Source organism: Ovis aries, chromosome 2 (genome assembly GCF_016772045.2).
Source record: "Ovis aries strain OAR_USU_Benz2616 breed Rambouillet chromosome 2, ARS-UI_Ramb_v3.0, whole genome shotgun sequence".
NCBI lineage: Eukaryota > Metazoa > Chordata > Mammalia > Artiodactyla > Bovidae > Ovis > Ovis aries.
Window position 1 is genome coordinate 214,607,321 of NC_056055.1, and position 72,089 is coordinate 214,679,409.

At 39.3% G+C, this 72,089-nt stretch overlaps 1 long non-coding RNA gene across 1 annotated transcript; it reads left to right on the plus strand.

The window, feature by feature from the left end:
- Positions 1–25,136: 25,136 nt before the first annotated feature.
- LOC121818746 (uncharacterized) lies at positions 25,137–38,207 on the plus strand. Its single transcript, XR_006058831.2, has 2 exons — positions 25,137–25,380; positions 36,738–38,207. It is a non-coding gene; the product is annotated as an uncharacterized LOC121818746 (long non-coding RNA).
- The last annotated feature ends 33,882 nt before the right edge of the window (positions 38,208–72,089 follow it).

Consider the following 72,089-nt stretch of genomic DNA (forward strand, 5'->3'; position numbering starts at 1 on the left):
GTGGGGGAGACATTGAGTGGGTCACTAGCAGTCACTGCCATAGTCACAGAGACTTCTCCCAGCTCCAGAATTTGGGGATTGTAACTCCACGTAGATAGCTGCTAATTGTTTGCCAGTGTCTTCTTCAAAACATTAGACTTCTTTTCCTACTGAATCATGGGATATAAGTCTGTTTTACTCTAAATGTTAATCCACAAAAATAGCTTAAAATATTAAAAAAAAAAAGAGAGAAAGGAAAAAAAAAACCTGCACATACCACATTCTACTTCATAACATGGGAATTTTTTCTTTTCACTTTTAAGCAATCAACTCTGCCCACAGATAAAAGATTGCTGCTTTTCCAAACTGGGCTGGACACTCATCTATTATGATACAATGCAAATGTACTGTGAAGGCTGCCAGGGAATATCCATTATTTGCACACAGCAAATTTGGAACTAACTATAGTTTTTCAGCACCAAAAGCCAAGGTCTCATCTTTGAGTTAAAGTCATCTTTTAGGAACCTCGTGTTCCTGGCAGCCTGTATGTCTCTAAGGCCTCCTGTCATCTGAGGTCACCGTTGCCTTTAATATTTAAGTAGAATGCATGACTACCCACTCAGATTCTGTGGGAAACTTGGCCTCCTGCACTGCATATCCCCACCTATAGAGACTGTTAGAACGCTTATCATCTCCTGGTCACCTCTTGATCTGATTTTTGCTTTCACTGAATTACCAATGTTCTGTTTCCTGTACTTCTGTGTCCCCATCACCTTCCTTTGCAGCTTCACCCCTAGTGGACACTGCCTGTATTTGTTAAATCCCACGAAGTACTATTCACAAATTGCTGTTACTGATAACCAAATTTTCCTAATGATTTTCAGTAACAGAGAGAAATTATAGTGCAGCACAGCACAAATACCAATGTTTCTCAACATTCTGCTAAAAATTCATCTGATTTGCCCTGGGCAGAGAGAGATTTCTTTCTGACTCTGTCAACCTTTCTTCTTTGCTCAGTGCCCACATCTCTTAGGCTGTCTATTTTACTTTTATTTTTGGCCATGCAACACAGCATATGGGATCTTAGTTCCCCAACCAGGAACTGAACCCACGCCCCCTGCAGTGGAAGCACTAGAGTCTTGACCACTGGACCATCACCAGGGAGTCCTCTCTTTTGCTCTCTAGACCTTTCATTCATTTCCCCTTTTCCTCAGCCTCCCTATGCTCTCTACTCTTTTACGCAAAGGAATTTATGTTTCATTCCCTGCCTTCTTAAAAAAAAAAGAAAAAACCCACTAGCTCTATATATATTTGCAGATTGAAAACTGTTAAGATGCTCTGGTAAGTACAAGACCATTTTTCATATGGGAAAAGAGCAGAGATTTTGAAATTATCAATTTATGTTTCTTTTGGATAACCACACTAAATTAGAAACTGATACAGCACAGCCTAGGACAAACTCAGCTCTGAGAATTAGACCAATAACAAAAAATCATTGTAAAAGATTTACAACACACACATTCATCACTCAAAAACCATCATTGTGAATCTAACTCACAATGCAAAGCACTATCTCACCACACCCTCTATTTTCATTCTCTCCAAATCTACTATTATACCCCAGAGATGTACTTGGGTCCTGCACAATTTAAACTTCAAAATCTCTCTCAGAAGCCCCATTGCTAGTGAACTTCCTGTCACTTTCTTTCTTCCAGTTTCTTCACTTCTGCCCCTCTAACTATTCTTCCAATTGGGCATCACAAGCCCAAAGAAACTGGACAGAAACAAGTGAAAGAAGTTAATAATGACATCCTCCCCTGAATCAGGTAGCTACTGACTAGAAATATCTCAGTATAACCCTGATGTGCCCAGAGCCATCTAAGAAAGTGACTGATCCTTAGCAGGAAAGCCAAGAATGAACAGAAACCCACTGGTAAAGGAGAAATGACAGAGGACCATCCAAGAAGTACTCCTGGCCAGCAGTTAGATCAAGGAAAACCCATGAGACATATTAGATCCAGCTCTAGTCCAGCGTTAAACCATGCAAAGTCCTTTGTCCCCCTCAAGGGTAACAAGACAGTTTTGAACTATTGTTCAGTTCTTGATTGTTGGCTTTGGTAATCACAAAATCAAATACGCAAACAAATCTAAGAGGAGGTTGGGAAGAAATGTCCCCATTGCCCACTAATTGGCAAAGATTCACATTTTAAAACAATAGATTCGACATATCCCACATTCTAAAGAGAGCAGTCAGCAGCGAGCTGTCATGTAACAGTCATCAACTATGAAGCTGTTGTGAGAAAGAGCAGGATCACTCATACTAAAATCAAGCACTGCCCCGTCTTCTCTTACCCCATCCATAATACACAAGAAGAAGCAACTGAAGAGAGAGGTCTGGATAGAAGTTACTGTTGTTTATGGTTCGGTCACTAGGTCATGTCTGCCTCTTTCGTGACCCCATAGACTGCCCTCCAGGCTCCTCTGTCCCTGGGATTTCCCATGCAAGGATACTGGAGTGGGCTGCCATTTCCTTCTCCAGGGGATCTTCCCAACCCAGGGATCAAACCTGTGTCTCCAGCATTAGCAGGCAGATAGTTACTGGCCTAGTACAAGATGCAGTGATTGTGGTAAAAGGCCCGGTGAGAGCCTCCAGGGAAGCTCCAGCAGAATAATTTTTAGAATTTGGGGGAGAGGCCTCTAAGAATGGGAGAATATGAGAATGCATCTTTTGCTTCATCTAAATGTTTACTGGAGGCCTTCCTGGGCCTGCCTTCAAAGGGGATTGTAAAGAAGCCATTCTTGGAAGAGCAGGTCTGATTTCCAAATCCGTGAAGAGCACATTTTCATAGATAATGGAGCTTCCACTTCTAAAATGTGCAAGCTTGGCACAGTAACCAAGAGAAGAGCAACTAGTTCTGTGACATAGGTTGCCTATGAAAATAACCTGGTAATTCTGAACCATGTTCTATTTTTCTGCAACTCTCAAGGGAAAGCAGTTCCACTGATTTCACTTCAATTAAAGGAGCCGAGAGAATTGGATCCAGTAGACCAAGCAACACTACGTCTACATTTTCAAATGCTTTTTTTCCCCCCTAGATTTTTAAAGTATTCTCCATCTTTCTTCTTTATCTTTCATCCTGTCTTTGGTATGGTTGCTTAATGGTGCTAGCACTCATGTTCGGGTTGTCTGCTAGGTAATCTAGGATGGCCTCCTTCAGTATTTTGCATCCTTAGATCACAGTTGCAAGACTGGTCCCCACAGGTGTCCGCTGGTATCCAACTCTACCTTGGCATAGACCATCACCATCTCTTAGCTGGAGTTCTTCAGCAGTCTCCAAAGAAGTCTTCCTGCTTCTACTCTGGCTCTTTCCCCTCCATCTCTTCTTCATGTTGCAACAGAGGCAACTTTCTTAGAACACAAAATGGATCTTGGCCTTGCTTTGGGCATAGAAAGCAAAATTTATTTGGGCGTAGAAATCCAAACTTCTCATATTGCCTTGCAGCAGTCAGCATGCTCTGACATATATGTTTCTCTCTGACCTCACCTGCTTGGCCAAATGGTGACCTTTGGCCATTTGACCTGACACAAGTGAAATGCCACTTGCGTCACTCTCCCCTCCAGGTTCTGCGTTCTAGACACCACTGTCTTCTAGGACTTGCTGTCACAAGTGAAATTCTTTTCTACCTCAGAGCCTTTATTCAGGCTGTTTCTTCCATTCCTGTCTCTGTCTTTCTGCATAACTGACTCCTTTGTGGGAAGGTCTTAGCTTAGGGTCTTCTTCCCAGATCATCCACTCTAAAGTAAGCTCCTCCTGTTATCCTCCACCATAAAATCATGGAGTTAGTGGAGAGAGGATTGCTCGTATTATTTATTTATTTGGGGCTGTGCTCGGCCTTCATTGCAGCGCAAAGGCTTTCTCCAGTTGCAGCGTGCAGGGGCTTCTCTAGTTGTGGAGCACGGGTTCTAGAGCCTGCAGGCTTAGAAGTTGTGAATGGACTTGGTTGCCATGCAGCACATGGGATCCAAGTTCCTTGATCAGGGATCAAGCCCAGGTCCCTTGCATTGGAAGGCAGATTCTTAACCACTGGACCACCAGGGAAGTTCCAGGATGTTCATATTATTGATCACAACTTTAAAATACATTTTAGAACATATACATTTATTTGCTTATCTTTTATTTCTCATTCCTAATGGATTATAAATGAAATAGAAGATTTTTGAACATTTGAAAGTGTGGGAAAGAGAGACAGATGATGGATTGGCTAACTGATGGAGAAAGTTCTCTGGGTAATAGATGAGAACACCAGAAGAGTTCTTCAACATGAGTACAGGATAAGCACAAAAGAAAAACAAACTTTAGATGTAAATACGCTTTTTCAGTGAGGGTGTTTGGGGAAGAGAAATGAATAGTACGAAGGATTCCCTGCTGATAACTTCAGTCTCTTCAGTGAAGGAGGAAATAAGAGTGAGCATCAAAAACAGCAAAGCACTGGGCTTCAGAGAGGTGAAAAAGGCCAATAATAGCTACTGAAGTAAATAGGAAAGAAAGCTGATTAGGGACATTCCAAATGGATTTGTAGTGCCAACAAATTAAGTCTTCATTTAGTTATCTACTCAGTGAGTATACACTGAGTTCCAGTTCAGAACCAGGCACTATACTTGTTTCTAGCATCACAAAGACAAATAGGCATTACCTTGTGAAAAATCGCCTGAATTTGAATCAGAGGGTAGCTAATTTGTGTAGCCTCCAAAAGATCCAGTGAAAGTGAAAGTCGCTCAGTCATGTTTGATTCTTTGTGATCCCATGGACTACTGGAGTAGATAGCCTTCCTCTTCTTCAGGGGATCTTCCCAACACAGGGATTGAACCCAGGTTTCCCATATTGCAGGCAGATACTTTACCAGCCAACCCACCAGGGAAGCCCCTCCAAAAGATCCAAGCACCCAGCTACCTCACTTGGTTCCCCTTGGCTCTGGTTAGAAATGAAGCACTGGTCACTGACTTGCCCCAGTTCAAGGTAGGCTCTTGTATTTCATGAATGTCCTTATTGTATGAATTTGCAAATCCTTCAATACAGGGGCTTGTGATGTTTGAGGATTTTGCAAAATATCCCCTTAACAGACCTACCTCTCGCATCATTTCCATGAGACACAGGGCCTTTTTGTTTCATCCAAGGAAGAGGAGCAACTTAGGTTATCCCATAGCTTTCTAAAATAGATATCTAAACTAAATTATAATAGCAATATTCAATTCATTAAAGTAAAACAATTATGTATATTATACTTTAACATAATTTTTAAAACATAGATAACACTGATTCTAATCTTTCTATAATCTGGCCATCACATTACCTTTTGACGTATGGATGTGAGAGTTGGACTATAAAGAAAGCTGAGCACCAAAGAATTGATGCTTTTGAACTGTGGTGTTAGAGAAGACTCCTGAGAGTCCCTTGGACTGCAAGGAGATCAAACTAGTCAATTCTAAAGGAAATCAGTACTGAATATTCATTGGAAGGACTGATACTGAAGCTGAAACTCCAATACTTTGGCCACCTGATGCAAAGAACTGACTCACTGGAAAAGACCCTGTTGCAGGAAGGATTGAAGGCAGGAGGAGAAGGGGATGACAGAGGATGGGATGGTTGAATGGCATCACCAACTCGATGGACGTGAGTTTGAGAAAGCTCCGGGAGTTGGTGCTGGAGAGGGAACCCTAGCGTGCTGCAGTCCATGGGGTCGCAAATATTTGGACATGACTGAGAAACTAAACTGAACTGAACTTACCGTTTCAACCAACCTTAGCTTTGTTGCAGTTCAGCTTAATTTCTCCTAGACGCTTGAACAAGCCAAGCCATTCTATTGTTTTTAATTAATTTTTTAATTAGAGGAAAACTTCTTTATAAATGTTGTGTTGGTTTCTTCCATACAACAATGCTAATTAGCCATAATTATACATATATCACCTCCCTCTTGAGCCTCCATCCTCTCCCCCCATCTCACCCTTTTAGGTCATCAGAGAGTGGCAGGCTAGGCTCCCTTTGTTGTATAGCAAGTTCTTACCAGCTATCTATTTTACACATGATAGTGTATATATGTCGATGCTACTTTTACCATTTGTCCCATTCTCTTTTCTTGTGTCCACAAGTGTTCTCTTTATCTGCCTCAATTCTTTCCCTGCAAATAGTTTCATCAATACCATTTTTCTAGATTTAGCTAAGCTAAAGCTAAGCTAAGTCACTTCAGTCGTGTCTGACTCTGTGCGACCCCATAGATGGCAACCCACCAGGCTCCCCTGTCCCTGGGATTCTCCAGGCAAAAACACGAGAGTGGGTTGCCATTTCCCTGTCCAATGCATGAAAGTGAAAAGTGAAAGTGAAGTCGCTCAGTCATGTCCGACCCTCAGTGACCCCATGGACTGCAGCCCACCAGGCTCCTCCATCCATGGGATTTTCCAAGCAAGAGTACTGGAGTGGGGTGCCATTGCCTTCTCCCTAGATTCCATACATATGTGTTAATATATGATATCTGTGTGTTTTTCTCTGACTTACTTCACTCTGTATAACAGGCTCTAGGTTCATCCACCTCACTAGAATTGACTCAAATTCATTCTTTTCTATGACTTAGGAATATCCCATATATAGGTACCACATCTTTATCCACTCATCTGCTGATAGGCATCTAGGCTGCTTCCATGTCCTAGATATTGTAAACAGTGCTGCTGTGAACATGGGGGTACATGTGTCTTTTTCAATTATGGTTTTCTCAGGGTATATGCCCAATAGCGAGATTGCCAGGTCAAATGGTAGCTTTTTCCCTAGTTTTTTAAGGAATAGCCACACTGTACTCCATAATGGCTGTATCAATTTACATTCCCACCAACAGTGCAAGAGGGTTCCCTTTTCTCCACATCCTCTCCAGCATTTACTGTTTGTTGATTTTTTGATGGTCATTCTGACTGGTGTGAGATGATACCTCACTGTAGTTTTGGCTTGCATTTCTCTAATGAGAGTGACACTGAGCACCTTTTCATGTGTTTCTTGGCCATATGTATGTCTTCTTAGGAAAAGTGTCTGGTTAGGTCTTCTGTCCATTTTTTGATTGGACTGTTTGTTCTTCTGATATTGAGATGTATTCACTGCTTATATACTTTGGAGATTAATCTTTTGTCAGTTGTTTCATTGCCAAGCTATTCTTGCAGCTAACTGAGGCCATACAATGCCAGCTGGGAATTCTTTCTTCCTCTTCTCCTTTGCAAAGCCTCCTTTTATTTAAGTTTAATCTCAAGCGCTACATTTTTGAGATTGCAAATAGTTCTGGATTACTTTATAATCCTGGAATATCTAAAATTATTTAACATTTCTTTAAAAAATTTAAATTTAAATTCATGGTACTGAGTTTAAAAGAGAACACCCCACCCCAACCTCACAAAATATTAAATCCCACATAAACAGTCAAAATACACAATCCTTTGAAAATTTAAGGTGCAGATATCTGGATAAGTAATCTCAGATTGAGATTTAAAATCAGAATAAAATTCAGAAGACCAAAAGCAGCTGAAGTTCAAAAAAGGGGATGTGTCTAGATCTTATGATTAAAACTTAAATAAATATTACAATTATGTTATTAGGTTTAGTAAATACTTATGAAAACTCATCCAAAAGGCCACACTGATGTTTAGAAATAGCTGAGGCTCTGTTGACTGAGATGGCTTATTCCATCTCTCAGGAATGCAAGTCGTTAATGGCAGCATGAGAGATGAGGTGATCTCCCCATAAACACAGCGCTCTGATTCAGCCTGAATGCTAGCGATTTTTAATGCCAGACACATCCACTTTCAGCTGGAGGGTATTTGTTGAGAGCTGCCGTGGAGAATGCCCACACTTAGAAAAAAATGCACACCCTTAGCAACCACTAATGAATAAAATACAAACCCACTGATCAGGATTTAGAAGTTGCAAAAAAACAATATGATTTGGTATTTTGAAGTCATGGTTTGGGTATGCAAACAAAAGCAGATCTGGCAATGTAGGTTGGATTCCACAGGTGTTACTCAAGCTACTTTTTGTGATCCTTGGGAATTTTTTCCCAAACAAGTTCTGGAAAAATAAAATCTTTTTTTTTTTTTTTTCCCAAATCCCTGGAGTGTCTTCCTCAAATCATGTGAATGGAATTTAGCAGTGGGAACTTCTTTGGGATGGTATATTGAGAGACCCTCGTCATGCCAGCTGATACTCATCTGTGCAAAGAAGATATCCACCTCCAAGAAAGACATACAGGGAAATGAGACACCAGCTACAAGCCTGGTGTTCTGCCCCACTATATCTGACCACTTTGGCCTGATCACTCACTTTAGATATTGGCCTGAATAACTATTTCATGGAGATACTAGGGACTGATGTTAAAGAAAATGAAAGTGTCCTGTCGTTATCAGTAGAAGTCCTGGCATCCACTTCTGTTTCCACCACTTAAAATGTTTATGACAGGGAGTGTGTAAATCAAGCAACCAACTTTTTTTTTTTTTTTTTAAGATTTTCTTATTTATTTTTTACTTACTTGGCTATGCCAGCTCTTAGTTGGGGCATGTGGGAATCTAGTTCCCGACCAGGGATCGAACCCAGCCCTGCTGCATTGGGAGCATGTAGTCTTAGCCACTGGACCACCAGGGAAGTCTCTCAAGTAACCAACTTGAGTCTCATTTTCCCGGCTGGTGAAGCAGGGACTCCAAAGGTGCTTTAATCAACATCTCCTGAGCATTTACTCTGTGCCAGAGATGGCAGTAGGTGGTATGCTAGGTACAATCACTATTTACAGGCAGCTTACCATTTATTTAGAAAGGAAGACAAATGTCCAAACTTATGAATAATATGTAACCACGTTCCTAAAAATTGCCATGAAGAAAAAGCAAGGAGTAAAGATTAAAAAATATAAATGAGAAATGTAGCTTCATTTAGGAGGTCAAAGACGTCCCCTTAGGGAATGATATTTAAGCAAAGAAGGTGGGAAGGCAGGGGGTGGAAAGAATATTCCAAGACAAGGGGATAACATATGCAAAGGTCCCAAGGCAAGAAGCAGTTTGATGTGGTCCAAGAACAGCAAGAAGACTCCTGTGGCCTCATTGAGGGGGAGGGTGGCAGGAGATAAGCCTCACTGTGTTGTTACAAGCATCAAAGAGAAATGTGTGTGAACATGCTTTGCCGAGTACAAACCCAGTCCGGTACCTCTGTGAAAATGAGCACAGTCATCAGTGTTTCAGGAGTCCTGTCCTCAGCAGCAGACACAGCAGGTCAAAAAGAAAAAAAAACATTTGCACACACGTTTTACCTCTTCTTCCATCCTTCCTAAATTGACTATTTCTCTCATCTTTGCCATCAAGCTAAGTGCCAGTCGATTTTCAATTTGCATTATCAGAAGTCTTAAAACAAGACCTAAGTTTCTCTCTTTCTTGTACAAAACTGGGGTTCTTTAAAGCCTGAAGACAAAATTACTGAAGCTCTTTTATGTCTGGGTAACAGAAAACAGAGTGCCTTAAACATCCAGAATTCCTTTATATTTCCATTTGTACCATATAATGCCACACAGCACAAACAGATGGAGAGCTGGACACTCCTACCTGCTGTCTCCAACTCTGCCACTCAATTTCCAGTGGACTTTTATTGATTTATTTATTTGGTCATGGCTTGCAGGATCTTAGTTCCCTGACCAGGGACTGAACCCAAGTCTTGGCAGTGAAAGCACCAAATCCTAACCTCCAGACCACCAGGGAATTCCCTCCAGTGGAATTTTTAAAATGGTATGTGGGAGGAAAAATGGTGGGATGTATTCCCAGCAAACTCATCCATCATCCATTCATTCGCTCAGTCATCACATGTTTATTGAGTATCTATCAATCACTGTGATGTTATATATGGGGACACTGAGAATTGAATTTTATTATACTGATTTAGTTTCCTAATTATGCGGAGATGTCAAGGACCTGGGGGAAGAATCCCATTTAAGTTATGACCTTATCTGCTTTATATAAATATATTGTTAACCCACAAGGGTAATGTGGATGCCAGCTTTCTGAACAAAGCATCAGAAAGGGCCTCTGGCGTCAAGAAGGCATAAAAACCAAGAATGGGTCAAGAATGGAAGGAAGAGAAGAGAGACAGACAGACACCAGAGGGCAACAGCAATAGGACCCTGGCATGGGTGTATTGATGGGCATTGATAGGCACAGATGGCACACTGATGACAGGGACATGAAGAGCAGAGCTGAATGTGAGCTCGCTTCTCTTCTCCGAAAAGTGTGCCACGAGACAGCTTTGCTTGGAAGAGACTTTTAAACTAAAATCATCAATAAAGCTTGTGCCTACTTCAATAAGTGCTGTCTCCAGACCGTTTTGTCTTCTGTCTCCCATATACTGAATGCCTTGGGAACACTGAGCTGACAGTGATGCATAACAAGATCTTGGGCAATTGCTGTGATGAGAAGCAGAAAGAAAGGATTGCTTCTGAAAAGGGCCACATGAGAAATGATACACGATGAAGGGGAGAGGAATCACCATGAATGCAGCTGAGGGATACCAAGAATGGGATGCTGTTCCTAGAGGAGAAATACAAAATCATTTGCAGATGTTTCGCTACAGATTGCAAAGCTGACTTTATTTACTTAGTTAATTTCTGGCTGAGCAGCATGTAGGATCTTAGTTCCCTGATCAGGGATCAAACCCATGCTCCCTGCAATGAAAGCAGTCCCAACCATTGGGCTACCAGGGAATTGCTAGAAGCTGACTTTCATTAATAATTGAACTGTCTAGAAACCAACCAGAAGCACAGATATCTAGAACAGTTAATACACCCCAGAAGAACTTTCAGAAACTTATAAAAATCTTTTCTTACAAGGCATCAAGACACTTTATCAGCCAATCAGTTTCTATGCATATATGGAGTTGGAATTAGTCGGGAAGAGAGGAGTTGGTAGATACAGAATCAGACATTTTTTATGTTTTTCCAGAAAGGAAACAAACAAGGAGAGACATGGCAGCTGGAAAAAACTGTTAAAGGGGAATGTCAAGAGCAAAGCTAGTTAGAAGTTTGTTTTTCAAACCAGGACAGTCTCCCATTCCATACAATATCAGGAACTGAAATTTAGATATAAGAGTAAATTTTCAAAAGAGACACCGAAAGTCTACTGCAAATAAACACATCACAGACACATTACCAAGCTCCTTTCCCGAACATAGTGGGAAGAATACAATAGGAAATCTAAGAGAACAGTAGCTGCCGGGGGCCAGCGTGAGGAACTCCGCCCATGGCAAAGGCCATGAGACTTGGCATAAGCAAAGGCGTGATCAAGCCTCGGAAACCCCCTGTTCCTGAGCATCTACCCCAAAACCAGAGTCTGTTTTATGCTCTCACCTACACCTCTGACTTTACGGGGGCTCTCCCCCATCACCATTTCTCTCGGAGAATGAGATAACTTGCAGCTCCAAGTCAATAAAAATTCCTGGGCGTGACAAGAGTGTTTCAGCTTACGGACTCCTCTGAAGGTTATCTAGCCCTGCCTGTATAAGTTCGTCCGGCCACGTGTGATTGTTCACAGCCTCTCAATCTGAGAGGCATGAGATGTTTTAGACTTACTAAAGGCAAATTCTTTTGGGGAGTTGGAAATTATTAGTACAGTGGGTTGGTTAGGAATTATATTGGTGAAGGCTTCTTTCATTTGTTGTGCCAATAATTGCTGCTAATTCCCTACCCTGGGTGTGACAAGGGTGTCTTAGGTCAAACCTCTCTGCTGACAGACTAGCTTGTGTGACAGGATTATCCATACTCCTGCACATGATTGTTTACTACCTCCCAACCATAAACAGCACAGAGAGTTTTGGAGTATTTTGAGAGTCTTAATTAGCATAGGGCTTTTCTCATTGTTGAGTCAATGATTGCCAGGCCTCCATATCCTTAGGCACCTGGGAATATATTAATCAATGTATTTGGAATATAGAAAAGGAAATATAGTAGTTTTTAAGGTTAGTAATACTAGACTTTTTGAGTTAATGAATTTTCTCTTTTGTAATAGATCACTGTACTTTGTTATAAATCACTGTGTCCTTGCTATGTAAAAATGTAACTATCACTATCTTAAGACTAAATAGATCTTAAGGGGAACATTGGTGAAAGGATTTTCATTTGTTGGGCTGATGTTTGCTGCTAAATCTCCATGTTCCCTGCCCTTATAATGAATATAACTAACATAGAGGAGAAATAAGTATTAACCTTTAAGCATATAGGAGAAATAAGCATTAACCTTAAAGATTAATCATGTTAACCTTGGGTTAAATAAATTCCTTTCTTGATTGTAACTCGCTACACCCTCATCCTATAGGAATGTAACTTTATTTGGAGGGTGGTGCCTGGTTTAAGAAAAAACACCCTTGGAAGAAATAAGTTTTTTGGTTATCAGTAAGAAAGGATCATAAAATGTCAGCAGGTCTCACTCATGGCCAGAAGATGATGTAAAATCCCTAAGACCTTTTTATGTGAAGCACCTGATTTTGATAAAGGTCAGGACTGCTGACCCCCGTGTGACTCTGTATTCATCCCTATGTGTAACAAAAGGTATATAAGCAAACCCCAAAATAAAGAAATCGGATCAGTTTCTGAAAAGACTGATTCCCCCATGTCATTTCTTTCTTGCTCCCCGTTTTTCTTGCTGAATTCCCATCTGGAGCATGGATGCTATTCCACGTAGCCAAGTTATTCAGCCTCTTTTTCTCTACTAATTTTCCTATTACACTATCCGTTTCCAATCTCTCTATATATCTGTGATTAAATATGTATTTTTCCAAGGACGCTGATGCAGTCCCCACCTTCGAATTCCCTGGATCCACCAGGGCTGGACTCCGGCAAGTAGCAGACTTCCCTGGTGGTCCAGTGGTTAAGACTCTGCCCTTCTACTGCAGGAAGCAAGGGTTCAATCCATGGTGGGGGAACTAAGATCTGTATGCTGCACAGCTTGGCTAAAAATAATAATAATGATGATAATAAATTAAAAAATAAAATAACAGTAGCGCTTCCCCTGATTTCTTTCTTCCTTTGCCATTTTTGACATATCAGATATCAGGTAACTTTCCCTTTAGTTCTATATTCACTATAAAAAGTGCTGAGGCCCTTACAGGACTCCATCACAGTCACTTCCCCATCTGTTCCTAAATATAGTTTTGACCCTTTCAAGTTTAAAACAATGAGACTAAATGTTTCCTGAGAACAACCACCACCAGCATTATCAACACAACTGCCATTTGTGCCCAAAGTGCCTTAAATAAAATTTACCAAGTCAGAGTTAAAATGAGGTGAAGTTGAAGTGAAAGACCCAAGTCCTTGCCACTTGAAGGGAACTGACACCATCAGTCTCCTTTGGACATACCTTAAATATTCATCTAGTTGGAAAAGACAAATTTAGGGGAAAATGTCCAGTTGTAGATGTAGCACATTTTTTATGAAGTCAAACGCTTTCATATTTAAATATTCATTTTTTTATCTCATCAGCTAATAGAACTGAGGACTCATTATCAGATATGTCTATAAAGCAGTTTCAAGTGTTAGTTCTAGGTCACCCTGTGGTGTGGATAGAATAAAAATCATTTATGAACATAGGAACATGAAAATGGTGCTCTTACACCAAGACACAGATGAGCACGCGACTTACTAAAGGTATTCTACCCATTGCTAGACACATTAAATGCACAAGAGCAATTGTGTGACAATTTCTCCCCAGTCTTTGAATTGCTTATTCAAGTCAATCTCATAATGAAAAGTTTTTTTTTAATTTGATAGCAATTTACTAATGATTAGGTATAATCCTGGTCTCTTTCACCAAAACCTAACTTCTCCAATCAAAAGGCACATTACCATTTCCCAGTACCAGACTTCATTCTCTCTGATTTAAACCACCTAAATAATCTCTTCCCTGGTGGCTCAGATGGTAAAGAATCTGCCTGCAATGCAGGAGACCTGGGTTTGATGCCTGCATTGGGTTGGGAAGATCCCCTGGAGGAGGAAACGGCTACCTACTCCAGTATTCTGGCCTGGAGAATTCCATGGGGTCACAGAGTTGGACATAACTGAGCAATTTTCACTTACTTATTTAATCTCTTAATTGGTCTCTCTCTAATCTCTCCCAATTTAATTCATCCCTCACAGTGTCAAGGATCTATTTATATTTATCAAACTTCCTAAGAACAAATCTAATTTTTTCCTTCCCTCTTCATGCTAGATGATAAAATTCAACTCCTCAGCATAACATCTGTACCACAAACCTGTCCCAACCTGTCTCGCCATCAACTTTCCACTTCCTGTCTCTGACCACTCAACCTTCTTTAATGCTCTTTCCTTCCAAATGCCCCCACCTCCACTCTGGCTTTCCCGCTGCTGCCTGGAATAACCTTCTCCTTATTGCACCTGTCAAAACCTTACTTCACAACTGAAATATTTGGGCCACTTCTTTCATCCTCAGAGCCTTTAAAATGCCATTTTCTTTCGTATACTTTGCCTTTAAATGTTTGGGCTTTTGTTATTGCTGAGGGATATGTCAGGTAAGCCTTCATGCTGAGTGTGCCATGCATAAGAAGCCCCAAACCGCTTTCGCATACCTCACGTAAGGTACATTCTGATGGGTTTTTACATTGCTTCTGTCTACCATTTGCCCCCCAGGGAGGTTTTTTGATCCTTGACAAGAAATTCATCCCTTCTGTGTCAATCCCAGTCCTTGAAAAAGGTTAAGCACTCAAGTGTTTGTTGAATTTTATTGAGATGTAAACATAGGTTGGCCAAATGCAAGCTGATTCATAGTCAGGAGGTTTGCATAAAACAGTTATTTATTTATTTATTTTTTATTGAAGGATAATTACCCTACAGAAGTTTGCTGTTTTCTGTCAAACCTTAACATGAATCAGCTGTAAGTATACATATTTCCCCTTCCCTCTGAACAGTTTTTGGAGACCATTCAGTGTAACGGTTTTTAAGCATTTTCTGTTTCTTTGGGTTTTTGGCATGCTTTTAGTAGAGCAATCCTGTTTTCAACAAGAAGTGTATTTGAAAGGCCAAGATGCAGAACAGATAAAACCATTCATGTTAAAGCTTGAAAAAGCACAACCACAATCTTCCCCCTCCCATTCCCTGCCACTAAAGGGAGTCTGAAGAACAGTTTAAAATCCACTTCACAAGTTAAAAGAAATGCAGAGGAGGAAGATGCTTTCCCCAAATTCTCATACTCAGATCTTAAGTTATTTCTAAGATAAAATATCTGCCCACCCAATGTAGGAGATGTATGAGGCACAGTTTTGATCCCTGGGTCAGGAAGGTCCCCTGGAAAAGGAAATGGCAATTCACTCCAGTATTCTTGCCTGGAAAATCCCATGGACAGAGGAGCCTAGAGAACTATAGTCCACAGGGCCACAAAGAGTCAGACACAACTGAACAACTGAGCGTGCGCGCACACACACACACACACACATTTCTAAGTTTTATCAGAAGCAGACATTGCACACTCCATATTGTCAAGTGAAATGAATTCTTAGAAGATGAGAACTATTTTATGGCTTTCCAGAGCAGTTAGATTATTTCTATAACAGCCAGTCTTTAAGATGCCCATTTTTCAAGTTCTTCTGGAAAATGACTTGCTTAAAGACAACTCATCACAGAGTTTATATGTTGGCCTTTTTCTATGCACTCGTTTTCTGGGGTGGGAGAGAAGCTAGGAGGTCACATGATGGGGATGTGCTAGACTGCTAGATGATAGAAATTTCTCACTTTAGTAGAAATATAGCAGTATTCCTTGGCTGGACATAAGGCTGAGTGATTCTATGAACTCTAGGGATATGGGCCAGGTTCTTGGAATGGAAAGCAATAGTAGAATTAGGTGAAATAGTATGTTTCAGTCTCACCGAGAGAGACAGGATTCTTCCCATTTCTTTTCAGACCATTGACTCAGAAGCAGTGAGACCTGCAAAGAATAAAGAAAGCTCTCAGAACCCTAAGGATGTTCAGCTCTAGAAGCACAGGAAGACATTAGGCTGGCATGCTCCTTGAGTGGTAGTGCTGGACACTAAATATTTTTTAAGTTAATTGTTGATGATGGGTACTAACAGGGCTACCAGATACAAAGAATGTGAAGAGACTTGTTCCCAGACATAGAGACTCAAGGCTGACATCTTCTGATAGCAATGGGAACACCAAGCTACTAACAGCATTTGGGAATGTTAATGGTTCACTTGCATATCAATTATGAGAGTTAAGAAATGAAAATAAAACTGGTAAGTACTCTGTGAAAAACTAATCTCATTTGAAGGAAAAGTTTTTCTACCTCAGCAGTCTAAACCGTTTAGCTTTTATCAAAACTTGTTCTGAGGTAATTAATAACGGTGAAGAACAGCCTATGGTGCACTCTAAAAACACCCATCACCAGCCCATCTCAAAGTTGTGCCTTTGAGATAAGCAGAGGGTACCATCTTGAAGGAACTCGCTAACTCTCCCACAGAAATGACTTCATAGAAAGCTAATTAAATTTTGAACTGTCATTTTTTCTTAACCAAGCATTGATGTAGATGACAACAAGCCTACTAAAATGCTGATCACTAACTTTTATATAAAAACTTTGCAATAAATTTATCTTAGAGTTTAGAAAAATAGTAGGGGGTAAACAATTTTATTTAAAACATCTATGCAATGTACCTTTTTTGGTTTCTTCACTAGGTGTTCATGAGGAGAGATAATACCCATTTTACAGATAAGTAGAGTTGAGCTCTGGTAAGCTACAATTTGTCCAAAGTAAATGGTGAGTGAAGGGCAGAACAGAGATCAGAACTCACCTCTGTCTACTCTCACTGTCCATTCTACGCTTCCTTGTTTCTCAACAAAATTTTAATTTCTCCTGTACAGATTATGAAAACAATAGGAATCTACTGGATTTCTCTTTTTCTAAGTCTTTTAGAAAATTCTTTACTCAAGTGCCATAGCTCTGGGGTTCAAATGAAAGTTTTTACCTTTATTCTATTAGCTGAATTGTTCTTGTAGCTTTTCACATTGTCCCTAAAATCTTTTTGGAAAGTAGGAGGCAATCAATTTACTAAGTAAGTAATAGATTTACTAAGCATTTACTCTGGCAATTTTTTTTTAACCTTACGATTCAAACTGGAAAGTAGGAACTTTAGATATAGTAGATAGTACTGGAGGTCACTTTAAAGTCAGGATTTTTAATATACTTTTCAGTTCAGTTCAGTCACTCAATCATGTCCAACTCTTTGCGATCCCATGAATGCCAGCACCCAAGGCCTCCCTGTCCATCACCAACTCTCAGAGTTTACTCAAACTCATGTCCATCGAGTCAGTGATGCCATCCAGCCATCTCATCCTCTGTCGTCCCCTTCTCCTACTGCCCCCAACCCCTCACAGTCCAACTCTCACATCCATACATGACCACTGGAAAAACCATAGCCTTGACTAGACGGACTTTTGTTGGCAAAGTAATGTCTCTGCTTTTAAATATGCTGTCTAGGTTGGTCATAACTTTCCTTCTAAGGAGTAAGCGTCTTTTAATTTCATGGCTGTAATCATCATCTGCAGTGATTTTGGAGCCCAAAAAAATAAAGTCAGCCACTGTTTCCACTGTTTCCCCATCCATTTCCCATGAAGTGATGGGACCAGATGCCATGATCTTAGTTTTCTGAATGTTGAGCTTTAATCCAACTTTTCACTCTCCTCTTTCACTTTCATCAAGAGGCTTTTTAGTTCCTCTTCACTTTCTGCCATAAGGGTGGTGTCATCTGCATAGCTGAGGTTATTGATATTTCTCCCAGCAATCTTGATTCCAGCTTGTGCTTCTTCCAGCCCAGCATTTCTCATTATGTACTCTGCATAGAAGTTAAATAAGTAGGGTGACAATATACAGCCTTGACGTACTCCTTTTCCTATTTGGAACCAGTCTTTTGTTCCATGTCCAGTTCTAGGTGTTGCTTCCTGACCTGCATATAGGTTTCTCAAGAGGCAGGTTAGGTGGTCTGGTATTCCCATCCATCTCTTTCAGAATTTTCCAGTTTATTGTGATCCACACAGTCAAAGGCTTTGGCATAGTCAATAAAGCAGAAATAGGTGTTTTTCTGGAACTCTCTTGCTTTTTTGATGATCCAGCAGATGCTGGCAATTTGATCTCTGGTTCCTCTGCCTTTTCTAAAACCAGCTTGAACATCTGGAAGTTCACGGTTCATGTATTGCTGAAGCCTGGCTTTGTCATTCTTTGGAGAAGGACATGGCAACCCACTCCAGTTTTCTTACTTGGGAAATCCCATGGATAGTGGAGTCTGTTGGGCTACAGTGCATGGGATCTTAAAAGAGTTGGACACAAATTAGTGACTAAACAACCACAATAAACACACAGACACACATATATATACATGAGAAGGAAATGGCAACCCACTCCAGTATTCTTGCTTGGAAAATCCCCTGGACAGAGGAGCCTTGCAGGCTACAGTCTATAGGTTCACAAAGAGTTGGACACCATTGAAGTGACTTAGCAGTTGTCGTTTATTAAGAACCGTATGACACGTGCAACGTAAAGTAGGCACTTTTAAAAATCTGGAGGAATAAGCAGAGGTGGAGACCAACCTGAAGGAAGCCATCTCATACCTACACACCTGCTTGCTCACAAAAATTTACCCAGAAACCCTGCTTGGTGCCCTGGTAATCAGACAACTATCCTTCACTAAGAGAAAGTTGAACATTCCCCAGCAAACTGCAGTTTTCATTACATCATAGTTGGAAGTTAGTCCATGTACAATACAAAGGACATCTGCACTGACAGTTGTGAAATACTCAGAATTTCGCAGGCACACACTGGGAATTCTATGAGACAGGGAGGTTGCTGATTAATGGACATTGTCAGAGCCACTCAGTCTCCACACTTGCTCAGCTGAGTAATCAGGTCAGGAACAGTTAGACTGGCCAGTTAGCAAAGTGGATAAACCAGTCTCAAATACCAAAGAAGCATCATTTTGGAATGTGGACTCAGTGGATGGTTGAAACTCGTTGCTGCCTATAAAAACTGAGTCATCCTGAGATGTCCAGGGAGTGTTTTGTCTAAGGGGGACTTGAATCTGAAATGTCATAAAAGGTTTGGCAAAACTCTTCTGACCCAAAGATTACACTCTACTTACATGTGTGCTGAAGAGATTTCATCAGCATTCCATAAAGATTAGTGGTTCTAATACCTACAAAGGGTGAGATGACACTGGAAACCACCCTTGTTGAGGAAGGGCTTCTGTGTGTGTGTGTGTGTGTGTGTGTGTGTGCGTGAGTGTTCAGTTGCCTTTGATGCTTTATGACCCCATGGACTGTAGCCAACCAGGCTCCTCTGTCTACGGAATTTTCCAGGCAAGAATACTGGAGTGGGTGGCCATTTCCTACTCCAGGGGATCTTCCCCACCCAAGGATCAAACCCATGTCTCTTATAGCTCCTGCGCTGGCAGACAGATTCTTTACCACTGTACCACCTGGGAAGCCTAAGTGTAAGACATATATAAAGTTGATATTATCCAAAAGAATCTTTAGGAGACTAAAGGGGGTAACTTTTAATTTTTATGAACCAGGATTCTTCAAAACAGAAATAAACATTTATATCTACAAGGCTTGCTGTTTTAAAATTTACATCCTGGTCTAATAAAAGAAATTGGTTTTAAAATAAAACCCAAACTATTCCTTTAATATAGAGCTTATCCTTTGGTGCAGGTTAAGAATAAAATATATTATTTTTTATTTCTAAACTTTTATTTTAATAAACATGTATTCCTTTCCTGGGTAAGAGTTTCTCTTAGGAAAATGTAAGTTCAATAGCCTTTTCTTCAAGGTTCTAATTAAGATTGTCAAAGGTAGAAGAGGAGAAAATGAAAATTTCAAAAAAGGCAAAGGAAGAGAGGAAGAGAAAAAAAAGGCAGAGGAAGAGAAAAGTGAAGACATGGGCTTATGTTATGAAACCACAGACGCAACTGGGGAGCACATAACTCGGGGACAAAAGAGTCTAGATTCTCTCTCCCACATATGTGTCTTCCTCTGTGTCAGCTGTAGTCCTTTAGCCTGGCTCTGAATGGGACTCATCTTGGGCAGCTCAGAGATTACACCCAAGAGCTTGCAAGCAGAGAAGATAAGAAGGCTTCACCACTAATTCTGGTTAGACTAAGTCAAGAAAGGACCCTGGCAACTCACTACGGGTCACATACTCACACCCACACCAACTGCCACAGTTTAGAACAGCCAAAATCACAGATCCCTCGGTGACCAGGGGAAGAAATGAATCTAATTGGCAGCCACCAACCAGAACCATACCATCAGAACTGAGTAGAAATTCTTTCGAGTAGGCAAAACAATAAATATTTACTCTCCAAAGTATTTGGAGTTAACACTGCGATCCTCCCAAATGTGTTTTTTTTATTAAGGTCTACATACCAGTACGTGTGTGTGTGCACGTGCAAATGTGCATTCTCATTCAGTTGGGTCCCACTTCTGTGACCCTCTGGACAGTAGCCTGCCAAGCTCCTGTGTCCATGGGATTCTCTAGGCAAGAGTACCAGAGTGGGTTGCCATTCCCTCCTCCAGGGGATCTTCCCGAGATAGCGGGGATTGAGCCCACTATTTCTGTTATCTCCTGCACTGCAGGCAGATTCTTTACCCACTGAGCCACCTGGGAAGTCCATGTGTGTGTCTACACACACACACACACACACACACACACACACACACACCCATCCTAAGGAGTACTTTTTATATTTCTGCACATAGAATAATTTTTTAAATTATACACATTTAGTACAAATGAGTTGTGAATTATTGTGCTGCCTATTTCTCAAGGACACAATAGAAACATTTTTATATACATGACATTTCCTCTGGGTACAAAAATCACTGAACTTTAAAAAATTCAATATTTCATTCAAAGGGGAAGATTGTGAATTTGGGGACACAGAAAGGCTACTAAAGCTCTCATTGTAAACAATATAGAAAAATATGTATTTCTGGCAAACAAGTCAGGCCATATCTTCCAAATCTGCCTTAAGATATTTTGGAAAAGATCATATTCTATAATATTCTAGACTGAATTCTAATTGAAGAAGATAAAATTTTTTCCAATTATCAAAAAAAAAAAAGAAAAAGAAAAGAGTAGAGAACTCAGTAAATTCAACTGAGGCTGTGTTGAAAGACATCAAATTAAAAGATCATGCACAGAGATCATGCACAGCCTGTCATGATCTTCTAAGAGGGTCAGACTGTTCACAGCGTCCATGTAGACTCTGACCAAGCCATGCTCTGGGAAGCAAGTTTGTGACCTCAAAAGTATACTCTAAATTCCATATATATGCACTAATGCACAGTATTTGTATTTTTCTTTCTGACTTATTTCACTCTGAGAATAGCACTGAAACCTGTACCTTGCCACATGTAAAACAGATGACCAGTGCAAGTTCGATGCATGAAGCAGGGGACCCAAAGCCAGTGCTCTGGGACAATCTAGAGGGATGGGGTGTGGAGGGAGGTGCGAGGGGGATGCAGGATGGGGGGATACATGTATACCTGTGGCCTATTCATGTTGACGTATGTCAATAATCATCACAATCAGTTCAGTTCACTCGCTCATTCGTGTCCGACTCTTTGCAACCCCATGACCCATGGCACGCCAGGCCTCCCTGTCCATCACCAACTCCTCGAGTCCACCCAAACCCATGTTCATTGAGTTGGTGATGCAATCCAACCATCTCATCCTCTGTCGTCCCCTTCTCCCCATGCCCTCAATCTTTCCCAGCATCAGGATCTTTTCCAATGAGTCAGCTCTTCACATCAGGTGGCCAAAGTATTGGAGTTTCAGCTTCACATTAGTCCTTCTAATGAACACCCAGGACTGATCTCCTTTAGAATGGACTGGTTGGATCTCCTTGCAGTCCAAGGGACTCTCCAGAGTCTTCTCCAACACCACAGTTCAAAAGCATCAATTCTTCAGTGCTCAGCTTTCTTTATAGTCCAACTCACATCCATATATGACCACTGGAAAAACTATAGCCTTGACTAAATGGACCTTTGTTGACAAAGTAATGTCTCTGCTTTTTAATATGCTGTCTAGGTTGGTCATAAATTTCTTTCCAAGAAGTAAGCGTCCTTTCATTTCATGGCTGCAATCACCATCTGCAGTGATTTTGGAGCCTAAAAAATAAAGTCTGATACTGTTTCCACTGTTTCCTCATCTATTTCCCATGAAGTGATGGGACCAGATGCCATGATCTTAGTTTTCTGAATGTTGAGCTTTAAGCCAACTTTTTCACTCTTCTCTTTCACCTTCATCAAGGGCTCTTTAGTTCTTCTTCACTTTCTGCCATAAGGGTGGTGTCATCTGCATATCGGAGGTTATTGATATTTCTCCTGGCAATCTTGATTCCAGCTTGTGCTTCCTTAAGGCCAGTATTTCTCATGATGTACTCTGCATATAAGTTAAATAAGCAGGGTGATAATATACAGCCTTGATGCACTCCTTTTCCTATTTGGAACCAGTCTGTTGTTTCATGTCCAGTTCTAACTCTTGCTTCCTGGCCTGCATATAGGCTTCTCAAGAGGCAGGTCAAGTGGTCTGGTATTCCCATCTCTTTCAGAATTTTCCACAGTTTATTGTGATCCACACAGTCAAAGGCTTTGGCATAGTCAAGAAAGCAGAAGTAGATGTTTTTCTGGAACTCTCTTGCTTTTTTGATGATCCAGTGGATGTTGGCAATTTGATCTCTGGTTCCTCTGCCTTTTCTAAAACCAACTTGAACATCAGGAAGTTCATGGTTCACGTATTGTTGAAGCCTGGCTAGGAGAATTTTGAGCATTACTTTACTAGCATGTGAGATGAGTGCAATTGTGTGGTAGATTGAGCATCTTTGGCATTGCCTTTCTTAGGGATTGGGATGAAAACTGACCTTTTCCAGTCCTGTGGCCACTGCTGAGTTTTCCAAATTTGCTGGCATATTGAGTACAGCACTTTCACAGCATCATCTTTCAGGGTTTGAAATAGCTCAACTGGAATTCCATCACCTCCACTAGCTTTGTTCGTAGTGATTCTTCCTAAGGCCCACCTGACTTCACATTCCAGGATGTCTGGCTCTAGGTAAGTCATCACACCATCGTGATTATCTGGGTCATGAAGATCTTTTTTGTACAGTTCTGTGTATTCTTGCCACCTCTACTTAATATCTTTTGCTTCTGTTAGGTCCCTACCATTTCTGTCCTTTATTGTAAAGCAATTAGCCTCCAATTAAAATTAATCAGTTAATTTTTTTTTAAGTATATTCTAAACTCTTTTCTGTGTATGGGATTTTCCAGGCAAGAAAATTGGAGGGGGTGGCCATTTCCTCCTCCAGGGGATCTTTCCGACCCAGGGATAGAACCTGGGTCTCCTCCATTGGCAGGCAGATTCTTTACTGTCTGAGCCACCAGGGAAGCCTGAAAACTGTAGGCCAGAAGTAGGCACAAGTAAAAATCCGGTGGAAAAATCTTGTGCAAAAATCCTGTACCTTCCAGGTACACCTGGAAGCCAGAGGTCAAGAAAGGGCACTGAGTTAATATCAAATAAATTACTTGCATTCAGGGACCTCAAACACTAGAGGTCAACAGGGAGGGCAGAGCAGACCCCGATACTGGAAAGCAAAAGTAGAGAGTTACCTGCTTGGCATAACCCTCATACAATTCTAGGGATGAGCAAGTTACCATACGGATTATGCAATCAAGGAGAATTCATTAGAAACAAGTACAAACCTGATATAAAATTTCCTTTAGTAGCAAAACTGAAGTACCTTCGAGGGGTTTTCTCATATCTTTTCTACATTATGAGAGAAGTCTTCTATTTGTGTATGGACCAAGGCAACAGGGAAACTGGGAAGCAAGGCAGGGCACCAAGTGGCAAAGAAGGATTAAACAACAGCAACGAAAATTCTGGCTTCTAGCCACGTGCACCTGGAAGAGGGTGTCAAGAAAAAAACCACAGATGTATGCCTCAGGCTTTGCAAGTCTAAAAAATAAAAATCTATTAATTCTTTCAACAAATATTTATTGAGTATTCATTACCTGTCAGGCAGTTTGCTAGGAGGTAAGAATGCAAAGATGCTCAAGACAGTTTCTTCCCTTGACTAGACTTCAATGTCTAAGGTGAGGTCAGAAAGTAAAATTTACATTATGAGTAAATGTCTAATCAAGGTATTTATTCCTCTGAAAACATAAATAAGGGAGAATTTCACTTTAACTGATGGAAAAAAAAATCTAAAGACTAAATATGATTTTAGAAACTACCCATGGATCAAGAAATCATGTCCAGACAGATTTGTTGTAAATGTTAAATACTTCCTGCTTTGGGATAGGCCAGAAATACCAAGATAAAAACTTGAGTGTATTTTGTTGAAACCAGGAAGCAAAGAGGACAATGAAAATTAAACCTAAAAAAAAAGAAAGAAAGAAAGAAAGAAAGAAACAGATACTTAAATGATTTAATGGACAAAAATGGTGCTGAATTTGTAATGAGACACAGAGAAGAGATAGCCATACTTGTTCATGTTCAAGATATCAGTTCACCAACTCAATTTAATGTTTGCTCCCTTTGGTCTAGAAATCTTCCAAAAGAGTAACAAGAGTCCTAATTTGTCCCTTATTCAGCAAGACTTGCAATACAGAGCACTTAAAAAAAAAAAAAATTCTTCCAGGCTCCACCCGCCCCCCTTCTTTTCTCCTTCCATGACCTCTTGTAAGTCTTTGATCATCTGAAAGGAATGTGTGGGTGGTGTGTAACCTTTAGAAACGTTTTTCTGCCAATTTACTATAGGGAAGTTTTCTTTTTCTTTTGCTTTTTTTCCCTTTGCCCTAAGTTCTGCACAAAACCGTGCCCCCCACTGCATTGTGCAAAGCCGCTCAGAGGCGTCCTTGAAAGAATCTTGTGAAAAGAGAATGGAGCTGAGGCTGTGAAACCAGACAGCACCCCCTCAAAACCAGATTTTTGTGGCCCCAAACAATTCTGTCTCTTTGTGTGGGATAGCTAGTGGTTGGTGAGTCATGTTACCAGGTGTATTTATAGACCATGAATTTGAAATAAATAAATAAAAGCAGTTATCGCCTCTTGAGAGTCTCAGAATGAGCAAAAAGAATAGCCAACGGAACATCTGCAAGTCAGAACTCTTGCTATTATGAGAGAGCAGGCTGAACTCTACTGACCAGCCTAGGATAAAAGAGTTCATTCACAAGACAGGAGATCGGCCTGAGTCCTCTGTGTAGCCCACAAGATTATTCACACAGCAGCTTGCGCCTGAGAAACGAGGAACACACGTATTGTGGAATCACTAGTGATGACTGCCAGGGAACAAGGTAGTTCTCGTTTGTTTTGTGTATCCATTTCTCCTTTCAGTTTGAAACACCCTTGGTGTATAAGAATGATATTCCTTTTCACTATTTTTTAATATTCACTGCATATTAAGGTTATTTTTTATAAAATGAAAAAATTGGACTCGTGGTAACTACTCTATTGGGTAGAGAACAACTGGGAAAAGTAACTGAGAAATGAATTCCCTTCCCTGAAAAAAATCACTCAATGATCTGATAAGCCAAGTAACCAACCAGTAACCTGAGCTGGAAAAAGTTTTCTTATTTTAGGAGCTCAGAACCATTTGACCATTTCTGAACTGATTCCCAGAGCAAGTTTCTTAGGTAGGCCTAGTGAGAACCCAAAAGGCAGTTTCAGTTTTGAAGCAAGAAAGGCTAGGTAGCGGTGGAGAGATGGGTGTAAAGCAAACATACGCACTTCAGGAAAAGATGGGATCAGCCATTGAGGCTACTAGGTTTCTATAGTCACTTAAAAGTGGTCTCTACATGGATGCACCTAGCCAAAGGATGTGCAAAGTCATTTTAACGAGGGGGAAAGAAAAAATCAGAACATAGATTTTTACGTGTTTTGTCTAAGAAAGGAAATCAAACTTTACTAATATTTAATATATGAATAAAAATTAACATATGTAGAAAATATATATATACCTAGTTGTGGGTTTTGTGTTCAAATATCTTTTTCACTGGCTTTTTGTATCATTTTGGCTGTGCAATGTTTCATAAGTTTTAGAAGAAGGCTGGGGTATGGAAGCATTCAAAATGTTTTTTGAGTGAACTGGAGTATATTTGGTTAGAAAGAAAGAAGAGTATTGGGTTAGAATGAAGTGCAATAAAGGTGAAGTTGTTTTCAAATGATTAAATAGGACTCAAGCATCAGACAGTGCTAAAGTTTTTATTAAAATATATAGATCAGAAAGTCCATCAGGCAGCAGGTCTTTGGGATAAGAAAAGGATTAAGCAAATGATTCAAGGTCCAAAAGAGACCTCTCAGAGAAAAAAGCATCTTTACCTGGAGATGCTTTACCAGAGATTGAAGAGGCTGAGGTGATGGGAGAGGGTTTGGGTGAGTCTGTGGAGTCTAAGAGATATATGTGCATGCATGCTAAATTGTTTCAGTCGTGTCCGACTCTTTGCAACCCTATGGATTATAGTCCCCCCAGGATCCTCTGTCCATGGGTTTCTCCAGGCAAGAATACTGGAGTGGATTGCCTTGCCCTCCTCCAGGAGATCTTCCCAACCCAAGGATCGAACCCACATCTCTTAGGTCTCCTGCATTGGCAGATAGGTTCTGTCCCACTAGTGCCACCTAGATATCTGAGACCCATACAAATCCCAGCCATCGTCATCAAAAGGACATTAAACTACATAAGAATCCACCTTAAACCAGACTTGAAAATTTCCCACATTCTCTCAACTTGAAAGGAAAAGGGACAGTCTTAGACATTGGCGAAAATAAAAACCAGAGCTTCTATTGAGAAAAAAAAAAAAACAAAAAACATGGATTTGTTAGTCATATTTAAGTACCAATTCACCTACTTAATACCCATATAAGCTTGGGCAAACTTCTTGACTTCCCCAGCCTCAATTACCTTATAAATTTTAAAAAAATCACTAATATATCTCACAGGTTTATTGTGGTGATTAAATACATTAATGAAGCATTCCCCAAATCTCCATCTTTCTTATAACATTTCAAAACTTTGAATCTAACATCAATAGTATTATTTCACCGTTATTTTCCATTAAATATATGTATTTAAAAAGAAAACTTTGTATTATCATGAATTATCACTTATTATTAATTGTTGTTCAGTCACTAAGTCATGTCTGACTCTTTGTAACCTCCCCGCCTCCCCACCCCATGGACTGTAACACGCCAGGCCCTCTGTCCTCCACTATCTCCCAGAGTCTGCACAAATTCATGTCCATTGAGTTGGTGATGTTATCTAACCACCTCATCCTCTGCTGCCCTCTTCTCCTTTTGCCTTCAGCCTTTCCCAGTATTGGTCTTTTCCAATGAATTGGCTCTTGACATCAAATGGCTAAAGTATCATTAATAGTAAGTATCATAAAGATAAATATATATTCCTTAAAAGTAAAAAGGAACCACACTATTCAGCTGCTTGGACAGTTTATTTCTGTTGTCCTGGTATAATTATTAACAGCATTTCTTCTACTCACAAAACTGTTTCAGTCTAGATAAGAAATAATGGGGTCACTCTTTCTAAAACTATCTGTGTATGGGCAGGGGAATAATTACCATTGAGAAACCCTGACTCATGCGTGAGACGTAACTCCAAGAGCACCTGGCACATGGAAATCAATCAACCCTGAGAGTTTTCTTCCTTCCCTGGAGTGCATGTGAAATGGTAACCATGGTCTGACCAGCTCTAGAGGCTGTCAGGCTACAGAGACCAGTGATGGTGGCCAGGGGGACAAGCACTGTGGGAACGTGGGTCACAGACAGAGCATCAGCTGTGGCTGCACATCTTTCATCACCTGTCCTCCCAAGCTAGTACCAGAAATAGACATGTATTGGACACTGGGTGATTCTGGTGTAGGTATATTAACGAATGTGCACAATTTAGCATCTCCAAAAGTAAAAAGTGATCTTCAATAGAATACCCAGAACCGTACAGACTTCCAGTTATCAGATAAATAAGCACTAAGGATATAATATACCACATGATGACTATAGTTAACATGGCCACAGGCTATATCTGAAAGTTGTTAACAGAGTAGATCCCAAGAGTTCTCACCACAAGGAAACAGATATTTCTTTTTCTTATTTTGTATCTATAGGAGATGATGACTGTTAACCAAATTTATTGTGGTCATCATTTCACAATATACATGTCAAATCATTATGCTGAATACCTTAAATTTATATAGTGCTGCAAGTCAATTTTATCGCAGTAAAACTTTTAAAAATTAATTTAATTAAAAAAACACCTGAAAACATAAGACAGCAAGGTCTTTCTCTCTGTTTTCGTTTATATGTGTGTGTGTTTATATATGTGTGTGTGTGTGAATTTGTGAGACACTAAAAGTTGTGACGAAGATACAACTGTTCATCTGAGCTCAGGTTAAGTTAACAAACTTTGGTGCTGACTGGGGAGGAAAATGATTTCAGATTCTCACTTAGGTTTTCTTAAATTTCATGAATGATAATTGCAGAAAGCAAGCAAATGTACAAAACTAAAGTTTTCTTTAGCATTTAAATAAATTTACCTTTTAGCATCTAGAAAATATTTTCTTGAAACGAATTATAACTGCTATAGTTGAAGCAGAAAATATTATGACAACAATTACTGAAAGCAAAAGTTGAATTAAAAGGGATATAAACCAATGCTGAGAGACAATGTCTGTATAACTCCTATCTTCTAATGAGAATTGTAAACTTTACAAGTAACATCTCCTTGATTTTGGCAGTAAGTACCAAATACCCTTGATAAGACAAAAAGAATATTTCTGAAAGTACAATGTAAAACGAGTAAATCTAAAATCCCACGTGTCTGGGTAGAGCATCTAAAAGCTTATATTTTCAGCGAGTAGGGTAAAAACCTCTTCATTCAGCAACTATCTCAATTCCATGACAAAATCTATTTTCGATTGTTCTGTTAATAAGGGTGTTGAGTCGTCCTTATTTACTCTTAATATACGTTAAAAAGTGTTACAAATTTTTGTTCTAAATAAAAACATTGGCAGGTGAATATATCAAACATCAAAAAAAGTAACAGAAATAAGCAGATGATTAACAAGCAAAAGCAGATAAAGGAAAATATGAGCTCTCTAAAAGGTCAAAGAAAATTTTCTAGCAGCTAGAATTCTGTGCATTTGCCTCTGAGGCTTTCTGAAAACTTCTTTGGGGCAAAATACCCTTCCAAGAGCAGTCGTTTTGAAAGTGGTTTCAACTCTTCAGATGTGCTACTGTCTAAATCAAGAAAACACTTCCTTTGTCTGCTTACTAGTAGGTGCTTGAGTATGCAGAAAGGATGAGGTTCCAAGTGGAAGGTACTTCCCCGATACCTCATAACCTGTAGTTCTAAATGCTGGGCTGTTTGCACACTGAAAAGGTAGCTTTTAAAATAAGCAAAGACATTTTGTGTAAAAAGATATCCTGTGTGGTTTTTCTTTAGAATAAGGGGGGAACGATTGTAAAATATATTTCATTATAAGCTGGGATCTTGGGTATAGATTAGTTTTTCTGTTTTTGTTATTCTCTTGGAGGATTTAAGGTTAAATTGAGGTAACATCGAAGCAAAATAAAGAAAATATGGAAGGGGATGGAATTCGTGCTAGACTTTTTTCTGCTTTTACTGCTAAATTTCACTCATTCTTACAGGCGCTATAATACTCGCAGTTTGTTGTTAACTTTTACAGACGGATTTACATTTTAGAAGAGCGTATGTATGTGTGCTCAGTTGCTTAGTCTTGTCAGACTCTTTGCGACCCCATGAATTTTAACCTGTCAGACTCCTCTGCCCATGGAATTTTCCAGGCAAGAATACTTGAGCCGGTTGCCATTTCCTACTCCAGGAGATCCTCGCAACCCAGGGATCGAACCGGCATTTCTTGTGTCTCCTGCATTGGCAGGCAGACTCTTTACCATTGTGCTTCCTTGCTCCAAATTGATCTAGAGATGTAATACTATTCTCATGAAAATTTCCAAAAGTTTTTGTCAAAACTACCAAGTTGATTCTGAAAGTTATATGAAACGCAAATGACCTAGAAATGCCAAAGCAGTTTTTAATAAGAATAAAGTTGAAAGAACTATGCCATCTGGTTTCCTGACTTTAAAATTAGTTAATCAAGACAATGTGGTAGTAGTAAAAATTAGACATAGGTAATGGAGGGGGAAGCAGTGGAAACAGGGTCAGACTTTATTTTGGGGGCTGCAAACTCACTGCAGATAGTGATTGCAGCCATGAAATTAAAAGACGCTTACTCCTTGGAAGGAAAGTTATGACCAACCTAGTAGCATATTAAAAAGCAGAGATATTACTTTGCCAACAAAGGCCCATCTTGTCAACGCTATGGTTTTTCCAGTGGTCATGTATGGATGTGAGAGTTGGACTGTGAGGGGTTGGGGGCAGGAGGAGAAGGGGACGACAGAGGATGAGATGGCTGGATGGCATCACTGACTCAATGGACATGAGTTTGAGTGAACTCCAGGAGTTGGTGATGGACAGGGAGGCCTGGTGTGCTGCGATTCATGGGGTCGCAAAGGGTCAGACACAACTGAGCGACTGAACTGAACTGAACTGAACTGAACTGATGGGATAAGAGATCTAGAAACAGAGCCATGGATATAAGGTCACCTGATTTTAAACAAAGTTGCCAAAACTAGCCTTGTCTGAATGGGAACAAACAAATGTCTGTATGAAAAACGACTTTGACCTTATCTCATAGACAAAAAGGAAATGGATTTTAGATCTAACTGTGAAGGCTAAGCTACAAAACTTATAGAAGAAATATATGAGAAAATCTTAGTAAGCTTAGTTTAGGTAAAGATTTTTATGCACACACACAAACCATGAATTATAAAAGAAAACAAAAAGTAAAGCCACAGATTGCTAGACTTCATTATCTAATAAAGGACTTGTAATCAGACTATGTGAAGAGCTTTTACAACTCAGTAATTTTTAAAAAATGAATGAGCAAAAGATTTATGGTCAAAAGAAATGGTTCTCAAAAGAAAAAAAGATTTATAGTCATTTCACACAAAATAATATGAATTGCCATTATGACTTGTCAATGTCAGGGAAATTAAAATGGAAGAAGTCTTGTTCAGGCTTCAAAAGGAGAGCAGGCCTCTGACCTTGCCTGGAAACTGGCTGGCTCTACGTCTGCCCACAAGCATAGCTCGTCAGGTGGTTCTTTAGATAAGAAAGGGAGTGGGTCTTGAAATTCTTGAGCCCCTAGAGGTCTGGCCAACTGCTTGGGTTTAAGGAAATTCTGTGACTCACAAAATAAACAATATTGTAAAAAGGTTAAAGTAAACCAGAGCTGCAATTTTGTGTGCAAATTGATCTGTTTGTGGCCTGGGGTTGTAAGCGGGAATCTCTGAAACTGCAATTTGAAATCCCACCTGTAGAATGGATACAACTTTCCCAACTGGGACTCCGGACTGCTGTTACTCAGGACTTCACAGCATGCTGCTTAGGTCGGGATACTGGCTTCTCAAGTGGTTCAATGGTAAAGATCCAACTGCCAATGCAGGAGACGCAAGAGATGCAGGTTCAGTTCCCCAGTTAGGAAGATCCCCTGGAGGAGGAAATGGCAACCCAATCTGATACTCTTGCCTGGAAAATCCCATGGGCAGAGGAACCTGGAGGGTTACAGTCCATGGGGTCACAAAGAGTCAGATGCGATCAAGCAACTGAGTACTCACGCACGATGCTTTGCCCAATTTGGTGATGTGTGTGCTGTTACTCTTCTCTATTGCTTCTATTTCTCTCTCTCTTTTATTTTTTTAATGATTATATAGTGAAATTAAGTTAAATAACCTTCTACTAAATATTAAAACTGCATATTTGTGTGTAATGAGTGGTTCCTTTTGTTAAAAAATCCTTCAAAACTGAAACAAAAGTAAAACTTTTGGCAAAATATAAGATGGTGCTGTGAGCAGGATTTGTGAAACAAAATGCCACTCTTTAAAATAAAAAGAAAGAAGTTAAGACTAATCAAGTTTTTATTCCCAGATGGGAAGATTTGCCTTACTGCTCATTAGCTACTGAATGGGGCATACTCACTGATGGTGTGAGAATTAGGACCCTAAATTAAATCAGGCCAAATCTTTTGAAATTACTGAACGTTTGTGGCTCATGCCAAATGAGAAAGGACCAGAATATACCATGCTGGGTCAGAGAGGCTGGACCCTCGTCTCTGCCTACTGTAAGATGTATGAAAACAAATTAAAATTGTTTAAGAGAAATTAAAATTGGAGAAAGTATCATGCAATCTGTAAGGACTATTGTCCATGTTACAATGTCAGAATTACATTTTAGCTGACCAGTGACCAGGTCTCCACTTCTCAGTCGGTAGCCCAAAAAGCAGCGGTAAAGATTGCACAGGCTAAATATGGGAAGTGTTATGGCAAGGCTAACAAAAAGAAAGCTCATCTGGCAACAGCTAAAGTAGAGGCAGACTGGGATGCTGGGGATGAGAGATAAATCCCTTCAAATTTCATGGACCTGCCCAGACTGTAAATTTTGGGAAGACAATGGGAACACAGATTTTACCTAAGGTTAAACAACTGGGGCTTCACAGGTAGCACAATGGTAAAGAATCTACCTGCTAATGTAGGAAGCATAAGAGATGCAGGTTCGCTTTATGGGTCAGGAAGACACCCTGGAGGAGGAAATGGCAACCCACTCCAATATTCTTGCTGGGAAAATCCCATGGACAGTTGAACACAACTGAGCACGTGTTGAACTCAGCACCTTGCTCCTGGGTTCTGAGCTTCAGAGGACTCAGGACTGGGGCTAACTCCCCATCCAGGACACTTTTCTTTTCTTGGGCTTTCCTGGTGGCTCAGTGGTAAAGAGTCCATCTGCCAATGCAGGAAACTCAGGTTAGATCCCAAGGTCAGGAAGATCCCCTAGAGAAGGAAATGGCAACCCACTCTGGTATTCTCACCTGGGAAATCCCATGGACAGAGGAGCCTCAGGGTCTATATAGTCCACGTGGTTGCAAAAAAGTCAGACACAGCTTAGTGACTAAACAACAAAACAAAAGATAATGGAATTTAAAACTCCCCAGATGAAAAAAGGAGGCTCAAAAATATATAGGACTATTTGTTTTCCGGCAATAGCATATTCCATATTCGGGGCATATATTGAGTCTACTTTACAAACTAACTTGATGTGAAGAAATTTTAAGGAAAGAAAATTTAAATGAGATAAGAGCTTTTAGATAAACTCTAGTAAGAATAATTATGCTTTAGGAATGTCTACTAAACACTGGCTTCCTTTTACAGAGAAACAAAAGGGTTAGAACTATTAATGAATATATTTGGTATCATTCTGAGATGTTGTCTGTAAGAAAGTAAATATTTTTAGAAATTATCACTGGCATTTATGTCCACCAATCGACAGAATGCTAATATAAAGGACAGTTCATGATCATTTAAGGAAAGTAGGATGTGTGTTTTTAGTAAAGAAAGCATGAGGGATGGAACTGCATTTTGCTAAGGGAAAAGGAAGTAGGCCTGATTTACAGGTGTCTCTTTCTGAATGGGAAAATAAAATTATGGATACAGCAAGTGATAAGAAAGGTTTGTGGAAATCGGACTCCAAGAAAAAAGTTTTATCCATGGTACAAGTTTCCCTGGGAAGTCGAACTGCTGGTGATAACAGATTTTAAGTTTCTTTATCTCTTCAGTAATCTTGTCTGTATTTGCCCTTGAAATCTTTTATTGTTACCTTGGCTGTGCTGTGCTGTGTTGTCTGGCTATTTGTGACCCCATGGACTATAGCCAGCCAGGCTCCTCTGTCCAAAGGGATTCTCTAGGCAAGAATACTGGAGTGGGTCGCCATGCCCTCCTCGTTCCTTTGGCTAAGTGATGCTAATTGGAGCTTATGGCAAAAACAGCAAGGCAAAAGAGTGCCTTTGGGCTTCTGGTGTAGGAAATTTCCAGAGGTCTGCAGAAATCACACTACCTTTGAAAAACAGTTATTGGCTTGTTATTGGGCTTTGATAGATAAGGAACAATTGACTGTAGATCATACTAAAATATTAAGACCTCAAGTGCCAATCATGCAATGGATACAAAGTTTGCCCCCAAACCCAAAGGATGGGTAAGCCCAGGAGTCCAGTATTATAAAATGGAAAAGGTATATTCAGGACCGAGCCAAATCTGGGCCACATGGGGTCACTGTCTTATATGAAAAGACTTCTGAAATTCCAATTAATGGCCTCAAGCAAGAGGCTACAATTAGGCCTGAGATAACTGAATCCCCTGTAATATGGGGAAAGTCTTTTGACTCTTTAACTGCACAAGGAAAACAGCATGCATGGTTTACTGATGGATCCAATTCGGACTCCCCTAGTGGCTCAGTTAGTAAAGAATCTGCCTGCAAAGCAGGAGCCCTGCGTTCAATCCCTTGGTCGGGAAGATCCCCTGGAGAAGGAAATGGCAACCCACTCCAGTACTCTTGCCTGGAGAATTCCATGGACAGAGGAACCGGGCAGGCCACAGTCCATGGGGTCCTTAAGAGTTGGACACGACTGCGCAACTGAATTTCACTTTCTTTCAGTTTGTCAGCTGAATATCCAGGATTCACTCATTTTTGGAAAGTGGTGGCATACAAACCAGTAACTACAAAATTGCTGACAACTACTGGGGAAGGTAAACATAGCCACTTTGTGAGTTATGTGCTGTTTATCAGATGCTAAAACAAGAGAACTCAACGGAATGCCATATACACACAGATTCTTGGTCGGTAGCCAATGGATTGTCTACTTGACTTCCCCTATGGGTAAAGAGTAATTGGCAAATTCACTCCAAAGAGCTATGGGGAAAGGAATTATGATCTGACATTTGGGAAACTGTTCAAATTACTAATGTTTTGGTGTTTCATGTAGATGCTCACAGAGTTTCAAATTCTATGGAATGGATGATATAACTATTACACATGAAAAAAACTTGAATCCAAGCAGAAGTTTACTGAGACTCCAGTGACTTAAAAGGTTTGACTTTGTGGAGATACCAAAAATGTGGCCATCTGGGGAAAAAGTAACACACAGGAGGGCTCCGGATTGAGGTATTTCCTTAACTATGAAAGTGAAAGTCACTCAGTCACGCCCAACTCTTTGCGACCTCATGGACTGTCCATGGAATTCTCTAGGCCAGAATACTGGAGTGGGTAGCCAGTCCCTTCTCCAGGGGATCTTCACAACCCAGGGATCGAACCCAGGTCTGCTTGGCAGGCAGATTCTTTACCACTGAGCCACCTGGGAAGCCCTTCCTTAACTATGGATCTCATTAAATCTGTTAGTTTACAAGGTAAAATTTGTCAACATATTAAGCACAGAAGCTTGCCACAATTAGTCAAAGGACAACTGGCACATGGCAAGCTGCCTGGGCAAATATGGCAGATTGATTATATTGGTCCATTAATTCTCGATAAAGGATTCCAATATGTGTGTACTGCTGTGAATATCTATTCTGGATATTTAGAGACCATTCCCTTCAGAAAAGTCAATCAGACTAATACTTTTAAAACAACTGGAGATAATGAATTTATATTACAGTGTTTTACTTCAAATTCAGAGTGACAATATTTTAAAGGTAAATTAATATAAGAGTTTGCCCAGTAACATAATATACAATGGACTTTTCATACTCCTTATATTCTCAAGCTGCTGGCTTGACTGAAAGAATGAATGGTTTGTTTAAATAGCAATTAATTAAACTTGGAGAGGGCTCTTATAAAAATCAGAGGACTAACTTGAATACTGCTCTCAATATTTTAAACAATAAACCTATAGGAGAATTAGGAACTCCTTTGATGAAAATGACTATTCCAAATTTACAGATTCATAAAACAGACTTCCATCCTATACAACCGGGTATTGGGAAATTAGCCCAGGAGCATTAGCTCCTTCCCATGCTACTCCTGAGGCTGTGGACTGGATTTATATTGCTTATATACCATAGACTTACTAAGGGCCTCCCTGGTGGCTCAGATTGTAAAGAATCTGCCTGCAGTGTAGGAGATCCAGGTTCAATCCCTGGGTTGGGAAGATCCCCTGGAAAAGGGAATGGCTACCCACTCCAATATTCTTGCCTGGGAAATCTCATGGACAGAGAAGACTGGTGAGCTACAGTTCATGGGATTGCAAAGAGTGGGATACAACTGAGCAACGAATGCTTTCAGACTTACTAAAAGATTGATACGTGCTATTTCAAGTGTTGGAATTACAATGCCTCCTAGACACTTTGGATTAATTAAAGAATATTCTAGTTTAGTATTGAAAGGGATCTGTGTCCATGGGGACACAGACTACCAAGGAGAAATCTTGAGTAATTTTACAAAATGAAGGAAAGAATGATCTATTTATTAATAAACACAATCGAATTGCCCAACTGCTGATTCTTCTGTGTGTTATTGGCGAAGTACAAAAAGGAGAACCTCCCACCTTATTAACAGTTAGAGTTGATGGAGGGTTTGGATCCACAAATGAAATACATGCAATTGGAGCTGGAATCTGGGTGAAGTAGCCTAAAGGTCCTCCCTTATCTGCTGATGTGAAGGATAATTAGTGTATTAGTGAGGATCCTTGGACAGGAAACATGGAAATATGTGCCATTGACTCACTATTATTTTCATGAATAGATCATTCTTGGAAGTCTGACTGTAATGTGGATTGTCATTCATGACTCAACCTTCAAGGATATACTACAATAAAAAGAAAAATACGAAGAAAGCTACTGGGAAAATTTCAGCTGAAAAAACATGAGCTGGACTTGAACTTAGGTTAACTTCACCTGCCCAGCAAACAAGGCCCATCCTTTCTTAACTTTGACTTTCTATGGACAAATTTATGTCTGCTAGATTACAGAGCACTGGTAAGGATATAACTTAAGCCTGGAACACAAGTATTACGTGCAAATTTCATGTGCTACTTTAATAGTCACACCTACTTACTGAAACACTGTGCCAAGACGACAGAGGGACTGCTCTGTAAACCAGTTTCTCAGATTTGAGGAACCCTGCTTATTGGAGAACTCCACCAACTATTGTGAATGTACTATCCTCCCTAAATTCTTTAATGTGTGTTTTTTTTTTAATATAGTCCCTCAATTAGTTTGTATTCTATGATGTAAACACAACTTCTATGTATCAGTTAGGAACTCCTTTTTTTTTCCTGGATGCCTAACACATGTTGGTCATTTATACCTAAGATTTTGCGAGGAATCAGAGTTTCATAGATAAGTGTAATCATACCTTGATAAAACATTTCTGTTGTTACTAAAGTTAATGGAAAGTTAACGTCGAAAGTTAATGGATATGGCAGTTAATGTACAAAAGCATTCATGTTGGGACTTTCTCTATACTAAGTCCCCTACTGCTCAAAAGTTGTTTTCTGCATTGTTTTTGCCCTTTATTTGTTTACTTGATCACTTTGTTTCTGTTGATATCTAGAATTGTTATGTGACTTATAGAATTAAGAAGGCGGCTTATGTTACTTTGCCTCATCCCTATGCTCTTCAGCCTAAGCAATCCTGAGGCTGACTGTTAGGGAAATTAAAATGGAGGAATTCTTATTCAGGCTTCAGAAGCAAGAAAGCAGGTGTCTGACCTTGTGTGGACACTGCCTGGATCAATGCTTGCCCGCAGGCACAGCTGGTCAGGTGGCGCTTTAGATAAAAAGGGAGTGGTCTTGGAATTCTTGAGCCCCTGGAGGTCTGGCCAGCCACTCAGGATTTAACAGACTCCTGTGACTCGCAAGGTTAAGCAAACAATATTGTAAAATGTTAAAGTAAAATCAGAGCTGCATTTTTGCACACAAAAGTGATAATGATATCAGTTTGCAACCTGGAATTATAAGCAGGAACTTCTGAAACTACAATTTGAAGTCTCATCCATGGAGTGGGCACACTGCCCAGGACCCTTTCTCAACTGGGACTCCAGACAGCGGTTAATGAGGGACTTCCCAGCATGCTGTTCAAGTCTAGATGTTCGTCAGCCCATTTGGTGATGTATGTGCTGTTACTCTTCTTTATTCTTTCTATTTCACTTTTCTTTTAAAGATTGCCTATTGAAATTAAGGTAAATAATCTTTTAATAAATATTGAAATTGTATGTTTATGAGTAATGAGTGGTTTCTTTTGTTAATGAATCCTTTGAAATGAAAGTAAAACTTTCAGCAAAATAGCCAATCAGCAGAAAGATATTCAACATCATTATATATAGAAGAAAAATAAAACCACAATGAGATATCACTACAAAACCACTAAAATAGTTAATTTTAAGAGACTGATAATATCAAGTGTTGTCAAGGATATGGAGCAACTGGAACTCTCAGTACTGTAGATGGGAATATACAATGCTAAAACCATTTAAGTTAAACTTCCCATAAGACCTCCTAGCCATATGGCTCCTACTTATTCATCCAAGTGAAATAAATGCATATATGTGCAAAAGGCGGCTTCTGTGGTGGCTCAATGGTAAAGAATCTGCCTGCAAGGCAGGAGACATGGGTTCAATCCCTAGGTCGAGAAGATCCCCTGGAGGAGGAAATGGCAACCCACTCCACTATTTCTGCCTGTGAAATCTCACTGATGGAAGTAGCCTGGCAGGCTATAGCCCACTGGGTTACAGAAGAATCAGACACAACTTAGCAACTAAAATAACAACAACATCTACAACAAACTTTAATATGAATATTCACAGACGCTTTATTCACAATTGCCAAAAGTTGAAATCAATACAAAATCTACCAACAGACTCATGAATAAACAAAATACAGTATCTTCACACAATGGAATACCAATTAACAACCACATACATGCAATAATGTGGTCACAGCTGAAAATCATTATGTTGAGTTATGAAAGTACAGAGAATGCTTGCTGTGGTCAGAAAGTGTGACAGAATTTGAGACTAGGTGGTAAGAGGAACAATACTGTGAATAATCTTATATGCAAATAAGTTTAAATTTATCACATAGACAGTTAAGAATTAGGGAAAAGTTATAATTAGCTCTAGCAGCAGAAAGACTGGTTAAAACACTGTATCTAATAAAACTGAAAAGAATAAAAGAAAAAGGAAATAATACAACGTTCAAGACAGGTCTTGCCCTAGGGAGAAGGTAAGATATAGACCAGGAGAGGGCACATGGGTAGATGATGCAAGTCATTGTTGTAGTCTTGGGTTAGATGCTGTCCCTTAAAGTCTTATGCTTGAGACTCTGATATCATGTTATTAAGAAGGAAAGTTATATGGAAGACACTATAAAAGAAAAAACATATAAAAAGTTTGTGTATGAAATGATATATTAGTTGCTCAATCATGTCCAACTCTTTGTGACCCTATAGACTGTGGCTCACCAGGCTCCACGGAATTCTCCAGGCAAGAATACTACAGTGAGTGGCCATTCCTCTCTCCAAGGGATCCTCCCAAACCAGGATTGGACCTGGCATAATATGATAAGGGCAGGTACAGAACAGGGATATTGGTAATGTGGATGGATGGCAGAAAGTTTGCTGAGGGGGAAAAGAGTGGAAAATGAAGGAGAAGAAAAAGTTAGAGATGAATTCTAGAACACTTACTCAAGAAAATAAATGAAAGAGACAGTCATTTAGTCACCCAAACTGGAGAAATCATCCTCTATGTCTTTTAAACTCACAGAGTAAACATTACCATCTACTTGATCTGGATATAGAGTTAGCCCAAGTCCTATAAAACCTAAAATGTAAAAGGCCTGTTATAAACATGGGTAATAACTCCCACAAGGAAGCATGAATATGTGTTTTTTATAATATAACATAATAGTTCTTAAAATACCATGGAATATAAAAATTCCTTTAAAATCCTTGGCAGTTTATCTTTCCATCTGCAATAGTTGACTATCATTCCATCTCTTTGAGAGTATTACCTATACAGTCAGTGACCTGGCTCCTCTACCCAACAGAACTCCCCCACATACTAAGAAATCTGAAACTGATAGGCTGACAATACTCTGTCAAATTTCAGGGCATGTGAACATAAAAACTCATGTTCCTATAAAAGAGCTGCAATAAAGGCTTTACTGAATCATATCAGGCTTTCGTTACTCACTGGAGTAACCTGTGAGTTGAAAACAAACAGCTTCTCAGCCCTACTTGCTCTGTTCTTGGCTCATCAGAAGTGAATGAGGAAAACCAGAGACTATTTTTAAGATGATGGGAAGGTTACCAAGAACATACATTCTGATGAAATTCTCAAAGCAAGTTCACACTTTAGTTAGCAGTGTAAGTGTTTGCCTTCATCAAAGTTTTTGATCACAAATCATAAAAAATCTATCCTAGATACTGACACTAAATATGGGACAACCTTCTGTACTCCTTTTTCCATGTCTTAGAGTCATATGGATTAAAAGTGTTGAGATAGACATATATTTAATGAATTTGCCAGTTTCATTCTGTGGAAGTATCTTGAAACGGGTCTTGAACTTCAATGGAGAAGTTTGAAAATAATTAGCTTTTAATTATACTGCTCTTAAGATATAAGAAATTTTGGACTTAAATTCAAGCCTACTTATAGGTTAAGTTAGAGTAATATACAGCAATTTGGCAGGAGTCAAGAAATCCTGAATTACAAATGGACAAGAAAGCATGGGTAGGTCATTGATTACAAAAATTCCTAATTGGCAGATATGCAAATCAAACATTTCATTTATAGAAATTAATTTATGCTTCACTACTTTTTAAAAAATTTTAGTTCCTCAGTAGTTCATAGTAATTTTTATTTCTACAAGTCAAATAAGTGTTAGTCACAGCAAACTTGAGGGTTGTTTTTTTTTTAATCATCATTGTTGCACACTCATCCCAAACAGGGAGTATCTAGTGTGTTAGTAATTCTGTATGTGGACTCTTTCTAATCATATCATGATTATTCCTATACTATTCCTAATTTATAGTTTGAGTAATAAACTCAGGCATCAAAATACATTTCAGGGCAACTCCTGGAATAAAATATAATCATTTGAATGCAAATAAGTTGAGCTTATGTTTTATGAATTTATTTTGATTCATCTTAATCTAACCTTCACTGTACTTTTACTTACACTTGATTCTTAGAAATTATAAAGACTGTAAAATGTGAGATTCTTAAATCTATTAGTTTTTAAAGAAGTTACAATCTGAGAGAACCAAAGATAAACACAAGACAAGTAAAAGACTTGGATACATGCAAGATAATGCAGAACATGTGATTCGCGGGAAAGAATGTAAACAGTGAGATTATCAGTGTAGAGGGAGCCAGGAAAACAAAGTCTTTAGTTATAGCTTAGGCAAGTATGCATGAAGATCAGGAGCATCTCCTTAACTCATTCCTGGGACTTAGGATATGCTTAAGAATAAAACAAAAACCTTCAATAAGAGGCCTTGTATATTAATAATAAGGTTGGTGCCTTAGTCAGTTTCAACTACCAGAGCAAATTACCGTAGACAGGTAACATAAACAACAAACTTATTCCTTAGAGTTCTAAAGGCTGGAAAGAATGAGATAGAGCTTCCAGCAGAGACGGTGTCTGCTGAAGACCCACTTTCTAGTTCATAGAAGACTGTGTCCTCACATAGGAGGAAATCAAAAGAGCTCTCTGGGGTTTCCTTTATAACGGCATTAATCCCTTTCAGGAGGACTCCACTCTCGTGGCCTAATAACCTCCCAAAGGGTGCACCTCCTAATACCATCACATTGGGGGTTAGGATTTCAACATATGAATTTAGAGGGATACAAAGACTGTCTATAACAGTGGGTGATGCAGTAAGCTTGGTATGGACCCTAGGGTTTTAAAGTAGGTAATAAAATAACTATGGCTCTATCAACCATAAAAGATGACACAAAGAGTGAATCTTTAAAAATCTGCTGAGGAAAATTGCAACACTAGCAACTTCTTAGTTTCCAGGACATAGGAAGGGAGTTGCTCACTAGGGGAATCCTTTGAAGTCCTGTCTCTTTAACAGATAGGACCTTTGGTGAGATTTACTCCAGAAAGGAGCTGATAAACTGTGTGCTGTGTGTATCTGTGTGTGTAAATTAATAACTTGGTTTTGAATTTTAGCTTAGTTTTATCAAAAGCATGTTATAGTTTTAAAACATAAAAGCTGCATAGGACCTATTCTTTATTTTCTTCTCAATCTTCAGTAGCACCCACTCTAGTAGTTTGGATGAGATAAGGTGACTTTATATATTGGAAACCATTTTTGGTCATGGATTTTGTCATATGGAGCCAGTATTGTTTGAAAACGAGGTGACAGTGTTACTCAAACAGGCTCCTGAATTGTTCTCTGACTCGGGTTATTGCTCCTCCTGGGCAGGAAACCATGACAGGTGGCTCCACTGATTTCCCAGAAGCAGTAATTGTTTAATGTGAAGGTTGTCAAGTTTCATGTTCCTGGTGCTGCTGTGCTTGCAGAAATTTGGCTAGTGAGCTAGAGAAGAAGCCAACAGGGAGAAGAAATCAATGCTCCTATCCTCCAAGACACCTCTGAAAATGCTCTGCCTCTTCGCTTTTGGTTATTCTCTTTAACTTTCTTCCTCAGCTGTCTTATATTTTACAGTCTTCAGTTCAAAGTCCTACTTGAATGTCTTCAAAACGTACAGGTACTTACCTTAACATGTCCTGACACCTAGTAGATAATTCCACTTGGCTGTTCCACTAGAATCTCAATCTCAAAATATTTAAAATTAAACCAATTACCTTCCCTGAAAAATCAGCACCTTTCCCTGACTTTTATATCACTGTTAATTGCTGAATCATATATACAACCATGCAGACAGGAGCCTTCAAAATAAATTTGACAGGATCAAGGGAATGATTTTAGTAGGAGAATGAAAAGGCCCAAAATGAAATGTGAAGTACAAAAAAACATAGGAGTCTTCCACATTTCACTTCGCCTAATACATAGATCTAAATATGTTGCTCTTACCAGACTATGCCCCAAATTTAGTTACAAAGTTCAAGGAAATTCTCAAAATCTTAAATACCTGAGTCATTTCTTAAATACTGAGTTATATCAGTGCTAGTAAATCAGAAGATTAGACTAAAGAAAAATGAACATTAAAGAGTAAGAATATATCAAATTTTACAATACCATTGATGGAAGAGAGTGCCCTGAGAATACATAGTTATTTTAAATATCTTGGCAGACATCCCCTGATAATAGAGAGGGATGCATTAATGATCTTATTACACTAACCATTTAGACAATCCAAACTTCTCCTTCAGTTAGTCATCTCTCTGATAATTATTTCCACATTAACAGACAGGCAACAAAACAAATGTAGATAACTCTATCCACTGCAGGGTATCATGAGGATTTATTCGGGGATCCTGGATGAGTTGAAGTTAAGAGCTGGATACACCTGGTGTGTGGCATAAACAATGAACATGCACCCTGCCCACAGTCAACATCTTCACCATATCTGTTTGCCAACACCACTATTTCTGTGGGTCCTTGGAGAGCTGTCTAATACTGTCAGGAGGCAAGCAGTGCCATATGTCTTTATGTTTCACATAAATTGGTACCAGCTGGAGACTTCATCCAGCAGTTTGAGAGGCGGTCAACTGAAAAGTTCCTATCTCTACTTTTGTATCATTTAAGTACTGTGGGACTAAGCTAGTGCAAAAAGTAGTCTAGTACTTCCACTTGAGGAAGGTAGGTGCCCTGGCATTTCCCAGACTGCAGTTGTCATCACTGCCATTGCACTTTGCTGCCTCACGGGATAGGGACTGGATGCTAGTTCTCCACTCTCCACCCAGAGCTGCACTTCTGAGTCCAAACAAAGCTCTGATGAGGCAAGCCTAGTCCTTCAAGAGAAGACTATTGCCTTTTATGTCTACCCTCTCTTAGCCAAGCTTACCTACATGCACCCACATCCCGGCTCCTAAAGCTGCAGCTCAAGGTTCCCTGTTCCTTTAGTCCCACACACAACCTTTCTCGTCTCAATCCCCGCACTCATCCAGCATAGGTTTAGACCTCTACTCTGATGGAAGCTGAAACCATTATCTCTCATCCCAAGTCTGTGTTACCATCCCAGAGGCTTGCTAATTTTGTGTTTCGTCCACCTCTTCCTCTTTCTATGGAAACAGTTTGAACAACCTTTTAGAATCTCAAGATCTCAGCGCCGAGTCCCTTCGCTACCTGAAACTACCACAATATTGTCAATAGGCTTTATCCCAATATAAGAGGTTTTTTGTGGTTTAAAAAAAAAAAAAAGAATCTTAGCCTTCAGAAACTCAAAAGAACCTGAATACCTGAATACCTTCTTTAGCAACAAAAAGGACCCAGATCTGAGACACACAAATTTCTGTTTACCTTCCCATGTTGAATAATTTCTATTCTTCCGAATATGCAATGCCATCTGAAGAACAGATTGGAAGTATGCTCCCTTCCAGTCAGAGAATAAACAAAACAAGACAAACAAATGAACATGAACAATATGCATACAAGTTAATTCCTAAATGGGTCACCCTGCTACAGAGATATAAGAGCATCTAATGTTAATTTCTAAGTGGGTCATACTGCTACTGAGATATAAGGTGTGTGACGAATCTGGGGCAGGTAACAGAAGCTAAACTGCAGGAATAAAAGGAAGGTACTTGGAAATGACCCACTATGAGCCAGAAAGTCATCTGATGATCTGGACTTAACAGAAGAGTCAGTGGACACTGGTAGTTTGGGGGTATAGTTTTCAGCTAATTGGGGCCTACCTATTGACTTTATACCCTGGGAGAGAAAGAGTGCTATGGAGTGTGTGTGTGTGTGTGTGTGTGTGTGTGTCTAGGGAGTGTTTAAACAAAGTAAAAAGAATTTTAAAAAGCATTTATCCATCAGGTCTAAGCAACTCTGATACTGTATAGGAACGTAGGAAAACATAGGAAAAGGGACAGCATTTTCCTACAGCAGAACTGAAGATAAGGTGTGGGGCCCAGAACAGCTGTGAAGGCTCAGTAATGAACAGCTAATGGTTATAGGGGCTATTTTACCCTGGAGACATAAAAAAAAAAAAAAAAAAAAGAAAGAAAGAAAATCTAAGGGGTCCTCATACCAGTTTCTAGTAAGCCCCACCTACTAAATATGTGACATTGGTCATACTACATTGTGCTCTGGTTTCCTCATCTGGAAAATGAAGATTAAAATTACTCTCTAACCCTCAGAGTTATTATGTGATAACTTTTACACATATGCCAATACTGTGTCTATAAGTACAAAATAAAACTGATGAAAATAAAAATGCATTTTATTCCAGGGACTAAACTGTGAATAAGAAAATAATAAACAAGCATGGATCTATTAATAAAAGGCTGAAATGATTTTTTTGGAGTCAAACATTTCAAATTTTGTACTTATTTTGGTTTAGAACATACGGATCTACTATAAATGCTAATAGTCTGTGATCTCCAATAAGACCAGTATGTAAACATGTTTGGTGATCTTGAGTTCCAACTAAGTAAACAACATTTGAAATTTGCACAGGGACTATAGTCTTAGCCCAGTCTAAGTTGAATATGTGTGACAAATCAAGATAATAGAAGACAGCAGATTTTCACAGCAACTCAAAATCCTATGATCTTGCATTAAGTTCTGCTATAAATATTAACCCTAGTTCAGTCATTATATCCTCATTTTTTGGAAACTTAGAACTGTAGGAATGATTTACTGAATTTTTTTCATTTTTTATCTGAATATGTTGGTATCATTTAGGGTAAACACAGAATAAAGCTCCTAAATGACTTACTGATGGGGATAATGAGCATTTAAATAAATAATTTATATTCCTGATAGTCACGTCTTTTTGAAAGACAGCAAGTGAAAACATTAAAGAACAAGATTTCCATCTCCTCTTATTACTAATTGAAATGCTTTTCATTAATCGTGATAAAATAAATGCATTTACTAGTTAGACTGCTAAGTGTCCATTATCAAGTGCTGATAAGTTGCAAGAAATTGCCCTTCCTAGTGCAGTGTAACCTGAATGCTTTCTGCCCTTTCATCAGCTCAGATAAGGTGCACCAAATTATCTTTCCAACTGCAGCTGTGTCACCTGAATGCAATTAACACCTTATTAAGTGTTAAGGCATTTCTACAGGTAATAAATAAGTCATGGCTCAGTACCTTGCAATACTTCTTTAGTACAGTACTTGACACACTCAGTGTAGGCTACAGAAAATGCTAAAACAATTAAATAAATTCTTTATAGCAATACAATTACAGGGAAAATTTTATATGTCTTAGTGATGCTGACTGTACAAGCAGTCAGATAGTATGAATCAAAGATTTCTCTTTTTATGACCACAGGGTTTCTTTTGAATTCAGGCAAAGCTTAGGGTCAGAAAGCTCACACTGTATTTCTGGAATTTTTTCATTAAATTTAAATCATTAAGCCATTCCTTTATACATTTTGTTCTCACTTTCTTGCCTATACTGAAATCTTAAGATACAGAAAATACCTATAATTATTTTAATTAAAATTTGCAAGATAAATGTAAAGCAACTCAATATTTAATATACATGAGTAATTTTAAATGTTTGTAGCCACTTTATGTAAATAAAACCTTCACTCATTTGCAACAACATCTCCTATCCATTTCTGTTCTACAAGTCCACATACTGATAACTTATTCCATGAAGAATGGATGAAATATTTTTTATTAAAAAACAAAATATAAATATTGATAATTAAATAGGTTTTACACATACACAAAATTTTAAATAGTCTCTTTTTGCATTTCCTCTGAGATTCAAGTTTTCTACCTGTTTTTTTTCCACCTAAAGAATCATCATCGATGACTGAAGGCCAGCATAGAATTTGTAACATCAGTTCTTCCAAGGGAATCAGAGAACCTTTCCTAGGTTCAGATGATAGAAGTTATGATATTTGATTTCTTCACTAAATATGAGCTCTAGTTCTACCTGCATAGAAGTGAGTTAGTAGCATATATGCACACATGAGTTAAAAATTCAAGTTATTTGCAAGTTAAGTATCCCTTTGGACTTTGCTTGCATATATTGTTAAAAAGTAAGTGATACGATTTCTTTTTCCTTACCTTGTCAGGAAACTAAGCGCTAGTATTAAGTGCCACATAAATAGCTAATTGGGTGGAATGATTAGACGATTACATAAACCACTTCTCAGGTAGGAACCGCTGAGACAAGCTACAGAGGAATGTGGGTCAAACTAATCATTCCTTTTCTGTGTTTTTTAATCCTTTTCTGGGCATATAAGATTAATATTTCCTAATGAACTCCAGATTGGCAGTTTTCAGCTTTCTCAATAAACTACAAATCAGATCATGAAATCTATTATCAGATTAAGGTCACTATAGTCCACCTCCTCATACTACAGTAGAGAAATTAAAATCTAAAGAGGTTAAATGACTTGCTCAGGGTCACATAGTGAAAACCCAGTTCTTATGATGCTTCATTTGGAGCATCACGAGGCTTGGTATGGTGAGAGTATATGCATCTTCATAATATCATACCCAAGAAACATTGGGTATAATGTTCTATTACTTGTTTCTAATAGTGGATGGAACCAGGTGGATTAAAGCATATATATATATACATATATGAGTTGAAACACATGAGTTAAAAATTCAAGTTATTTGAAAATATCCCTTTGGATATATTTTTAAATACAGCATATCCTAAATTTAATACTGATTTTGCTTTTGTCCACATAAGAGTAGCCAGAACACTGTAAAACACTTTCCCTATATTGTGACATTTTTACCCTATATGAGCTTTCAGAATATTACTCTACCTTTCTTTTTTAGATGTCAGGAGTAAGCCAATAGATTTCTCATGAAGCTTCAGCATTATTAATAAAATTGTTCTTGCAACTTGCAATTTGGTGGCTCAGAGGTTAAAGCATCTGCCTGCAATGTGGGAGACCTGGGTTTGATCCCTGGTTTGGGAAGATCCCCTGGAGACGAAAATGGCAACCCACTCCAGTATTCTTGCCTGGAGAATCCCATGGATGGAGGAGCCTGGTGGGCTACAGTCCATGGGGTTGCAAAGAGTTGGACACGACTGAGAGACTTAACTTTCACTTTCACTTTGCCTTATATGATTTATCAAATCTTAAAATTAACTGAAATTAAATTACAAAGGCTGTGTATGACTCTTCTCAAACTATAAAGCCTTCTACAAAATAATATAAAAAATAGTTGAAGATATTGATGAGAAGAAGACATTATTTAAGTAACAGTCATAAAATACTAAGAAAAAACTTTTTGAAAAAGATTGTATAACTTTTACAATTAGGGCACTTTTACATTATAATTTTCCACAATGCTCTAATAATTAGGTTTAATAGCATTTTTAAACAACCCTTTCACTGAGTTAGTTCAAACTGAGTTAAGGAATGCTATGCTTCAGAATTTGTGTTTAATTATTCTTTTGGGTCAATGGTATTTTTCCCAAAGAGCAGTCACTGGTGACTATAGGAATGATTCAGTTCAGTTCAGTTCAGTCGCTCAGTCGAGTCTGACTCTTTGCGACCCCATGAATCGCAGCACGCCAGGCCTCCCTGTCCATCACCAACTCCTGGAGTTCACTCAGACTCATGTCCATCGAGTCAGTGATGCCATCCAGCCATCTCATCCTCTGTCATCCCCTTCTCCTCCTGCCCCCAATCCCTCCCAGCATCAGAGTGGATTAGTTGTATACTAAACAGATGCCCTCATCTATTTCTACTCTCAGCACTGTCCTCTGACAACAATTCTGAGATTTTATAAACAACAAAGATTAAAACTCAAATTGAATATCCATGATAAAATCCTCATATTACCACTAACATATTATTAATCAATTTATGAATGAAAATATACACTGACTACGGTTGAGGGCTGTTTTTCTGTACAATGATTATTAGTCTCATTGATGTAATTATACTTTTAGATATATATATTATCAAATCAAGATATAGTGAAAGATGTAAGAAAAATGTTTTAAAATATTTATTGTAACATTATCTAAATAAGCAACAGATTTAAAAAATCTCTGGGAGTTAGAGAATTATTGACAAGTAAACCATGGCACATTGTTCTGGTTTATTGCTTTTGCTTATTTTTCAAGATATCCTTAAATACCTGTTACTCTTTTCATTCTAAATAAAGGTTTTAGTATATTTTTAAAATATCTTTTGACAAAAATAAAATTAAAGGGTTCAAGAGAACCACACTATTACATTTACCATTGCCAGAAACTAAACTGTGAAACTAAACTAAACTAAACTAACTGTATGCTGAGACAGGCTGTATTTTCCAAAGAGGGCCACTGCAATATAACTCATGTCATACTCTTTATTACAAGATGACATCTAGTAGTGAGGTCTCAGTTTCAAGTTTCTTCTTTAAACTTGGTTAACATTTGTGAGCATGTCTATCAACAGAATACATTGAAATCTTTATGATTTCCAAACTGGGTCATAAGTATGCCATTCACGTTCACTTTGGCTTTTTGCTTGTTTTATTTGCATGTTTAACAATGTTCTTTCTTCAAAGCCTGCTGACCACACTGTGAGGAAATGCAATCTAACCCATGTGGAGATACCACACGTCGATGCCTCATTAAGATATTCTGGCCAATTAAGATCCCCCCAAATAGTCAACATCGACTACCAGATATTTGAATAAAGACGCCTAGAGGTGAACCTATCTTCCAGCTATCGAATAATTTTTCTTTGAATTTTCCCAGTTAAGGCCCCAATCAGTTCACTTTCTGAACTCTTGAAACACATAATCTGTGATCAATAAAATGGTTATTGCTTTGCACCTAAGAACAGGGTGGTTTGTTTTACATCAATAAATATTAGCAACATATGTCTTTTTCAAGAAAGAAGTAGTCACTTGTTTCCCACCAGAGAAGAAATGAGAAATTAATAAGGCATTCAAATCTCCAAATACCTGAGAACAAATAAAAAATTTGCAAATATCACTATGAGCTAATAAAAATAAAACCGATATGCTTAAAAAAATCAAACCATCTTGCTTTAAATGCTTAGAATCAAAATTGAATTTTCAGAAAATACTTGAGTACTTTGTGAATAAAAAGAAAAGTAAGAAAAGTCAAAAGGTGTAAGAAAAGTCAGTCATAAGGTAAAAGAAAAGTCAACAAACTTCTAAATGTTGGCAAACTTGATTTCAGCCTCAATGAACCATAACAAAGACTAACTACAAAAACAGGAGAAAAGAGAAATGCTACATTTTCCCTTTGAATGAAAATATGTACTGTAGTACATATGAAAATGCTACAATGAAATAAAATGTAAGGGTTCTTCAAGATGAAATCTACTTAAAAAATTTTTTAAAATATAATCTTAAACTACATTCTGTAAGATACCAGAGTCAAAAGATGAATAAAATGCAAAATTTTTAGTACTACCATAATGAGGAATTACTGTATCTAATAATCCAGCATCTATCAGATTAATGTGGAGCAAGGGGTATTAATTGCCATGAATGCATCATTTGACACTGTAATACAATCTGAGTATAATTTACTTGTTCCTTTGGGTTAGTGATTGTTGTCCCATCTGGACACATAAATGTCAAAAGAAGCAGATGAGGCTTATTAAATAGCTCTATGTTATAACAGAGTTGTAAGCTAAAAGGTCATTAAATCATTCATTCAAATAGTAAGATACATATTTAATAGGTAAATTCAAGGTATTAAAAGACATCTAACAAAGTCTTAGATTATAACTAGGACGGAAAGCTCCAGGTTGGTTTCTTAAAACAGGTAAAGTCTAAGTAGATACCCGAACAGCAAATAAAGCTGCACTGAATAAAGAGACAAGTGGCAAAATGTCCCAAGAAAAATTAGAGCATATATAATAAAAGTCCAAAAGAAAATAAAAAGTATGGTATACTGAAGAAACTCTAAGAAATTCAGTTTACCTGGAGCTTAAACTCTGAGGAGAAGAGTGGCAGTAGGTGAGACTGAATAGGAATGTGGGGCCAGAATATGATATACCCTACACATCATTCTGTATTTGATTTTATGCTGTGACTTTGAAGTGTTTTAGGTACGGAAGTGACACAATCAGACTATTCTCTATTAAGAGCTCTCGGGATAGAAGCAAAAAGATCGATTAGAAGGTAGTTTGCATTGATCCAGGGAAAACACAATAGTGGCTTCAAATAAAACAGGGACAGTAGAAATGCAGAGAAATGGCTGGACAAATTCCAGTGATGTTAAGGTAGAACTATCAGTGAGATTTGTTGTAGATTTATTGACTGTGGGACTGAGGAAGAGATTAGGTATTGAGATTGTATCACAGTTTCTGGCTTGAGCTACTGAGAAGATTGTGGTGACAACTTCTGAAACAAGAAACACAAATGGAATACTTGGGTGGTGTGGGGTTATGAAGAGGCATTGATTTTTCGATGTGTTGACTTTGCGATGCCTATGGAACATCCAGGAAGAGATATTAAGGACTCTTGGATCTGGTGCTCAGGTGAATGGCTCACTCTAGAGCTAGTGAGTTGGAGACCAATGGTTTACAGATGATATTTGAAACATCATGAGAGGGGAATCATTTGAGAGAATATATCAGGCAACAGATGTAGAAAATTAATTGAATTTACTAATAAAATTAATGTATTAATAAAATTAATTGAAAACTAATGTTATGTATGGATCATATAGAAAAAGGAGAACATTTAGAAGAAGAATAAAAGGAATAATTATACAGGTAAGAGAATATCCTAAAGAGAGTAGCGTCATAGAAGTAAAGAAAATAGAACTGATTATTAAAGAAGGATTTGTAAATAGTTCAAATGCTATAATCAACAAAATAAATTCTGGAAAACATTCACTGACTTTAGCCTTTCTTTTTGCTAGTCCCAAACATTCAATATGGTTTGCCCAATCTATATCTTTAGTTTCTACTAATTTCAGAAGAAAAACTGTTTAATCATACAATCAGAGATATTTGAGATAAATGGAGTTCTTTTTTTACTATTGTGATACCATTCAAAATATACTGTATTGGGAAAAATTGTATACCAAACTTTTTTTCCCTAAAATTCCCTCTGTGGTTATTGCCATAATAAATTTAATCTAATAACTATTAATTTGCTAAAAATGTCTACTTTGAAAATAGGTAAGCTGAGGCACAAAGACACTTGGTGATCTCCTGAGGTTTTCTTAAGTATAGGAAATGCTCTTTGGACAGAGACTCATATATTCTGATATACAGTCCTATATACAAGACAGTAAAAAAAGTCTTGCAAAGCAAATAATCTTGTTAATTTCCGGTAGAACATTTTTTATAATATCCAATTATTCAGCCTTTATCATTTTCAAGTAGGCATAAACAACTTTAGAGCTTCGTATAATTAAAAGTTTTACACATTGTGTGAGATTCTTTAAAGCTTTCATCAGTTTGTCAATTAACAAACAAAAGGAAAAACCTCATTTATTCTAGTTATGCCTGGAAGCTGAAGTTCCTAATAAAAAGGCTTCTTCCATAAATAAAATGCCTTAAAGAACTGACTTTCCCTAACTTTCAGAATTATAAACCAATTATCGCTCTTCCTAAGTACCTTCAATACTTTCTAAGTGCAAAACAGGGAGGGAATTTGTTAATCTCTTCTGCACTATAATATCTCTGTGTTTAACCACACTGATCTATGTGCTCTTTCAGCAAGTGGATAGCAATGGTAAACTTTCAAACCAAATTGACTCTCACAACTGCTGTGGATACCTGCTACATATTTATCAAGGTTCACTTACCACATCCAGGGGAAGATAAATCCAGGAACAAAATGCACCCAATACACCATATTTAGGCCTGAGCAACTAGAAAAAACGGGTGATGAAAGGGAGGAGAATTTTCACTGCTTAAAAGTCCAGTATCTTTCACTCAAATGAAATACATAAATAAAATAAATTTATCATCAAAATATTACTTTATGAGAGTAGTTGGCTATATCCGACAAGGTCGTAATTCAGGATAACTCTCAAAGTTAGCAGGCCTGACAACAAAAATGCCAAGATAGAGTGATTAAGGAATTATTAATTGTTTGCTATCTTTATGGACATTTACTGTGTTTCTAACCTTATTTAGAACCTTAGTGCCAAGCACCAAGGATAAATATGTACAGAAAGATCAAGATCCCATCCTTGATGGGTTTATAAGAATTCCAAGTGGAAGAATTGAATAACAAAAGGAAAAAACAGGGAAGGATTTCAGCGTAATATAGCATATCAGGAGATACTATTAGTCTACCCAACAGTCATGGCCTTTCAAACCTTTCCTTCCCTTCTTTTCCCAGATATCCACCCTCCTATCTCCAGCCATGACTTCAAGGGAGATAGGTCTCAGATCCAGTTTAAAAGAGTGAATCATAATCAGTAAAGACAATCATTCTATACTGATTCTCCTGGCCAGTGAATGGTTTCAGCATATGTTGCGAGCAAAATGACACAAAGACAAAAGATGAGACACACAAGAGGCAGACAATACACACTCTGGCCAGAGGAACAGAACTGTGCAAAACTAATTGTGGTTTATTATTATAAAAGCCCCCTAGGCAGAATTCCAGACTGCATGAATAAGGATTTTTCAGTACAGCGCAGCTGCATACATGTTATCGTACAGCAAAGGGGAGTGAAATCCCTGTCTACTGCAGAGTCTGTTCAAAGCCCTCTTTTCCTTCTTGTCACAAGAAGGGAATGCTCCCTCGTTTGCAAGGGACCATTAAACTCAAGGCTGTGTCCAGACTCTTTGGCAGAACGCCTCGTTTGCAAGGACATTCAGCCCGAGCAGAGAGACCCGTTTGCAGGCGCATCTCTGCTACCCTACCAACCCTTCAGCATAAAGCACATGATACAAGTTTATTCAATGAGATAGTAAAACCCTGATGAGGTTTTCTGGAAAATGTTTCCTTAATAATAATGAGAATAAAGGAATTCCCTCACAGAAGAACTTCCCTTTCACAGAAGAACTATACAAAAATGATCTCAATAACTCAGATAACCATGATGGTGTGAACACTCACCTAGAGCCAGACATCCTGGAGTGGGAAGTAAAGTGGGCCTTAGTAAGCATCTCTACAAACAAAGCTAGTGGAGGTGATGGAATTCCAGTTGAGCTATTTCAAATCCTAAAAGATGATGCTGTGAAAGTGGTGCATTTAATATGCCAGCAAATTTGGAAAACTCAGCAGTGGCCACAGGACTGGAAAAGGTCAGTTTTTCATTCCAATCCCAAAGAAAGGCAATGCCAAAGAATGCTCAAACTACCGTATAATTGCACTTATCTCATACAATGGCAAAGTAATGCTTAAAATTCTCCAAGCCAGGCTTCAACTAACATGAACTGAGAAATTCCAGATGTTCAAGCTAGATTTAGAAAAGACAGAGGAATCAGAGACCAAATTGCCAAATTGCCACTGGATCATTAAAAAAGCAAGAGCGTTTCAGAAAAACATCTACTTCTGCTTAATTGACTATGCCAAACCCTTTGACTGTGTGGATCACAACAAACTGTGGAAAATTCTTAAAAAGATGGGAATACTGAGAGAGTCATTTCCTAGGCAGGTTGATAAGAAGTCTATGGGTCCCCAAGGAGAGAGGGGTCTGGAATTCTCAAGGAGGAAGAAAAGACAAATTTTTTTCCCCTCTACATTCCTTAGGATTATATAACAATAATGTATCCTGCCTGAGGACAATCTCAGGATTAAACCTTCTGGCTAATCCTGTTATCTTAAAATGTAAATAATGGGAGTAAGTCTGGTGAGGTCTTTACAAGGATTACATAGCAATAATGTATGCTGCTCTACAATCCTGCTAGGAGCAACCCCACATCCAAGGAGCACTGGCTACACAGGCACAGGAGTGCCAAGAGGAGCTACTCCACGTTCAAGGTCAGGAGGGGTGGCTGTGCTTTGCTGGAGCAGTTGTGAAGAGATACCCCACGTCGAAGGTAACAGAAACCCAAGTAAGATGGTAGGTGTTGCGAGAGGCATCAGAGGGCAGACAAACAATCCATAATCACAGAAAACTAGTCAGCCTAATCCCATGGACCACAGTCTTGTCTAACTCAATGAAACTAAGCCATACCCTGTGGGGCCGCCCAAGACGGGCGGGTCATGGTGGAGAGGTCTGACAGAATGTGGTCCAGTGGAGAAGGGAACGGCAAACCACTTCAGTATTCTTGCCTGGAGAACCCCGTGAACAGTATGAAAAGACAAAATGATAGGATACTGAAAGAGGAACTCCCCAGGTTGGTAGGTGCCCAATATGCTACTGGAGATCAGTGGAGAAATAACTCTAGAAAGAATGAAGGGATGCAGCCAAAGCAAAAACAATACCCAGTTGTGGATGTGACTGGTGATAGAAGCAAGGTCCAATGGTGTAAAGAGCAATATTGCATAGGAACCTGAAATGTTAGCTCCATGAATCAAGGCAAATTGGGAGTAGTCAAACAGGAGATGGCAAGAGTGAATGTTGACATTCTAGGAATCAGCAAACTAAAATGGACTGGAATGGGTGAATTTAACTCAGATGACCCTTATATCTACTGAGGGCAGGAATCCCTCAGAAGAAATGGAGTAGCCATCATGGTCAACAAAAGAGTTTGAAATGCAGTACTTGGGTGCAATCTTAAAAACGACAGAATGATCTCTGTTCGTTTCCAAGGCAAACCATTCAATATCACAGTAATCCAAGTCTATGCCCCAACCAGTAATGCTGAAGAAGCTGAAATTGAATGGTTCTATGAAGACCTATAAGACCTTTAGAACTAACACCCAAAAAAGATGTCCTTTTCATTATAGGGGACCAGAATGCAAAAGTAGGAGGTCAAGAAACACCTGGGGTAATAGGTAAATTTAGCCTTGGAATACAGAATGAAGACGGTCAAAGACTAATAGAGGTTTTCCAAGAGAATGCACTAGTCATAGCAAATACCCCCTTCCAACAACACAAGAGAGGACACTACACATCGATATCACCAGATGGTTAGTACCGAAATCAGATGATTCTATTCTTTGAGGCCAAAAATGGAGAAGCACTATACAGTCAGCAAAAACAAGACCAGGAGCTGACTGCGGCTCAGATCATGAACTCCTTATTGCCAAATTCACACTTATATTGAAGAAAGTAGAGAAAACCACTGGATCATTCAGGTATGACTTAAATCCCTTATGACTATGCAGTGGATGTGAGAAATAAATTTAAGGGACTAGATCTGATAGATAGAGTGCCTGGTGAACTATGGACGGAAGTTCATGACATTGTACAGGAGACAGGGATCAAGACCATACCCATGGAAAAGAAATGCAAAAAAACAAAATGGCTGTCTGGGGAAGCCTTACAAATAGCTGTGAAAAGAAGAGAAGGGAAAAGCAAAGGAGAAAAGGAAAGATATAAGCATCTGAATGCAGAGTTCCAAAGAATAGCAAGGAGAGATAAGAAAGCCTTCCTCAGTGATCAATGCAAAGAAATAGAGGAAAACAACAGAATGGGAAAGACTAGAGATCTCTTCAAGAAAATTACAGATACCAAGGGAACATTTCATGCAAAGATGGGCTTGATAAAGGACAGAAATGGTATGGACCTAACAGAAGCAGAAGATATTAAGAAGAGGTGGCAAAAAAACACAGAAGAACTGTACAAAAAAGATCTTCATGACTCAGATAATCACGATGGTGTGATCACTCACCTAGAGCCAGACACCCTGGAATGTGAAGTCAAGTGGGCCTTAGAAAGCATCACTATGAACAAAGCTAGTGAAGGTGATGGCATTCCAGTGGAACTATTTCAAATCCTGAAAGATGATGCTGTGAAAGTGCTGCACTCAATATGCCAGCAAATTTGGAAAACTCAGCAGTGGCCACAGGATTGGAAAAGGTCAGTTTTCATTCCAATGCCAAAGAAAGGCAATGCCAAAGAATGCTCAAACTACCACACAATTGCACTCATCTCACACACTAGTAAAGTAATGTTCAAATTCTCCAAGCCAAGCTTCAGCAACATGTGAACCATGAACTTCCAGATGTTCAAGCTGGTTTTAGAAAAGGCAGAGGAACCAGTGATCAAATTGCCAACATCCACTGGATCATGGAAGACACAAGAGAGTTCCAGAAAAACATCTATTTCTGCTTTATTGCCTATGCCAAAGCCTTTGACTGTGTGGATCACAGTAAACTCTGGAAAATTCTGAAAGACATGGGAATACCAGACCACCTGACCTGCCTCTTATGAAACCTATATGCAGGTCAGGAAGCAGCAGTTAGATCTGGACATGGAATAACAGACTGGTTCCAAATAGGAAAAGGATTACATCAAGGCTGTATATTGTCACCCTGCTTATTTAACTTCTATGGAGAGTACATCCTGAGAAACGCTGGACTGAAAGAAACACAAGCTGAAATCAAGATTGCTGGGAGAAATATCAATAACCTTAGATATGCAGATGACACCACCCTTATGGCAGAAAGTGAAGAGGAACTAAAAATCCTCTTGATGAAAGTGAAAGAGGAGAGCGAAAAAGTTGGCTTAAAGCTCAACATGCAGAAAACGAAAATCATGACATCTGGTCCCATCACTTCATGGAGAATAGATGGGGAAACAGTGGAAACAGTGTCAGACTTTATTTTGGGGGGCTCCAAAATCACTGCAGATGGTGACTGCAGCCATGAAATTAAAAGATGCTTACTCCTTGGAAGGAAAATTATGATCAACCTAGATAGCATATTCAAAAGCAGAGACATTACCTTGCCGACTAAGGTCCGTCTACTCAAGGCTATGGTTTTTCCTGTGGTCATGTATGGATGTGAGAGTTGAACTATGAGGAAAGCTGAGCACCAAAGAATTGATGCTTTTGAACTGTGGTGTTGGAGAAGACTCTTGAGAGTCCCTTGGACTACAAGGAGATCCAACTAGTCCATTCTAAAGGAGATTAGTCCTGGGTGTTCTTTGGAAGGACTGATGCTAAAGCTGAAACTCCAATACTTTGGCCACCTCATGGGAAGAGTTGACTCATTGGAAAAAACCCTGATGCTGGGAAGGATTGGGGCGGGAGGAGAAGGGGCGACAGAGGATGAGACGGCTGGGTGGCATCACCTACTCAATGGATGTGAGTTTGAGTGAACTCCGGGAGTTGGTAATGGACAGGGAGGCCTGGGGTGCTGCAATTCATAGGGTCATAAAGAGTTGGACAGGACTGAGGGACTGTCCTGAACTGAACTGAACTGAACTGAATGTATCCTGCCTGAGGACAGGTTCTGGATTAAACCTCCTGGCTAATCCTGTTATCTTAAAATGTAAATATGGGGGTAGGTCTGATGAGGTCTCTACAACCTCCAGACATTCTTTTGATTCATTGAAGAGTATGTAACGCCACTGCTAACAGGAGCAAGGAGGTACTCTTTCTGCCCCCTTCTGATGCCTATGTCAGAAGATTTCTCTATCTCCTTTATACTCTAATAAAACTCTATTACACACAAGCTCTGAGCGATCAAGCCTCATCTCTGGACCAGATTGTATTCTTCTCCTCTGGAGGCCAAGAATCCCAGCATCTTTTCATGGTTCAGCAACAACCTTTCAATACCAGACCACCTGACCTGCCTCTTGAGAAATCTGTATGAGGTCAAGAAGCAACAGCTAGAACTGGACATGGAACAACAGACTGTTTCCAAATAGGGAAGGGAGTACGTCAAGGTTGTATATTGTCACCCTGCTTATTTTACTTATATGCAGAGTATTTCATGAGAAGTGCTGGGCTGGATGAGTCACGAACTGGAATCAAGATTGCCAGGAGAAATATCAATAACCTCAGATATGCAGATGATACCACCCTTATGGCAGAAAGCAAAGAACTAAAGAGCCTCTTGATGAAAGTAAAGGGGAGAATGAAAGAGCTGGCTTAAAAGTCAAAATTCAGAAAACTAAGATCATGGCCTCTGGTCCTATAATTTCATGGCAAACAGGCGGGGAAACTGTGGGAACAGTGAGAGACTTTATTTTGGGGGGCTCCAAAATCACTGCAGATGGTGACTGCAGCCATGACATTAAAAGGCTTTCCTTGGAAGAAAAGCTATAACCAACTTAGACAGCATATTAAAAATCAGAGACAGTACTTTGCCAACAAAGGTCTGTCTCATCAAAGCTTTGGTTTCTCTAGCAGTCATGTATGAATGTGAGAAGTGGACTATAAAGAAAGCTGAGCACCAAAGAATTAATGATTTTGACTGTGGTGTTGGAGAAAACTCTTGAGAGTCTCTTGGACTGCAAGGAGATCAAACTAGTCCATCCTAAAGGAAATCAGTTCTGAATATTCATTGGAAGGACTGATGCTGAAGCTGAAACTCCAATACTTTGGTCACTTGATTGGAAGAACTGACTCAATGGAAAGGACCCTGATGCTGGGAAAGACTGAAGGCAGGAAGAGAAGGGAATGACAGAGGATGAGATGATTGAATGGCATCACCAACTCAATGGACATGAGTTTGAGCAAGCTCTGGGAGCTGGTGATGGACAGGGAAACTTGGCATGCTGTGGTCCATGAGGTTGCAAAGACTTGGGCACAACTGAGCAACTGAACTGACTGAAGGGGAACTTCCCTGATAGTTCAATGGTTAAGGTGCTTCTCTGGTGGCTCTGTGGTAATGAATCTGCCTGCAATACGGAAGAAGCAAGTTTGATTCCTAGGTCTGGAAAATCCCCCAGAGTAGGAAATGGCAATCCACTCCAGTATTCTTGCCTGGGAAATCTTATGAACAGAGAAGCCTGGCAGGCTGCAGTCTATGGATTTCAAAAGAGTTGGACACGACTAAACAACAACAAGCGCTGGCAGTTAAGCTTCAGAGCTTCCAGTGCAGGAGGCATGGTTTTGACCCCTGTTCAGGGAACTAAGATCCCACATGCTATGTGGCATGGCCCCAAAAAAGTAATAATAATAATGAGAATTAGAGGAAGAAGTCCTTCTTATTCCACTGGATGTTGTTTTGTCATGATTGAATACTTAGTTCTACTGTTGTCATTTTGCGGCCGTGAAGGCTGCCAGCCCAAAGACTAGAAAACTTACTTTAAATAGTAGGGAAAGAAACACACACACACACACACACACACACACACACACACACACACACACACACACATACACACAGCACATCCTGATGATGTCTCCAAACCATTAATTTTTTGTTATAGCAGATGATTAATTTTCAATGTTACTTAAATGACATGAATCATTTCTGTTTCAGTACAGTTCAGTTCAGTCACTCAGTCGTGTCCAACTCTTTGTGACCCCATGAATCACAGCACGCCAGGCCTCCCTGTCCATCACCAACTCCCGGAGTTCACTCAGACTCACATCCATCGAGTCAGCGATGCCATCCAGCCATCTCATCCTCGGTCATCCCCTTTTCCTCCTGCCCCCAGTCCCTCCCAGCATCAAAGTCTTTTCCAATGAGTCAACTTTTCGCATGAGGTGGCCAAAGTATTGGAGTTTCAGCTTTAGCATCAGTCCTTCCAAAGAAATCCCAGGGCTGATCTCCTTCAGAATGGACTGCTTGGATCTCCTTGCAGTCCAAGGGACTCTCAAGAGTCTTCTCCAACACCACAGTTCAAAAACATCAATTCTTCAGCACTCAGCCTTCTTCACAGTCCTACTCTCACATCCATACATGACCGCAGGAAAAACCATAGCCTTGACTAGAAGGACCTTAGTCGGCAAAGTAATATCTCAGCTTTTGAATATGCTATCTAGGTTGGTCATAACTTTTCTTCCAAGGAGTAAACGTCTTTTAATTTCATGGCTGCACTCACCATCTGCAGTGATTTTTGAGCCCCCCAAAATAAAGTCTGACACTGTTTCCACTGTTTCCCCATCTATTTTCCATGGAGTGATGGGACCAGATGCCATGATCTTAGTTTTCTGAATGTTGAGCCAACTTTTTCACTCTCCTCTTTCACTTTCATCAAGAGGCTTTTTAGCTCCTCTTCACTTTCTGCCATAAGGGTGGTGTCATCTGCATATCTGAGGTTATTGATATTTCTCCCGGCAATCTTGATTCCAGCTTGTGCTTCATCCAGTCCAGCATTTCTCATGATGTACTCTGCATATAAGTTAAATAAGTAGGGTGACAGTGTTCAGCCTTGACGTACTCCTTTTCCTATTTGGAACCAGTCTGTTGTTTCATGTCCAGTTCTAACTGTTGCTTCCTGACCTGCATACAGATTTCTCAAGAGGCAGGTTAGGTGGTCTGGTATTCCCATCTCTTTCAGAATTTTCCACAGTTTATTGTGATCCACACAGTCAAAGGCTTTGGCATAGTCAATAAAACAGAAATAGATGTTTTTCTGGAACTCTCTTGCTTTTTCCATTGCTGCCAAATGCATTGTAAACCATATGGTGACAGTTTGGTCCCTAAGTCATGTCCGACTCTTGTGACCACATGGACTGTAGCCTGCCAGGGTCCTCTGTCCATGGGATTCTCCAGGCAAGAATACTGGAGTGGTTTGCCATTTCCTTCTCCAGGGGATCTTCCCAACCCAGGAATTGAACCCAAGTCTCCTGCATTGTAGGCAGATTCTTTACCAACTGACCTACAAGGGGAAGCTCAAACACTGTTAATTCACAAGACAAGGTAACAAAGACACCAAGAGTTAAGAAGATTTGCCAGTCATCAGGCAACTTATATATCTAGTATTCTTAGTAGCAAATCTCCTTTTAAATCAATGCCCATCACGTTTGATGGCTATTCTTCCCCACAGCTAACCTGACCATACTGAGTTAAACAAATGTCCCTATTTCTGATCTACACCCCACTCCAGTACTCTTGCCTGGAAAATCCCATGGACGGAGGAGCCTGGAAGGCTGTAGTTCATGGGGTTGCTGAGGGTCGGATACGACTGAGTGACTTCACTATCACTTTTCACTTTCATGCATTGGAGAAGGAAATGGCAACCCACTCCAGTGTTCTTGCTTGGAGAATCCCAGGGATGGGTGAGCCTGGTGGGCTGCCGTCTGTGGGGTCGCACAGAGTCGGACACGACTGAAGTGAGTTAGCAGCCACCTTGGTTTGGAAAGCACCATCTCGTTTCATGACTGTCTATCATAAGACTTAAACCAGAAACAGGTATGCTCACTATGTACAAAATCCAAAATATAAGTTTGCGTGAAATAAGTTCTGATTCATATTACATGTAACCATATATAGCCAGGTGGTGATTCTTACCATTTATACTGGCAAATATAATACCTTGAACCTTTAATAATTGGCAAATCTAAAAGCAAATTTTATTGAAATTCCAATATATTATAAGGCTCATTCTAGAACCTGCTAATGTATTATCAGAATTAAAGAAGACCATGTTTTCATTTATTTCTGGTATGATGTGATATACATTAACTAATGCTAAAAGGAACATTGTCAAAATTCAGTAGTGTTTTCTAAGTGAATTTAATTTTCTAGTAGGTGTAAATCCTAAAATAAAATTCACTACCTGGACGGTTTGGTATTTGGTGTCAATGTTGGAGGTAATGCATCTTCAGAAATTATAGATCGAATATGGTGAGAAAAGCAAACATATGGGGCATGCGGCATCAGCAGCCATGGGAGACTAATCATATATATAGGAAAATTAATCAAATAAGTAAATATACTAAGGATAATGGGAACATGTTTCTATCAAGAGGAAAAGAGAGTTACAAATATGAAAGGGAAAGAACTAGAATAAACTGCCAGTGGTGTTGGATTGGAATTTGGAATTACTGATTTAAAATTATGGTTTTCAGTATATGTACATAGAAATAAAAACAGATGGCTATATAAATGTATTTTTGCACATATATGGGTGTGTATATCTCACTGACTGATTCAGTGAACATGAACCTGAGCAAACTCTGGGAGACAGTGGAGGACAGGGAAGCATGGCACGCTGCAGCGCATGGGCCTGAGTGACTGAACTACTAGGAAAGACTCTGAGTTGGTTAGTTTGCATATGAAAGACACACCCTCAGGGAGAACTGCTTGCTCTCTCTACACTGGGAGGGGCAATTTCCTCCCAGTCAGGTAGGTCCCAGTGCCAGAGCATCAGAAACATACAAAGGCCAAATATAGTTCATAAAGAGAACAAACTCATATTGAGGGGCATTTAAAAAAATAGTAATCTTCTCAAGTGTCAAAATCATTAAAGTTAAAGGAAGAGTTAGGAACTCTTCCAGAATTAAGAAAACTAGAGATCTGACCACTACATGCAACGTGTGAAGTGAATTCTTTTGCTATAAAGGACACCACCAGAACAAATTTGAATGGGGTGTGAGGATTGTATTATCAATTTCTGATTTTAACGATAATATTATGGTTAGGTAGGAGAATGGTCTTGTTTTTAGGAAATCACATTGTTCTGCAGAAAGCTCTTAGTATTATGTTTGCAACTTTTTTGCAATATATAAAATTTGTTATAATTAAATATATTTAAGAAAATATATATGAAAATATGTATAAATATGAAAATATAATATGAAAGAGTAGAAAATATACAATCAGTGTATTTTAAATTCAGAAAGTATTCTTAGAAATTATATCTTGAATCTTGAATTTTTCTTACAAACTACAACTGCCTCAAAGGCATTATCACATTTGTTTCACAGCCTGACTGTAGGTACTTCAATTTCCAGTGTGGAACTATAGGAAAACCAGTTAAAGGAGTGTGGACAGGGTAGATCTCAGCCAAGTGAAATGCTAACCAAGGCTTAGGCTCCTTCATGTCAACACCTCAGGAATTAGTAGACTATTCTAGGATAAAGTACCTCGGTCTTATCCAAAAATAGGTACAAAGAAAGGGACAAAGAAGGGACAGCTGTAGACATCAAGAAGGTTTAGAAATAAAGGTAAGGCCTTACCCCTGATCCTTCCCTTCTTATATGGACAGATCTAAACTCTCTTTGGCCATTCCAGCACCATATTTTTCTTTCAAGGTTGCTAATTGCCTGGGACTACATTCTGGCTATTTTATCTCAGTCTTGCCACTGCTTCTCCTCAGTTGGAACATAAAAGAACTGTTAGAAGAGTTGCCAGCATGCTGATTTTGCTGATCCCTAGGCATAACAGGGGCTTCGCAGGTGACGCTAGTGGTGCAGAACCTGCACAAGAGACACAGGTTTGATCCCTAGGTGGGAAGATCCCTGGAGGGCTACCCACTCTAGTGTTCTTGTCTGGGAAATCCCATGGACAGAAGAGCCTGGCAGGTTAGTGAATGGTGTCGCAAAGAGTCAGCCATGACTGAACAAATGAGCACGAGCAATGAACAGGCATAACAGAAGACTTTGCTTCCCTCTGGGCTTTGATCTTTAATACAAGTCTTTGTTGGCTTGTTTTGCTCTTGGTTTTTATCTGAGCAAGATTATGAGCCCCTGTATAATCTTCCAGGATGTGCTTCTCTATTAATAGATCATCATCCTTCCCTATACTTTGTATTCTCAGTTCAGTTCAGTTCAGTCGCTCAGTGGTGTCTGACTCTGCAACCCCATGGACTGCAGCACGCCAGGCCTCCCTGTCCATCACCAACTCCTGGAGTTTACTCAAACTCATGTCCATTGAGTCGGTAAAAATACCGACTTTGTACTTTGTACTCTGGGGATCAGCAAAAAGTTTAACTCCTTCCAGAGATATCACAGAATAGGCCATATCTTCTATTTCAAAAATTTGGGTGGAATTTTCAGAGCAGATACAACTGATTAGGATAAAGGACTCTTCTGTATGTCAATTAATATTATGTATTATTAATCGCTCTGGACTCTTCCTTCACTTGCATCTACTTCCTGCAATATAGCACATCAGCACATCCCACACCAAGACCAGAACAGAACATTCTTTTATTCAGCAACAATTTCCTGAGCATCTACACTACAAGCCAGGCCCTGTAATAAGCATTTAGGGCATATCAGTGAGCAAAACAGAAACAATCACTGCTCATTTGGGGTTTATGTCTAGCAGAAAAGAAAATGAATAAGCAGTGAGCACAATTAACAATTAAATTATAGCATATGCTAGAAGGTGATAAATGCCATAGCAAAAAGAAAAATGTAGTGAAGGGTAATGACAATTGAAATTACTGTGTTTGGGACATGCAAACTGCAATCTAAAAAGCTAAACTAACAGATGAGCATTTGTTTTTTGGTCAGGAAAAACATTGAGACAGATTTTTTAAAATTACAAAAATACTTGAGATAGCAATAAGAAGTAGTTAATGTTAACGATAGAAAGGATTGTCTGTATTGTCAACGTTTTGATCTGAAGTCTCTATCCCCAGGTTTGGGGAGGGGAAGATGGAAGGAACCAAGCCAGAGGAAGAGCAGAAGAATCAACAGAACTTTGATTCTACTGAGGACAGAGACTGAGGAGATTGAAGAAGAGAAACAGATGGGGAGGAAGACCCTGGAGGAAGAATTTCATTATGCCATTCAAGATGAATTCCGAATTCCCTAATGTGTGGTAAGTGGAGGGAGAAAGCACAGACATCTTTTGCACATTTCCCTAGATTCTACCAGTCTTCTTGATTGGCTATTAGACAGATTTTTTTGGAAAAGAACCATGTCTTCTTTTCCTACCTAACATATCATGGCAACTAATGACTTCCATGTTACCACAGCTAATGGAATATTTTCAGTCTTCATCTTTACTTCTCAGCTGACTCCTCCCTCTCACTGCTGCTGCTGCTGCTAAGTCTCTTCAGTCGTGTCCGACTCTGCAACCCCATAGACGGCAGCCCACCAGGCTCCCCCATCCCTGGGATTCTCCAGGCAAGAACACTGGAGTGGGTTGCCATTTCCTTCTTCAATGCACTAAATACTTTCTAATTTCTTAGCTTCTGAGTCTCTACACTCTTGCCCTTCATTCAGATTCTCTGTTCTCAGTCTTCTTTATTGATTCCGCCATATGTTCTAAACCTCTAAATAATAGAGTGACCCAGTCTTCTGTATGTATAACTCACCTGTAAAGAAACCATATCTATGCTCATGGTGTTAAACATCATCTCAGTGACAAATCCATACTTCCATCCAAGAATCTGGCCTGCTATTGAATATTTCCACTTGGACGTCCAATGGCCATGTCAAATTTAACATATCCCAAAGTAAACTCTTGATTTTCCCCATATACCAGCTCTCCTCTAGACTTTCCCATCTTAGTAGGCAACTTCATTCACCTGGTTGCACAGTATGAAAAACTTGGGCACACTACGAACATTCAGTTCTCAGAGACTTGGCATCTGCTAATCCCTGTATTCAGAATTCCCTTCCCTCTCCATCTTTACAACTCACTCCCTCATTTCTCTCAGGTCTCAAATGCTGCCTCCTCAGAGCTCTTTTATGATGACCGTTCTAAAAGTAGGATCCTCTGCAACTCCTTAGCCCCTTGCTTTATCTTTCTTTACAAAACCTTCACTACTTGATATATGTTTATTTTTTGCCTATATCTCTTTTTAGAAAAAGGTCCATGACAACAGGGATTTGAAATTTGTATATCTCTATGACCAAGAATAGTGCCTGTCATATAGTAGATAGGCAATAAAAAATCTAGAATGAATAAGCAAGAGAAGTAAGCTACATAATGTAGATACAAGATGTATTATGCAATGTTAGGTTAAGTTTTTAACAGAAATCGACATAGTCCCCGTATGTAGCTATCCAAAAGCAAATCCACCTAGAACTTGTGGGTGATTGCAACAAAAGCCATAAGTAAAGCTTAATATTCATTAAGCCCATAATCCTTGGAAGTTTCTAATTGCAGATCTTTGCTGTCCAATATGGTAGCCTTTCAGCTGCATGTGTCTACTTATGTTTAAGTTGATTAAAATTAAATAAAATTTGAAATTCAGTTTCTCAGCTGCACTCACAGCATTTTAAGTGTTCAATAATCACAAGGAACTAGTGACTACCATATGGATAAGTTTTATCACTTGGCAAGTTCTATTAAATAGCTCTGCTATAGAGTAGCTCATGCTTTCACCACACCTAAAGTTTGCAATTACCTAGCTCCTTTCTTCCCTCATAGTTTGCAAAATGTCAAAAGTCTACTGTTAAGGTATTTCAGTCTTCTATTTCTGGAGTTATCACAACCTCTCAAGGGATTCACTTCCATGACAGCATGCATAAGTATACGTAGGAATAAACACACACACACACACACACACACACACACACACACACAGGATTGTTTTCTGAGAGAAAAAAAGGTTTTGGTCACTTTGGTCTTTTGTCACTATGTAGTTTATACAGTGTTACTCCGCTGAACCTATATATATTAAGAACACCATATTTGTCCCTCAATGGGTAAAGAGCGTCAGTTCAGTTCAGTTCAATTGCTCAGTCGTGTCCAACTCTTTGCAACCCCATGAATCGCAGCACATCAGGCCTCCCTGTCCATCACCAACTCCTGGAGTTCACTCAGACTCGCGTCCATCGAGTCCATGATGCCATCCAGCCATCTCATCCTCTGTCGTCCCCTTTTCCTCCTGCCCCCAATCCCTCCCAGCATCAGAGTCTTTTCCAATGAGTCAACTCTTCGCATAAGGTGGTCAAAGTACTGGAGTTTCAGCTTCAGCATCATTCCTTCCAAAGAACACCCAGGGCTGATCTCCTTTAGAATGGACTGGTTGGAACGCCTTGCAGTCCAAGGGACTCTCAAGAGTCTTCTCCAACACCACAGTTCAAAAGCATCAATTCTTCGGTGCTCAGTTTTCTTCACAGTCCAACTCTCACATCCACACATGACCACTGGAAAAACCATATCCTTGACTAGACGGACCTTTGTTGGCAAAGTAATGTCTCTGCTTTTCAATATGCTACTAAGTTGGTCATAACTTTTCCTCCAAGGGGCAAGCATCTTTTAATTTCATGGCTGCACTCACCATCTGCAGTGATTTTGCAAGTAACAATTAAATACACAAGACGGCTTGGAGAAGGAGAAAACAAATGGAGATGTTGAAGCTTGTTATACTCTGTCCATGACTTGAACTAAAATGGCAGCTCTGGCAGAGACTCAAAGAACATTGACAGAAATTAAAGACAGCATAAAGGAAAAGTCAACAAGACTTAAGGACTAATTGGATGTGATTGAGTTGTGTGGTTCTTACTATGTGTACGATGCTGGCATTAGAAGCAGCCCAAGCTTAGGAAATTAAACTTCTACTGGTAAAATCAGGCAAATTGAGTGTGGAAAAAAAAGTTTTTAGGGGATCTAACACGATTTCAAAACAATAATAGTAAGATATTCAGCTGAAAATATTCAGTCAGCAGGTGCACTGGACGGCAAAAGGTTTGGAAAACATCTCTAAAAATCTGCAGGAGTGAATGAAAATGCCAAAGACAAGATGGAAAAGATAAAATGTGATTATTTTTTTCCTCTTCGTGGGCAACAGCGCCTTCAAATATTTTCAGTCTATAATTATGTCCTCCTTACACTACCCCCCCCACCCACTCTGAGTCAATGTTTGCCAGTTTTCACTAGGTCTCTCTTCCAAGCTTTCATCGTAAATCAAACTTTCTATTCATAGCATTATGGTATTGTACTCCAGTGAATTCTCATAATTTGTCTACTTCTTTGTACAATCTCCTAATTACCCTGAAGAACAAAAAAGTATTTTTATACTGTGGATCTGTACATGCAAAGTTTGTATATTTTGGAACATAGCCCAGTTAAACTGTACTAACATAACCCATTAATATATAGTTGTTTACATGCATCTCAGGCAATTAGGGATGTCTTTCAGGTTTAACGAGTACCACAAAAGCAACTGAAAGTTTGTAGTATAAACTCTGTGGACTGATGCTGCTTTTGATGTTGAACCTGAGAAACATTGCATCTTAAAAAAAAAGTAAAAGGGGGTAAAAAGCTCTGTTTTGCTAGAGATAAATGATGTCTACATATTTTTATGAGGTTTTGACAGAGCAATTTGAATTACTATATCCCTTTTTATGTTTAATGTGTATATATACACACATTTTTACATTTAATACAACTTCATTTTAAGCTCAATAGGACCATCAGTGAACTAGGATTTGAGTGGCCATGGTCTATTTCAAAAGAAGCAAAACAAAACAATATAAAAACCAATAAAAACTCAGATAATTTAGATGCTATTTAAGAAGACTGTGTGATTAAAATCACTCAGTGTTAAATAAATGAGTTATTTTTATAGTAAAAGTACTCGGTGGCAAGGCATTGCACAAAAGGGAGGCTTAGCCTTGTCTAGGGCATCAGGGAAGCTCCCTCTGTCAGTTCAGTTCAGTCACTCAATCGTGTCCGACTCTTTGTGACCCCATGAATTGCAGCACGCCAGGCCTCCTTGTCCAACACCAACTCCCAGAGTTCACTCAAACTCACGTCCATCGAGTCGATGATGCCATCCAGCCATCTCATCCTCTGTCATCCCCTTCTCCTGCCCTCAATCCCTCCCAACATCAGAGTCCTTTTCAATGAGCCAACTCTTCACATGAGGTGGCGAAAATACTGGAGTTTCAGCTTTAGCATCATTCCTTCCAAAGAATACCTAGGGCTGATCTCCTTTGGAATGGACTGGTTGGATCTCCTTGCAGTCCAAGGGACTCTCAAGAGTCTTCTCCAACACCACAGTCAAAAGCATCAATTCTTCAGTGCTCAGCCTTCTTCACAGTTCAACTCTCGCACCCATACATGACCTCTGGAAAAACCATAGCCTTGACTAGACGGAAATTTGTTGGCAAAGTAATGTCTCTGCTTTTTAATATGCTATCTAGGTTGGTCATAACTTTTCTTCCAAGGAGCAAGCGTCCCTAGAAAGTCACTTTTCAGCCCCATCCTGAAGGATAAATTGTAGCAATCTGAAAGAAGAGGAAGAAAGAAGGAAGCAGGTTCTAGGAGCAGGAAACAGACCCTATTCTTACAACCCTTTGTCCTTAAAAAAAAAAAACAACAACTGTACTGACTTTTCAGAACTTTATGTAAGCTGCTTGAAAAGTAAAATCACAAGTGTGGAAATACATGGTTCTGTTAAATAAAATAATACAAAATTTAAAATCTTCAAGGATCTTAATGTGTGAGATATACAAAGATACAGTAACCACTCTAAAATCTGGGGGAAAATATTTTAAAAAGAAATAAAACACTCATATCTGTCTCTAGAAATGGCATTGATCACCTGGAGCTTTTTTACTTCACTTTGTCACATATCTCACTCCAGGACTAAAAATCATTCCTAAGGAATGGGGGGGGGGGAATGATAAAACTACCATCCTCTCCTAAGGAAAAATGTTTCCAGGGACTTCTAATATTGTCAATGTCCAGCTTGAAAAACCATATTATTAAGTTCTGGAAAAAACTGATACACAATTGCACTCATCTCACATACTAGCACAGTAATGCTCAAAATTCTCCAAGCCAGGCTTCAACACTACATGAACCGTGAACTTCCAGATGTTCCAGTTAGATTCAGAAAAGGCAGAGGAACCAGAGATCAAATTGCTAACATCTGTTCGATCATCAAAAAAGCAAGAGATTTCCAGAAAAACATCTACTTCTGCTTTACTGACTACGCCAAAGCCTTTGACTGTGTGGATCACAACAAACTGTGGGAAATTCTGAAAGAGATGGGAATACCAGACCACCTGACCTGCCTCCTGAGAAATCTGTATGCAGGTCAAGAAGCAGTAGTTAGAACCGGACATGGAACAACATTCTGGTTCCAAATTGGGAAAGGAGTACATCAAGGCTGAACACTGTCACCCTGCTTATTTAACTTATATGCAGAGTATATCATGAGAAATGCTGGACTGGATGAAGCACAATCTGGAATCAAGATTGTTGGGAGAAATATCAATAACCTCAGATATGCAGATGATACCACACTTATGGCAGCAAGTGAAGAAGAACTAAAGAGCCTCTTGATGAAAGTCAAAGAGGAGAATGGAAAAGTTGGCTTAAAACTCAACATTCAGAAAACTAAGATTATGGCATCTGGTCCCATCACTTCACGGCAAATACGGGGGGAAACAGTGGAAACAGTGAGAGACTTTATCACCATCACTGCAGATGGTGATTGCAGCCATGAAATTAAAAGAGGCTTGCTCCTTGGAAGAAAAGCTATGACCAACCTAGACAGCGTATTAAAAAGCAGAGACATTACTTTGCCAACAAAGGTACTTCTAGTCAAAGCTATGGTTTTTCCAGTAGTCATGTATGGCTGTGAGAGTTGGACCATAAAGAAAGCTGAGCACCAAAGAATTGATGTTTTTGAACTGTGGTTTTGGGGAAGACTCTTGAGAGTCCCTTGAACTGCAAGGAGATCCAACCAGTCCATCCTAAAGGAGATCAGTCCTGGGTGTTCCTTGGAAGGACTGATGCTGGAGCTGAAGCTGCAATACTTTGGCCACCTGATGCAAAGAACTGACTCAGTGGAAAAGACCCTAATGCTGGGAAAGATTGAAGTAGGGAGGAGAAGGGGACGGCAGAGGATGAGATGGTTGAATGGCATCACTGACTCGATGGACATGAATTTGAGCAAGCTCTGGGAGTTGGTGATGGACAGAGAAGCCTGGCATGCTGAAGTTCACAGGGCTGCAAAAAGTTGGATATGACTGAGTGACTGAACTGAACTGAACTGATGTCCAAATACTAACAAGAGTAAACAGCAGCTGCAAAGTTCTACAATTTTGATGTGATTTCACAGTTGTTTTTATGTGGATCAGGTTACTATATTATTGGAATCTTCTTGATGATTCTAGGTTATGAAAATGATTATGCATTTTTGAACTGTCATTTGTTTTAGGTATAGTTCTATATATATGATTCTAACATGTACAGTTTTAAAATTCAACCTACATTAGAAAATGAGATTCTGCTTGTGGGGAGACAGCAAATTAGCCAAGACGGCACGTTCAGGCTCTCTCTCCCCACATTTTGTAAATAGTGACTCTGTAGTAGCTGAGACCATTTGTAGCATCGTGCATGTGGCTCATGAGGTACTTGCTTGGTCA